The 72,089-nt window shown below is 43.5% G+C and overlaps 1 protein-coding gene across 1 annotated transcript; it reads right to left on the bottom strand.

The window, feature by feature from the left end:
* Positions 1-42,722: 42,722 nt before the first annotated feature.
* On the bottom strand, positions 42,723-52,213 carry LOC124692303 (protein BONZAI 1-like). Its single transcript, XM_047225642.1, has 16 exons — positions 52,038-52,213; positions 50,731-50,778; positions 47,964-48,112; positions 47,795-47,843; positions 47,123-47,179; positions 45,847-46,029; positions 45,564-45,698; positions 45,234-45,295; positions 44,953-45,058; positions 44,768-44,882; positions 44,555-44,631; positions 44,320-44,457; positions 43,921-44,085; positions 43,731-43,844; positions 43,398-43,494; positions 42,723-43,210 (listed from the first exon to the last, which is right to left on the bottom strand). Exons 1-16 carry the CDS (start codon positions 52,179-52,181, stop codon positions 43,116-43,118), a joined length of 1,734 nt encoding a protein of 577 aa, XP_047081598.1. The 5' UTR covers positions 52,182-52,213; the 3' UTR covers positions 42,723-43,115.
* Positions 52,214-72,089: the final 19,876 nt, after the last annotated feature.

Genomic DNA, 72,089 nt, shown 5'->3' with positions numbered 1-72,089 from the left:
ATTTGGTATAATCCTAACATGTAATGAGTAGTGGTTGGTTTTAGCACTAAATGGCATGGTTAATGATTAATTATCATATACTTCAAAAGAATAACTTTTGAAGAACATGTTCTTTAATAAAGAACAAGTATGATAATTAGGGTTGTGGAGTTCTATGGTTTACTATGGTTTCAACTAGTTTCTGGAGTAAGTATTAGATGGATCACAACATAGTTGGATTCATCAGCAACTAGGCTTGATTGGTTTTACTTAAGCATAAGCAACTTAAGCAATTAATTATACATGGTTGCTATCATGGTGGGTTCATCTTGCTGGTGATAGCCAGCTAGGGTTTATAGGTCCTATTAGGCAGGGTTGCTGGCTACTCTTTGTTATCTTCAGAAGAATAACTTTTGAAGAACATACTTCTTATATAATAAGAACTATAACAATAAAGGATGAGGTTGCCTAGGATTTGTTATTGGATTCACTAAGTAAAGAATGGTGGGTTCCTAAATAGGATGGTTCATAAGTATCCAGCACTAGTGGGTTTAGTGGACATGATTATGCAATGATAGTCATCAATCATGGTTACTATTAGGGTTGATCAAATTGGTTTGATACTAAAGGTGGTCATTTAAGGATGATGACCGTGGTAATAGGACTTAGGGTTTTACACTTGTTTGATCCTATTTTATCATCTAGATATGAATACATGTAATACCAATGTATTAGAGATGGGTCTCTATTATTTTATGAAGACTTGGAAATTGTATAGTTGCTACTATGGGGCTATGAATGAATTTAAAATATCATGATCCCATGTTCTAGCCTAGGGTTTGGGTTTTGAAGAAAATTAGAGTTCACACATAAAATAGGGAAGCTAGGGTTTCCATATGATTAAACATGATCAACAATGTTTGTATTATATGAAATTATAATGCAAAGTGATATTTATTAATTTATTGATGGAAAAAAATAGAAACAAGAAAATTATATTTTTAGTATTTAAGTCTTAACAATTTAGGATTTAAAATTGGTCTTCTGAAATCTAGAGAAAAAATTCATATTATTATTACTTAAATTTTACAGTATTTGTTGTTGGTTTTGTTTTGTTTACAATTTTCCTCTTATTTAGAAGTTATTTTTATTTGACTTTTTATGTCACTTTATTTATTTAAAGAATTGTTCAAACAAAATGGCTAAATAATTAGAGCCCAACTGGTCCAACCGGACTCAGTTGGCCTGGCCCAAATGGCCAGCTCGATCGGTCGGGCTCGGTCAAATTCGACCCAACCCAACCCCTCTCCCTCACTCTCTCGTCGAACACACGGACACGGTCGTCCTCGTTCCCCTCTTGGCGATGTCGCCGCCGCCAGCATTCGCCCTGATCGCTGCCGGCTATATTTACCGCCGCCGCTTGCTGGTGCAGCTCCGCCACCAGCCCGCCCTTCTACTCCACCGAATCTCCCTCGCCGAGACGCCCCCTTTCAACGAGGTTCGTGCCCCAGACTAACCCTAGTCGCCTCCTATTCCGGTCGTCGACGGCCGATTCTGGCGCCGGCGAGAGGGGTTTCTGCTTCGCCCTGAGGTGATCTACAACTCCACCTCGACTATTTGATTCTCGTGGCTTCTCCCGTTCGTTCCCCACCCTGAAACCCTTGTTGTCGCCTCCGCCACCCGGCCAGCCGTCGGCCAACCCCGGCGTCGTGGCGTGTCGCTGCTGCTCCGCCTAATTTCCTCCAATGACTCCCCACCTGCGCCTCCTCTGCGCCTCGCACATGTGCTCGACAACAACCCCAGCCCCCCTCGGGTTGATTTGCCGCCGGACGCTCCCAGCACCGCTGCTTGCCGGCGTGGCCTTGCCACCACACAGTCAGTGCCCGCCGCCTCGTCTCTTCCTTGTCCCGCACGCGTGTCCCACGACAACCCTAGCCGTGACTAGGTTGCTGGCAGGTTCCGGCTGCTGCACCACCTGTGGCTCCACCTCCTCGGCTCTTGGTCGGATGTTGCTGTGACGGTGTGGTGATGGTGATGTGGAGGTGTTGCTGGTGAGGGTGCTGCTGCTGATGCTATGACTACTTCATCCTCGACGTCGGTTGGACGGTGCCGCGGACGCAACCCTGGTGTCGGTGTACTGGGGGTGTCGTCGCTGTTCCCACTGCATTCCCGACCTCGACGCCGGCAGGACGGTGCCATGGGCGCAACCCCGGCGCCGGTCTCTTCCTCTATTCGTCCGCACCACTGTGAGCTATTCCCCTCTCTCCCTCTCTCTCTTTGTATTCTCTATAGCGATGAATTTGTTGGCCGGGAACTTGTGTGTGCTTGGCCTGATTATTGCATATGCTTGGGAGTACTATTCAGGTGCTATATGACTTGTAAATTTGTCAGCCAAGTGTTGATTCTAGTGAGTTATATTATATGCTTAAGATGGGACCTGCAACTACTAGCTGTTATGGTACTACTTGGTTGGCACTGGTAATTTCTCGGACCCTAAGTAATTCTCTGAAGCTTACATGTATGGATCTGGTTGCTCTATTGTGGCTGTGTAGATTCTATGCCCCTGTTTGGATGATTCATTCATCCAGGCATATATTCTTGCTGTAATAATTTGATGCTCCATTTAACTCTAAGTAACAGGATATAGGTATTGTTGATTGATGATTAACTGGATGGTTGCTAATTGCTATGATCATTGATGCCTAATCAAGATGATCTACTAAAGATATAGTGATGCTATTATCCCTGCCAGTGATGCAAAAGTCTGAGGCTAAATGTTTTATTTAAGAACAGATACTATTTATGTTGGTTTCCTCGATTCTATGATGAACTAGCATAGCACTTCTATGCTATTCTGAGAATCATCCCTCCTACCAATTTTCCTGTGAGCTATTATTGATATGAACGAATGCCTACTAGATTTAGTAGTCTTGCCAATGATGCAAAGGCTGATGCACTGCTGGTTAATAGGAACAGATACTTGTGCTTGATCTTGTAGCCTTGCCAATGATGCAAAGGCTGAGGCCCAAACTTGTGATAAGAACAGATGCTAAATTATGTGATTTAATTCTCTGTGATGATTCTTGCATAGCATTTCTATGCAGATCTGAGAGAAATCCATTTCTCAAATCCTCCTAGACAGAGTCTAGTTGAAGGGTTGATAAATGGAGGGTTGTGTATTCTTCTCTTTATTTTCCTTGATCTTAGCTGTGCAAACTAGTATGCCGAGATGCTTATGTTAAATCAATGGATTAACCTGTTGTAGCAAAGTGATGTAGTTGGTGTTGAGAAACTTGATCTACTGCTTGTTTGACTGCACCTCCTCCTAGCTCCTGATCTGCTTGTTCCAGGCTATATGGTTGTGTTCTTGCTGTTCTAAGAATTTCTAGATAGCCACTGATGTGTGTGTATGATCAAAGGCTGTTGGTGTTGCCTTTGCCAAAGCAAAAACCAGGATGCGGCTGGGTGCTGGTTTGCTTTTATAGTACTGGTTGTTGGTTGTGTGTGTGACAGCACATTAGCATGCATGTGTCATGGTGCTGCTTGCAGGTGGCCCCCTCTCCATGTGTAAGTGAACAAGTTGTATTTCTTCTCCTCCTTGTGCAAGCTTCGGCTGAGTGATATTTATCATGTGTTGGCCTTTTTGTTGTGTAGACTAAGTGAGACTAGCTAGTCGTATGGTATTGCTACATATGGACCTTCCTGACTAATATATTTCTGTGAGCTAAACAACTCAAGTGTGACTTTCATGTTAATCAAGCTTCTGCTTAATTAACAAATGCTGTTAAATGTTATGATCATTTTGACTTTGCAATGTCAAACATGATCTAAATAAATACTTTTGTGGGCTTTATGGTTTCTAGCTAGATTAGAGGGAGATTAAAATAGTTGCCTTGTTGCCTAAAAATATACTGAATGATTCAGTTGTTGCATGCTTGTCCCTTGTTGCTTAAGATATGATTAGTGACTGTCGATGACAACGCCTCGTTGATGCCTAAGATGGAATAGTGATCAACCATTCTCGGAATGCCTCTTGTTGCCTAATTTGGATTTACTCCCTCTAATCATCATTAGGGAATCAGGACAAGTTCTTGATTTCCACTAGCTAGTCACCAACAGTAACATTGCCTCCCAAAGGTGGAGGCAAACATTTTAATCCTCACAAACCCCTTCTTCTGTCTTTGTTGTTTCTTTTTGCAGGAGAGGAAGAATAAGAGGATTGAGAAGATTAGATTTAGGAATTCTTTTATTTCCATTTTCTATTCTTTGTAATTTGGTTTCTTTTTATGGAGTTGTAAATAATTAAATTATGATAATTGTAATAAGGTTTAAATTATCTATCTATTTTGAATTATCAAATGTGTTAACTTTTACATATTGTATTTCGTATTATAGCTTGGAATTCAAATTCAATTCAATATCTTATTTGAGTTCATGTTATTCATATTTGATTTGAATTCAAACTTGTTCTCCCAAAAACACATGAATGCACAAAGGTCATGTCGAAATTTGTTGCACTTACATCGATGACTAACTCAATTTCACCGATGCAAGAGAAACCTCGATCACTTTGACAGTTTTAAACAAAAGCGCGAAAATTCCCCAGATTTTCTATGCATGAATGCGATGCACACATCTGTTTCCTCTATTTTTGTAACCCCAAATCCTGGGATATTACAGTCTCTACCCCTTAAACTAAACTTCGTCCTCGAAGTTTGAACTCTCTTACGTTTCGGAGTGTGGATCTGACTTGTATAGACTACAACTTTTCTTGAACTCCCTGGTGATCCTTTTGGATATAATTGAATATATCCCTTGTCCAGATTCTTCCTGGAATCCAATAGTGTATGTCTTTGAACCATGGTTCTTACTTTGATTCTTTGATTTCTTTCAACTCTATAAGCTTGTTTCCTTTCTTTTTGAAGATTCAATGATTAGGTCTTATTCTGGTGCTGCTAGTCTTATCTGAAGACTAATTTGATAACATTATCCTAATTGATAAATTAGGTCTCTGTTTTCCCTTACTATCAAAACTACAATAATGGAACTAAGTAAGGTACTTAACATGGAATTGATCATGATGGTTTATTCCTCTAAGAATGGATTAGACTCATTTAGTCCATCCCATCATGGTTTATAATGGATACCTATAACTATTCTGGGTTATTTAGGTTCCATGAAAGGAATCTTTTAAATGGACTTTAGTTTTGGTAAGGTCAATCTCCTTCAGTCTTTGGCCTTCTCGAACTGTATTTGGTCTACGGTATTTTCTTCGTCCAACTTGTTTTATGCTTGACTTACTTGAGCTTTCGTACTTCTGAGTAAATACTACTCACTTTCTCAAGTTATAGTCCACTTCTTACTTCCTCGAGGTATAAACCTTGGCTTCTGGTCTGACATCCTTCTGAAAGTAGTGTCAACAATCTTATGAAAATAAGATCGAACTTCCTCTCAGTTCAGACCTTCTTCTTCTATATAGCTTAAAGTATTAAGTTACTGTACATCCAACTCAATCTTTACTCTACTCCTTAGAGTTATCTTATGGTCTTCCACTCCATTTTCTTCCAACCATTGTACTTATGGCTAGAATATTAATCTGGGTCAAACTTATGGTTTATGCTTTTCTAAAAGTCTCACGAAGAATGTTTGTGGTGTATCCACTCATTTGTGAACATCCGATATAAATCCTTCGACTAAATATTTATAAGTCTTAATTATTTGACTGGCAAGATTTTATTTGTTCTACCAGTTGTGGTTTATCTTATACCAACTGTGGTTTATTTGATATCAGTGTGAGTTATTTGATACTAACTGTGGCTATTTGTTATCTAAAAGTGTACTCTATTATAGGTTTTGATCAACTGGACGAGACATCTTCTACTCTATCTCGCAGTATTGATCCTATACCAATTGTGGTCTTCTGATATCAACTATGGTCTTCTTATATCTGCTCTGGTTTCATATATCATCTTCCTTCATTCAGGGTTTATTTTGCAAGAAAACCACTAACTGACACTATGAATATAGCATCCTAAGTGATTTCCCATGCATTCCCTCTTCTATCTTGGCTATGGATCTGCTTCAGCTTTACCATCATCACCATATTTCTCACCTTCATGCTTATTATGTTCTAAAGTACTCCTCTGTTGAGGTAAAGCATGAGTTTTGATTGGTACTTCCTTCTGAATATTGTGGTTGCTTCCCACAACTTTAATCCTTTCTTCTAATGAACCTTTATCTAATCTTTGGAATCTTCCAGAATTCGTCACTTCCTCACACGAATACCATTACCCTCTAGATCTGTAGCACCAAGTAAGAACTTGATATTGCAACATGCATTTGCATATCAAAGTCAAACTTCATGTATGGATCTAGTCAATCAATGAAAATCCAATAAAATCCAAGAAGATTCAGCTTTGTGTTTATAATACACACCATCATAAGCCTGAATATAATAGTTGAGTAAGACATCTCGAAACATCAGGCTAAGATGTGTAGTATATAACACCACATAAGATAGGTCTGTATCGTGATACTTAGCACGAATATGTGGATTTCTACTATTTATCTCAACATTTATCGTAATTGCACATTTGCAATGAGATAAACTTGAAACAAAGTGGTCTAGGATAGTTGAAGTTAACCTAGTTTTGTTTGGAAGTACTAACAAAGTATTATACCATATATAAGTGCTATTGAGGACTATTTTATCTGATACCCTTAGTTCTAATATGGTTACTCGGAATACATATTTATCAGGATATAGTTCCTATACTTCTAAGCGTTTCTTCCATAAGCATATGGTCATGATGTGCTTGGCACACTTCCCATATTTTTGGAACACGGTTCTTGCACTATTATCTGGTTTCTTATTGTTCTCCTCCTAAATGTTTATGATATTCTAGTCCATCACATAACGATTATCAGGTGAATCATATATGATTTCTATCTCTACCATGTAAGTAGTCATATATTATTCCTATCTCTCTTCCTTACCTCCCATGATTGACTCATCATGGTCTATACTACCTCACATAACTCAGAGTTATCACTTACTATCATTTTTTTCACACGTCTAGATAATTTTACTTACTCATTACTTATCTGGGTCAATATCTTCTATTAGGATATCTTAATTATCTTCATCAGTTGATATTACTTCTAGTACAGGTCTGAGTAATTCTTATTTAACTATAACATGTGTTGGTACACATCTTCCAATAGGATATCTTCCTTATGGTTGTATCCTCTCTTTGGACTACCATGTATTGTATACCAACTGTGATCTACTCATCTATTGTTTTAGTAATGTAATGGTGTGCTACATGTCTGGGATTAGCTAACTTTACTTAGGAAAGATAGGTAAGAAATGTTGAATCAAGTGTGTCAGGATTATTCTCAAGTGAATATCCATCTCAAGTCATAAGAATATTTGGTTTAACTAAGAAAACTTCCTATAGACACTACCAATCCTATAGGTCTCCTTTAAAGGTTTTTAATCCTAGGGTCAAAGCAGTTGCTCTGATACCAACTGTGATGACCCGGCATACCACTGCATGATGTAGTATGCAAGTCTGATATAACACCAATGAAACACCGTTCCACTAGTATTACATCGCTCAGAGTGGTACAACAGAAACATATGCGGGTCCAAGACATGTCTATAGAATTACAACAATGACTCTGTTACATAAGATCATCACAGCCTCCTACTTTAAAATGAGGTAAAACTGCAAATAAACTCCAGAAGAACGACTCGTAGTCTAGTCTTATCACGAACTCTATTTGTAGAGTTTTTTTTAACTAGCTATAGAGGCTATGAAAAGATTCTAGCTAAATAGGAGCTAGGTTTAGGAAGCTAGTTCCCTTCTATGGCTAAACTAGGTTTTCTCCTTGTTGGATGTGGTATCTGACTCCTCTGACAGGGTCCTGTCTCGTGAAGTAGTTGTTGACTCCTCGGCCTTCGAGTTGCACTGTAGATCCTCCTTCGATGCCAACATATCTAAGCAGGGGATTTAAGAGTGGGATGAGTACGAGCGTACTCAACAAGTTCATTATAGGAAAGAGGTGTTTAATGCACTAGCTACGGCATTAGACCAAAAAGTCTAATACCAATGCAAGTTTTCATAACCATTTCTTCAAAAGGTTGATTTTATTCAGAAGAACTATGTCCGTCAGCCTTCACCGGTTTACTAGAACTTCATGGAGCTCCTTTCCGGCCGCGTTCGCAGTTCCATTACACTCTGCAGAGGTGTGTTGCTTTACCCATAAGAGATCTTATCCTTGGTGCCAACCGGGCATATTCCCCGTTCACACTTCCTATGGTGTGAGGCCCGGTATAAGGTCTAGCCAATCATGTTCCTCCGCTACCTCGCACACCCACCCTTTGTTGCATACCCCGACCCTGGGTCCACGCCGGTCCCATTATTCCCATAGATTTCAGGGTGGACCCCGACCACGACGTCAATGCGGGCTCTACCATACATTCCTACGCCGGTAGCTGCAACCCATCATAGACCGCAATACCGTGGGGACTTAAGGCTTCCCCAGCCTACCGCTTGTTCTTCGGGCAACAAGTGTCTACGGACAATGCCGTGGGGACTTAAGGCTTCCCCAGCCTACCGCTTGCCCCCGACGGATACAAGTGTCTACGTGTAAAGCGCGTCCGTTGATGTACGAGAGGTGGAAACACTTTTGACTACTCCGTCCCACTCCGGATCTTATGGTTCACACGGGTATTACGGCACAAGAATCACTGGACGACATTTGTTGTTTAATCCTAGATGGATATAAACCCTTGCAATGGAACCTCCACCATATCAACACAATCCATGGTTCCATTGCCCACCACTTAGTCATATTCATAGTTATGAAAATAGTGGTTTTGCCTTTTTATGCAATAGTGATAAACATAGTACTTTGCAAGTAATTTGATAAAAATACTCAATTGACATGAGCAAGTGATGAACTTGCCTTTCTTGACTGCAAGATTATGCAGACAAGGTCTTCGATATGCAATAACTCCAAATTCTGTAATAGCATCATCGTCCGGTAAGGACGATGTTTAAAAGATTGACAAAGATGCAATAATGCATAGGTATGAGATGCAATCGCTCTAAACGTGACCTAACCCTGATGATTTAGGATTAGTGAGTGGTAATGATTAGTTCGAGGTGTGTTGCACTTTTAGAGTGATTCACATACAAGGTTCTTATTAAGGATTTGTTGCTTGGTATCATAAACAGGTGCTGTAATATATCATAATAATAACACTAATAACACACAATAATAACATTTGGTATAATCTTAACATGTAATGAGTAGTGGTTGGTTTTAGCACTAAATGGCATGGTTAATGATTAATTATCATATACTTCAAAAGAATAACTTTTGAAGAACATGTTCTTTAATAAAGAACAAGTATGATAATTAGGGTTGTGGAGTTCTATGGTTTCAACTAGTTTCTGGAGTAAGTATTAGATGGATCACAACATAGTTGGATTCATCAGCAACTAGGCTTGATTGGTTTTACTTAAGCATAAGCAACTTAAGCAATTAATTATACATGGTTGCTATCATGGTGGGTCCATCTTGCTGGTGATAGCTAGCTAGGGTTTATAGGTCCTATTAGGCAGGGTTGCTGGCTACTCTTTGTTATCTTCAAAAGAATAACTTTTTAAGAACATACTTCTTATATAATAAGAAATATAACAATTAAGGTTGAGGTTGCCTAGGATTTGTTATTGGATTCACTAAGTAAAGAATGGTGGGTTCCTAAATAGGATGGTTCATAAGTATCCAGCACTAGTGGGTTTAGTGGAACATGATTATGCAATGATAGTCATCAATCATGGTTACTATTAGGGTTGGTCAAATTGGTTTGATACTAAAGGTGGTCATTTAAGGATGATGACCGTGGTAATAGGACTTAGGGTTTTACACTTGTTTGATCCTATTTTATCATCTAGATATGAATACATGTAATACCAATGTATTAGAGATGGGTCTCTATTATTTTATGAAGACTTGGAAATTGTTTAGTTGCTACTATGGGGATATGAATGAATTTAAAATATCATGATCCCATGTTCTAGCCTAGGGTTTGGGTTTAGAAGAAAATTAGAGTTCACACATAAAATAGGGAAGCTAGGGTTTCCATATGATTAAACATGATCAACAATGTTTGTATTATATGAAATTATAATGCAAAGTGATATTTATTAATTTATTGATGGAAAAAAATAGAAACAAGAAAATTATATTTTTAGTATTTAAGTCTTAACAATTTAGGATTTAAAATTGGTCTTCTGAAATCTAGAGAAAAGATTCATATTATTATTACTTAAATTTTACAGTATTTGTTGCTGGTTTTGTTTTGTTTACAACTTTCCTCTTATTTAGAAGTTATTTTTATTTGACTTTTTATGTCACTTTATTTATTTAAAGAATTGTTCAAACAAAATGGCTAAATAATTAGAGCCCAGCTGGTCCAACCGGACTCAGTTGGCCTGGCCCAAATGGCCAGCTCGATCGGTCGGGCTCGGGTCAAATTCGACCCAACCCAACCCCTCTCCCTCACTCTCTCGTCGAACACACGGACACGGTCGTCCTCGTTCCCCTCTTGGCGATGCCGCCGCCGCCAGCATTCGCCCTGACCGCTGCCGGCTGTATTTACCGCCGCCGCTTGCTGGCGCAGCTCCGCCACCAGCCCGCCCTTCTACTCCATCGAATCTCCCTCGCCGAGACGCCCCCTTTCAACGAGTTTCGTGCCCCAGACTAACCCTAGTCGCCTCCTATTCCGGTCGTCGACGGCCGATTCTGGCGCCGGCGAGAGGGGTTTCTCGCTTCGCCCTGAGGTGATCTACAACTCCACCTCGACTATTTGATTCTCGTGGCTTCTCCCGTTCGTTCCCCACCCTGAAACCCTTGTTGTCGCCTCCGCCACCCGGCCAGCCATCGGCCAACCCCGGCGTCGTGGCGTGCCGCTGCTGCTCCGCCTAATTTCCTCCAGTGACTCCCCACCTGCGCCTCCTCTGCGCCTCGCACATGTGCTCGACAACAACCCCATCCCCCCTCGGGTTGATTTGCCGCCGGACGCTCCCAGCACCGCTGCTTGCCGGCGTGGCCTTGCCACCACACAGTCAGTGCCCGCCGCCTCGTCTCTTCCTTGTCCCGCACGCGTGTCCCACGACAACCCTAGCCGTGGCTAGGTTGCTGGCAGGTTCCGGCTGCTGCACCACCTGTGGCTCCACCTCCTCGGCTCTTGGTCGGATGTTGCTGTGACGGTGTGGTGATGGTGATGTGGAGGTGTTGCTGGTGAGGGTGCTGCTGCTGCTGCTATGACTACTTCATCCTCGACGTCGGTTGGACGGTGCCGCGGACGCAACCCCGGTGTCGGTGTACTGGGGGTGTCGTCGCTGTTCCCACTGCATCCCCAACCTCGACGCCGGCAGGACGATGCCATGGGCGCAACCCCGGCGCCGGTCTCTTCCTCTATTCGTCCGCACCATTGTGAGCTATTCCCCTCTCTCCCTCTCTCTCTCTTTGTATTCTCTATAGCGATGAATTTGTTGGCCAGGAACTTGTGTGTGCTTGGCCTGATTATTGCATATGCTTGGGAGTACTATTCAGGTGCTATATGACTTGTAAATTTGTCAGCCAAGTGTTGATTCTAGTGAGTTATATTATATGCTTAAGATGGGACCTGCAACTACTAGCTGCTATGGTACTACTTGGTTGGCCTGGGTAATTTCCTGGACCCTAAGTAATTCTCTGAAGCTTACATGTATGGATCTGGTTGCTCTATTGTGGCTGTGTAGATTCTATGCCCCTGTTTGGATGATTCATTCATCCAGGCATATATTCTTGCTGTAATAATTTGATGCTCCATTAAACTCTAAGTAACAGGATATAGGTATTGTTGATTGATGATTAACTGGATGGTTGCTAATTGCTATGATCATTGATGCCTAATCAAGATGATCTACTAAAGATATAGTGATGCTATTGTCCCTGCCAGTGATGCAAAAGTCTGAGGCTAAATGTTTTATTTAAGAACAGATACTATTTATGTTGGTTTCCTCGATTCTATGATGAACTAGCATAGCACTTCTATGCTATTCTGAGAATCATCCCTCCTACCAATTTTCCTGTGAGCTATTATTGATATGAACGAATGCCTACAAGATTTAGTAGTCTTGCCAACGATGCAAAGGCTGGTGCACTGCTGGTTAATAGGAACAGATACTTGTGCTTGATCTTGTAGCCTTGCCAATGATGCAAAGGCTGAGGCCCAAACTTGTGATAAGAACAGATGCTAAATTATGTGATTTAATTCTCTGTGATGATTCTTGCATAGCATTTCTATGCAGATATGAGAGAAATCCATTTCTCAAATCCTCCTAGACAGAGTCTAGTTGAAGGGTTGATAAATGGAGGGTTGTGTATTCTTCTCTTTATTTTCCTTGATCCTAGCTGTGCAAACTAGTATGCCGAGATGCTTATGTTAAATCAATGGATTAACCTGTTGTAGCAAAGTGATGTAGTTGGTGTTGAGAAACTTGATCTACTGCTTGTTTGACTGCACCTCCTCCTAGCTCCTGATCTGCTTGTTCCAGGCTATATGGTTGTGTTCTTGCTGTTCTAAGAATTTCTAGATAGCCACTGATGTGTGTGTATGATCAAAGGCTGTTGGTGTTGCCTTTGCCAAAGCAAAAACCAGGATGTGGCTGGGTGCTGGTTTGCTTTTATAGTACTGGTTGTTGGCTGTGTGTGTGACAGCACATTAGCATGCATGTGTGATGGTGCTGCTTGCAGGTGGCCCCCTCTCCATGTGTAAGTGAACAAGTTGTATTTCTTCTCCTCCTTGTGCAAGCTTCGAATGAGTGATATTTATCCTGTGTTGGCCTTTCTGTTGTGTAGACTAAGTGAGACTAGCTAGTCGTATGGTATTGCTACATATGGACCTTCCTGACTAATATATTTCTGTGAGCTAAACAACTCAAGTGTGACTTTCATGTTAATCAAGCTTCTGCTTAATTAACAAATGTTGTTAAATGTTATGATCATTTTGACTTTGCAATGTCAAACATGATCTAGATAAATACTTTTGTGGGCTTTATGGTTTCTAGCTAGATTAGAGGGAGATTAAAATAGTTGCCTTGTTGCCTAAAAATAAACTGAATGATTCAGTTGTTGCTTGCTTGTCCCTTGTTGCTTAAGATATGATTAGTGACTGTCGATGACAACGCCTCGTTGATGCCTAAGATGGAATAGTGATCAACCATTCTCGGAATGCCTCTTGTTGCCTAATTTGGATTTACTCCCTCTAATCATCATTAGGGAATCAGGACAAGTTCTTGATTTCCACTAGCTAGTCACCAACAGTAACATTGCCTCCCAAAGGTGGAGGCAAACATTTTAATCCTCACAAACCCATTCTTATGTCTTTGTTGTTTCTTTTTGCAGGAGAGGAAGAATAAGAGGATTGAGAAGATTAGATTTAGGAATTCTTTTATTTCCATTTTCTATTCTTTGTAATTTGGTTTCTTTTTATGGAGTTGTAAATAATTAAATTATGATAATTGTAATAAGGTTTAAATTATCTATCTATTTTGAATTATCAAATGTGTTAAATTTTACATATTGTATTTCGTATTATAGCTTGGAATTCAAATTCAATTCAATATCTTATTTGAGTTCATGTTATTCATATTTGATTTGAATTCAAACTTGTTCTCCCAAAAACACATGAATGCACAAAGGTCATGTCGAAATTTGTTGCACTTACATCGATGACTAACTCAATTTCACCGATGCAAGAGAAACCTCGATCACTTTGACAGTTTTAAACAAAAGCGTGAAAATTCCCCAGATTTTCTATGCATGAATGCGATGCACACATCTGTTTCCTCTATTTTTGTAACCCCAAATCCTGGGATATTACAGGTTGATCACCGTATCCGTATTCCTTCACCTTGCGATCGAACTCTTCAGTATCCATGGAGGGGGTATCCCCGGAAATTGGGCTTAGGTTGCCCAGGATCGACTCTTCAACCGGAGTTCCGCTTTTTCCGACAGCCTCCCCGCTGATCCGGAGCAGCGTTGTTTTCCGGTGCCGCGACCTGCTCGGGACCGATACCGGCTTCTTGAGGGGCGGTTCCGGCGGTATGGGCCAAGAAGTGTACGAAGTGACACCTTTGCTTCTCTAACACCTGGGAGACCCAGGCGGATCTGCATTGGTCTTCCACCTTTATTTCCTGCTCAGGGGCAGATTGGGTGGGTTTTGATTTTTCCATATCCAAGGCGGAATCTTCTTTGGGAAGCTCCTGCATCTCAGATCGGATCTTCGCGACTGCGTCCTGCTCAGCGGCGGTTGCGTCAGCGTTACTTACCAGTGGGTTTCCGTCGGAATCGACGGTTTCCCCGATGAAGATGTGTATGCCGCCAACTGGGACGATGGAGAGCTTGACGGGGTTTGTCTTAGCCGGAATCCAGCACTCATCCGGAGGGACGATCGGCAGATTTCCGGCGTAAAGGACGCGCCCCACAACGATGGTGTCGTCGTAGCTTCCCATGGCGGAACCCTCCCGGTTCCGGCCTCCAGACGCCGCTGGCCCCACGGTGGGCACCAACTGTCGTTGCCTAATCGACGGTTCCTCGGAGGAGGGATCCTCACGAGGGGGAGAAGAAGTAGGGGCCATTGGGCGGAGTGCACACGGGACGGTGGTACGCGATTTACCCAGCTTCGGAACACATGCACGATGACAGGGCCTACTGCTGCTTGTCTGGAATTATCTGGGCGCTTTCGCGTTGTTACAATGAGTTGTGGTTGTGCCTCTAGGGCTCCCTGGATCCGGCTTATAAAGGCGCACGGATCTAGGGTTTACATGGAGAGTCCTAGCCGGATTACAGGTTGCCTAACTACGGTACAATGTCTTACTGTGTACGTCAAGGATCCGCCTTCCCTTATACGTCGTACTGGATCCGGGTTCCATATGGGCCTCCATGGATCCGACTTCCTCCGAAGGTCGGTTGAGATTGGGCTTCCCTCTCCTGGGTTGGACTTCATCCTTCAGGATCAACAGCAACTGGGCCGCCCGATGGGCCACATGCCACACCACCATCTATGGGCCACCCGGGCTTGCCGGATCTAGGCACTGTCGATGGTACACCCATGAAGTATACCCACAACACTCAGGTTCCCAATGCTTCCTTTGAGCGCGTACATGTCCTGGTAGGTGGTGAAGTCATGGAGTGTATGTTGCTCCTGTTCTGGTCATTGAGGTTCTTGTTCAACCTCTTCTCCTCCTTCCGGTTCATCTTGTTGTGGGGGTACATTTGCCTCAACCTGCGCATCATAATGCAAATGCCTTTCCTCGAGAGAGAATAGACCATTAGTGTAATCACACTCCATTGGGTCAATTCGTGAAGATCGGGCAACCCACGCGGTCTCAGCCCGTATCAATTAGGCAGAGGGGCAGCGAACAAGTGATCAACTCCCGGTATTATTGAAGTAATATCTACCATATACTTTTCTAATCATGCCACATGCATTCAGAGTAGTAGAACCAAGGCGGCGAGGGCCTTCCAATACTCGTAAATTACTTACATCGATGTTGATCCTTGTTTCCAAGAGGGTGATGAATCCACCTCCGCATATGGGGCCACGAGCTTCAAGTGCTTGGTGGTTCAAGTAGAGAACAAGAATGGCACCCATGTTTGGGCGGAGGTTTCATTCTGGGAACACAGCCTTTGCGAGGACCATCATGTCCTCCTCCCTAAGTCTTGCGAAATCACCTCGTGCCTGCAAGGTGTTAGCGATAACATAGTACAAATAGCGAATAGCACGACAGTCAATAGTATTTCCCCGAGGGAGTGTGCTAGGTATTCTCATCCTAGAAAAATACATGCTAGGTGAGGGGTTCAAAGAAAAGCAAGCATAGAGGTTTGCGGTGGCACTGTTCTCAAAGCCAAAGTGATTGCACCACTCATCCAAGGTCAAATCATACTCACGGTTCATCAAACGGAAGGATATCCGTTCAACTCCAGGCTGATTCTCCTCAGTTTTGTAGTAGCGGTTCACCGTGTGCTTCAGGGTGCTGAGGAACTCGAGTGTCAAGCGCCCATAAGTGCCAGCCTCCTAAAAACAAAAGTCAAGCATACCAACATTGTTACAAAGAGTATTGAAATCATTGCGCAAGCCTAGTTGGTTCAGAATATGGGGCATGCCCATTTTGTCAACTTGATCTCGCGGTCCTTGAGACGGTTGAAATGGTTGAGTTGACGGCGGTCTTCAAATTAACTCGATACCGAGCGAAGCAGGTATATCTTCAACCGGTAGTGCAGCCTGTGCAGCCAAAGCGTGCAAGCGGCTCCTTGTGTTCATCTAAAAATCAATTAGCGGTTTACTACCTTAAGCACATCTTAACAAAAATTCAACTAAAAATAAGAATCTGATCTGATAGAAATAGACATATGATCATCCTCAACACATATTACAAAAGAATCTCCTCTAAAATTGCGATCTAGCATGCTCATTAAGGTGATGAAGTTCATAATATGACCTAAGTCTAGATTGATAATGACAAAAGCTAGAGCATGCATTCGCGAATAAAAAGTTGGGGATCGGAGGAGAAACGTACCATGCTTCGATGGAATGCAAGGAATCGCATAAAAAATGAAAGAATTTGGAGATCCAATGGAGTAGGTTCTGAGTTTGGAGGAGGAAGAGAGAGAGATTATGAAAATTTGGGTTGCATAGTTGTTCCCTGCCATGTTTAAGTCGTCTGATACGCGGTACGGACGTGCGGTACGGGCGCATCCCGCCCGTACCAAGTGCAACCGCCTTGGAATTAGTCGGTCGGGCGGTATGGCCATATCCCCCCATACCGATGCTAGGTAAACTTACAGAATGTTTTCGAGGAATAGATGTTTTCGTCGTTGAAGCGGTACGGGCTGACCCGACCGATGGTCGCCAAACTTACGAGCTGCTTCGACGAAATCTTCAAATTTTCTCTTTCGTAGTCGTGGATGCGGTACTAGCGCGTGGTACGGTCTGTTATGACCATACCGATGGTCGCCAAAGTTATTGTAACCTGCGAACATAAAAAAAAATTGTGCAATTTTCACGTGCCTTTATGCATCAACACTACCTCAAAAATGGCTAAAGAAAAACAACAGTTTATATCAAGAATGTGCGATCGTTAGCATCGAAAATCAAAAAGGTATTGTTGTTTAACTTCTTCTCCTCTTTTCCAAGGATCTCATGAACACTCTTTATTAAAAACAAAATGAAACAAACTAATAAAACTAAACATTAAACTTGAACTAGATAGAAAAACTTTATTGAGCATGGGTTGCCTCCCATGAAGCACTTCTAGTTAAGGTCAATCAACTTGACCAAGATGGAGATCACTTAAGAGTTGGAAGTGGAAGACCCACTCCAAAATAGTTAGCTTTTAAAGTAATGATCCCATCATCATCGGTTTTGGCCTTCTTCTTTCTAGGGAAGTGCACTACAAATGGGTCTTTGGATGGTAGTCCAATCCTCACATTCCCTTCATGCAAATTGATTAGTGCTTTAATAGTTCTAAGAAATGGCCTTCCTAAGATTATAGGAGCTAGAGGATCTTCAGGCATGTCCACAATAATAAGATCAATAAGAGAAGGACATCCTTTAATCTCTACTAGAATATTATATTTTATCCCTACAGCTTGTCTATATGTTGAATCAGCTAAGTGCAGTCTTAGCTCAGTTGTTCTAAATGGCCCCATTCTTAACTTACCAAATAAAGTCTTTGGAATTGTGGAGACGGTTGCACCAAGATCACAAAGTGCAGCCACCTCATTTGTTCCAAAATGGATTTTAATAGTAGCCTCAAATATATCATCAGGCTTAGCTGGAAAGTTTTTTAGCTGGCTTCTTATATTGTTGCTCTAAATCACAGACTTTGCATGCTACCTCATGTATAAATTGACGGTACCTTTCATCATTACCTTCATTGATTACAGGGTGTCTTACCGTGACCGTCTTAATGAGATCTTCCATGGAATACTCAGGTGTTGAAGCATTGCTATAGTCCAGTTCTTTAAGTGCTTATCCACTTCTTTCGATCCTCATCATCTTGAGGTCTTCAACGGGGTTTGGTTCTGGTTTACCTGCATATCTCGCAAGTATAATAGTTTGGCTTTCAGCTATCTTCCCCAATTGTGTCTCAACGGTCTTTGTCCTCTCCTGTAGAGCTTGAACATCATTCTTAAGAGAAACGGTTTGGTTAGATAAATTCCCTAACATAGTGCTATGATTTTAAGTGAGCTTTGTAAGGGTACTATTTTGTTCAGCTTGAGCATGCATAAAATTCTTGAAAGTACTTTCAATTGAAGTATTAGCATTGCTTGCTCCATTACCGTTGGTGAAGTTATTATTAGGCACTCATGCATTATTATTATATTGTCTAAAAAAATTAGAGCCATAGTTCTGACTCTTCCATGCAGGGTTATAAGGATTTCTTGCTATGAAGTCTATTTCCTCAAATTCAGTATTGGTGATGGCATTAACTTGGGTAGTTTCTTTACCCTTTAGAATATTTAAAAGCTCATCTACCTTTGAAGTAAGTTCTTCATTACTACCTTCGGTGATTGCATTCACCTTTATTGAGGAGGATCTGTCTACATGACATTGGGCATGGTTGCTTTGCATATCATCAAGAAGCCTCCTTGCTAGCTCAACTGGCTTGCTCATGAATGTTCCTCCCGCTGCAGTATCAAGCATATACTTTGACATTGGGTTGAGGGCATTATAAAATAAATGTAGGATTAACCAATCCTCAATTCCATGAATTAGACAGTTCATGGTGACCTCCTTCATCCTTTCCCATGCAAGCGCTAGTTCCTCGAGGTCTTCTTATCTAAAACCTGTAATATTAGAATGCAATTGCATAGTCTTTGCTGGTGGGAAAAACTTAGTCATAAATATATTAGTGCATTCATCCCATGAAGTTATACTACCCATGGAAAAGCTAGCAACCAGTCATTTGCTTTTCCTTTTAATGAAAAGGAAAACAAGCGCAATTTAATAGCATTTGGATCAACATCTTTAATGCGCATCATATCACATATTTCAGTGAATGTGTTTAAGTGCATACCTGAATCCTCAATGGCTGAGCCTCCAAATTGGTTCTGCTGAACCAAACTTAAAAGATTAGGCTTAATTTCATAGTTCTCCGCTTCAACAGCGGGGCGAGTTATGGGTGCAAGAATAAAATCATCATTGGGGATAGCATATTCCCCAAGCCTCTTTTTTGCCATAGTGATTATATTTTTGGGTTTTTCTTCTAGATTGAAAAAGAACAAGTAACTAATTTTTTTAGATTTTCAAGTAAAAGTAAAATAGTAAACTAATAACTGTAAATAAAAACTTAAAACTAAAAATAAGATAACTAACAAGGTCTCTAGTAACCTTACCGGAATAGCGAAATTGCTTCCCCGACAACGGCGCCAGAAAAGGGTTGATACCTCCGATCTGGATTACGGATTGTAGTATGGTAAGATTTTTCCCTAGAAGACCTAGGTTTAATCGAACCTTGGGAAGCACTGTAAATGGTTTATGAACAAAACGTCTACAAGACTTGCTAGTGTATTTTATCTTCAGTTTACCGGACCTATCTAGTTTACATTTAAGGGGTTGTGTTAAATGATGGAAATAGGCCAGGGTTAAGGTTTCACCTGCAGCTATGCATACATATATAAATAAAATTCATATGTGTAACAAATAAAATAGAGATAAGAGATTTGTGAGTAGCACATCCGTAAGTACCCTTGCCCCTAAAGCCAGAGGTAACAAGAGCCTAATGATCCAACCATTGTCCTCACAGCCGTAAGCAACAATAGTTTTTAAGTTAATACAGACCAAATCCTTAAGATAGATGATTATGCTATGATCCCGAATGAATCACTAAACATGTCGGTACTTTCCCATTTATGTCACTGAGGTTTCGCGGTAGCACGCCGTTCTCCACTCATTCCACCTCTTCCCTTGATCGTCTCGAATGATATGGGTACCTACAGATCATCAAAGAAGAGGCAAAGAGACAAGGTATAAGATTGCAAAACTCCTATTCAATCCTTACACATAACATAAGATTAGATGCACATAATTGCTGCGAGGATTCACCCCAGCCCGCAGCCCGTGAGGACTGCTCACACATAATACCAAGATCAAATACAAAGATATAAATCATTGTGCAAAATACTTAGATTGAAATCACAATATTCTTACAATGGTCGCCAATTCTCAAGGAGATCTCTATTACAATGATGAAGGCTATGGCTATGGAGGACACGGAGGATGGAATGGATGAACTATGGAGATGGATCTCCTTCGGTGTGTTGCAGATGGATGGCGGCTCTGTTTGACGATGAATGGCTCTCTTTTCAGCATCGGTCCCTTCACGACTTTTATAGTGTTTGACCTCGGGAACGCAGCCGTGGGTGGTACGGGCGGACGGTACGAGCGGGCTTGCCCGTACCGATTCCCGCTAAAGCCCCTGGAACCGCCTTTCTGAGCATAATCAACTTTGTCATTCTCGTGACGCGATTTTCTTCAGTAATTGCAGGTCCATTTTCCATTATGACGTGATATCCTGCACAACATCCAAAAATAGAAGAGATTGCACATCTTTGCACTGATTAGGCATTAGCGACAAGTTGAGAGGTAAACTTAGTCAATTTCTTGACTTAGCTAGGGGTTTAAACGCGAGAAAATATGGCGTATTTCACAACCATCACCCGCGCGCGACCGTGTGCCCCCGGGCAGCTCCCTCTCGACCCATCCCCACGCCTTCCCTCATGTTGCAGCTGGGGCCCTCTTCCCCCTCGTGCGGTCGTGATGGCGCGGCCCCCTGTGACCAGTGAGGGCATCGCATTGAGCCACGGCGTGGTCCCTCGGCAACAGTGTGGAGACAGCGCGGGATGGGCGCGCCCGAGCGGTGGTTGCTCCCTGGAGCAGTCATGGTGGTGGGCAACATGAACTCGGGCCATGTCGGGTTGTTGAAGGCGAGGACGGCGCGAGTAGGATCCGGCGTGGCGTGCGGTGACATGGTGCCCGTCTGGCCCAATTCGGCGGGACTCCTGGTGAGGTGGTGAGCATCGAGGCATAAGATCTCGCTGCCATGAGTTTGGGTCGGGGCAGGTACCCTGGGCCCATTTCGAGCCCATCTTCGCACGAGATCTGTGGGCGTTGGCAGCCATGGGGCATCAAGGTGGCTATTCTGGCAGGCGGAGCTTTCCCTTCTGGTTGCGGTGTCATGGTTGCGATGGCCAGCCCGCTCGGCGGTCGGCGTCCACCGCCCTTGAAGCGACGTTCCCCGTTTTTCCTTAAGTTTCATTGTGTGTACATTTGGGAAGCCGGAGCAGCGGCCCTAGTCGATGCGAGTCTGGTTGGTTGGCGAGTGTGCCACGGGCTCTGGTGTTGACCGGTTTCCTCAGCTCGGCCATTGTGGATGGCGTGGTGCCGGCGAGCAACATGGTGTGGTAGTGGTACGGTGGTTGCTTCGGCAAGTGCCTCTACCCGGTGGGGACGATAGAGAGCTTTCGCCAGGGAAGACCCTTGCCCTGGCCATGACGGTAGCGTCCGCGGACATCGTTCCCTTCTTGAAGGCGTCGATGTGGTGGTACTTGGTCTTTCCACATACTCCGAATGAAAACCCAAGATCTCCAGATCGGTGGTAGGCGCTTATGCGTCGTGATCTTCTTGAAGATGCCACCTTGGAGTTCTCATATTGTGCGGCTCTCCGTTGTTTGGGTAGCGGATGTGCTCCTTCTATGTGCCCTCCTTGGCAAAGCTTGCTTCTGTTCTGCACCTGTGGTGTTTCTTGTTGGGCTCTTCCTTGGTGCTCGTCGCCGGTGTGTGAGCTTTGTTGGTCGATTTCTGGTGGTGGCCAGCCTATGGTGGTGTAGGTTTGCCCATGCTAGGGTGAGCACCAGTTCAACAATGTATCCCGTCCTGCACTTCATCTTCCTCTTCGTAGATTGTAATAGTCGTGCCAGGTCTTCATGTTTACAATAGTTTCTATTGTGTGGCCCTTGTTTTGTGTATGTGTGTGTAGTTCGACCTTGTAAGCTGGGTTCAACATCTTGTATCTGTTGCATCATTAAGGGTGTTATTAATTTAACATCGGGCCTATGGCTTTTTATTAAAAAAGAAAGAAAGAAGTGAAGGACTAGGTTCAGCTGAAATGCTTTTTAGGCATAGAGATTGCCAGTTCAAGCAAAGGAATTTCTCTATCTCGGGGGATGTATGCCTCGCACTGCCCGAATGATATGGGTGACTAGATGTCATGAAGTTCTGGACCTGGATCGATAGAAAACAGAAACGTATGCCACTCTCATTCATCAAGACAAAAGGTAACATCTCAATCCGGAGAATTAAGAAACAACATGCATTTTCTAACAATTGCTAAGGCAAAGTACAGAGCAATTTCACTCGGACTGAGTGAAATGTTGTAGGTTAATAATAGTCTTAAGTGGATTGAAAATGCCCAATGATAACAAGTCTGCTACAAGAGCAACTCTAACATATCCGCATCGTCCTTAAAAATATGACCTTTTTATGATTTTTGCTTGTTTTTTCATCCAAGCCGATAACATAGAACGGGCCGGCCCTTAAAAAGTATAAGGCCCGCCAGAAGTTAATCCTCCTGACCAATATATCTAGGGTTTGACGGTTGATTTATGGTCCTCAACCCGACACTTCCCCACCATCTTATCCACTGCTCAACCGTGATATCACGACGGAATCTAGCCTCCGGCAACCAAATCTTCCACAACTGACAACGGATCCAGCATCACCGCGCCACGATGTGGCCGGTGAACCCCTCAATCAAGGCGGGGCAGGGTCATGCAGGTCGCTATATGTCGCCATGCGGCCATTGAACTCCGGTCGGACGTGGACACATAGCCCTCTCAACCACCAAGGAGGTCATGTGAAGAGTGCGGTCGGAGGGTGTTGATGGCTCCCAAGTGCAGGAGATCAATTGTAGTACTTTTCAATAAGAAAGTTTGTCGAACCCACGAGGAGTTGAAGGTATTGGTTAGCAACATTGACAAGAAAACAACAATAATAAAGTAGCAGTTTTGGTATTTTGGGTGTATAGTTTGCAATAGAAATAAAGTGCAGAAAGTAAATAGCAAATAAGTAAAACCTCTCGATGAGAAAAAAATCCCAATCCTCTATGCAGCAAGAGGACACGCTTAAGTGTGTGTGCTTATATGAGACTAAAGTTCCTGAGGGCGGCATGGATTTACTAGCATCTGAGTTCTACAACACATGGTAAATATTTTGTCAAGCTTTATTCAGCCTAAATTAGGTGCAACCATAGATATGTGCAAACACACCCCTTATGATGGGTCCTAGAGCCATTTTCATGTGCAAGTATAGAAATCATCAAGACATAAATGTCCCAAAATAGCAATAAGATCATTGGTCCCCGACATAAACCCCTCTAATACAATTCATAGTATTAGAAAAAACGGTTTCTGTCAGTCTGTCCCTTCCAACACTAATGAATTACATTAAAGTGCAGCCCTATGAGCCCATATAGGTGAAGTAATATGCAGTCGACGTTCGCATAAAATCATCATAGAACACCATAAAAGTAGAAAACTTGACCAAATACTCATTGCACATCATATAGAGTCATAGCCAGATCATCTGATGCCCTCGGGAACGTGGGCATCTACTCACAAGAGTCAAACATGATATGGACCAGAGGCATAATGATTACAGCACAATCTAAATACATAATCTCCCCACCGAATAACGACAAAGTACCAATCACAAACATGCAATAGCACTAAAAACAATATATGGGGTTCAATTCAACACACACTATGAGGGGGATGAAGTCGATCTCGTAGATGGAGATGGTGGTGATGATGGTGCTGGTGAAGATGTTGATGGAGATGCCTCCTCCCAAGCCAAGGAGGAGTGGTGATGTCAATGGTGTCGATTTCCCCTTCACCGGAGGCACCGGTGCAGTAGGATCTACCCTCTCCCAGAGTAGGAGAGGACTTTCGCCTCTACCGCCGCCTCAATAAATCTCTGGAAAATATGGCTTAGGTTTTTAGGCAAAATAGAGGTTATGGTATAAAGGGGGGCCTGAGGCGATGCCCAAGGTGCGAACGGACATGGGTGTCGTGCCTTACATGTTTGGGCGCGCCACCTGTGCCGTTCGGCCCTCGTGGCTCCCCTCGCGTGCTTCTTTTGCTCACGGTCTGTGGGGACCCCGGACTAGCTGTCCGAAATACCCTGTTATGTATACCGTTCACGTTCCCATGATCAGTGTGTCGTGAACACATAACCGAACTGATATCAAATTACACCATCCATTACAAAGCGGAATAAGAAAATTACAACATGGTCACATGATCAATACTTACATAATAGCCTCGAAGGGCCTAACTAAACATCAGAGTAGCATCATCACTTCAACAGCGCAGTACCCAAATCATCTGCCATAACCCTACAGGCAACTGACTGGGAAGACGTTCCTAGCTCGCATAGACGTCGTCAACTCCTTCTTCATCTGTCGAAGTCCTCCAGTGTCCGGCCAAGTAAATAGCCGGGGACAAAGCCGTGAGTACATTTGAATTGTACTCGCAAACCATCAAGAGGGTGATAACAATTCTAACTAAAGAAGACAAGAGAGGAAGAATAGTTTCTCTCGGTGGATATAACATGTGAAAGAGAATCAGTTTCTCTTGTGGATATAGCATGTGAAAGAGAATCAGTTTCTCTTGTGGATATAGCATCCCACATCACAGCTTGAAGGGGACACTAAGAGGGTTCTATGACATCTCTATATCTTTGTTGAAGAAGATACTTCAAAAGAGTTCCACAACATAAAACACTAGGATGGGGTAACCCAATTTTATTTATCCTTCCCGACCATCTCCATATGGTCGACACATCCTTTCCCGTACCCTTCCGGTACTTCAAACAAGTTCTTTCCTTTCCTTTGTCAAACAATTTTGTAAAAACAAAGCTCATCAGGCTAAGCAACAGCCATTCCAACCGTCCATGACCGCGGACGCGGCTATTCGAATAGATTTTACTCTGCAGAGTTTGCACACTTTCCCCACCTCTATCCGGATACCTATCGTGTGCTTCATCCCCGCATAACAACATATGCCACGACGGATACCCGAACATAGCCTTTCGCCCATTCGACTTAGCAAGAGGTCCTACCCTATGGAGTATGTACCTCCCCGGCACCGTGGCAGCTCACCTCCCTTTGAGCGTGGATCCACCGCCAAGCCAGGAGACCCATAGTGTCTTCCGGACGGGTCAGCCCCGAAGGCCTCCCGTTATACTATTGTCCCAACCATGACAACCCGGACTCGGGGGAACCGTACCCTTGTATAGTTGTGCGGTGCCTCATGCTAAGAAGAACAAACGTCAAGCTAAGCTCCGTGCCCACGTTGGAGTAGATGTGGTTGCGCGGGTTAATTGTCACGGGTGAGTACTTAGGCGCCAAAGTTTTCATAAACAAGATTCTCTTTCCAACCATCTTTGCCAAGATCCTTTTCTTTCATAAACACACACTTAGGTAAGTCCAACTTACCCAAGGTTTTCCAAAAATTCTTTTCAACAAGGTATTTTTCCAAGGGGTTCCCAACCTATGGTTTCATGTAAGAACTAAGAGACAACAGTGGCATGATGCCAACCATCATACCACTAAGGAGGTGATAAATGAGGTGTCAAGGGGATCATACATACTTAGGATAAGCATGCATAGGGACAACATAAGTAGTATGATTAAACAAGGGTCATGATGTTAATCATCATGCCACTAAGAAGATGCTAATATAGGTGGTCAAGGGGGCATACATGCTTAGGGTAAGCATGCATGTTGTCAACATAAGAGGGAAAATACTTTCAGATTTATGGTGTTAACCAACCAACACTAATAGAAGTGAGGGTGGTCAACGATATTTGACATACCTAAGGTAGGTAGGCATACTCATCTCAAAATGAGAGTACACCAAGATCATGATGTTGTTACTACTACACTCACAAGGGGTGTAGGAGTGAATCGACAAGAAGTGTCACATGCTTAAGGTAAGCATGTAACTCAACAAGGTAGGATGGCATAGCCATGATCAACAAGTATACCAACAATTACTAAGATGATCATGAAGTATGACCAAGAGGATCATCATGCTTAAGACAAAGCATGCATCGACAAGATAAAGAGACTAACACACACAAGATCAAGAGACAAGAGTAATAATAAAGTGACAACAATATGAGACACGTCAATCAGAGATCAAGAGATGGCTTGCCTTGGCTTATTTGTCCCTGGACTTCTTCAACTTCATCAATATAAGAATACCAACAATATAAATAAAATCCTTGTCCGATCCACTTCTTCTTCTCCGGAATCGTTCGCATCTATCGTCGGAAAATATAAAAGGAACACAATCAAACACATTGCACCAACAAAACAATAAGCAACAAGCATCAATCAAAAACTAACCACTCTACTAAGGCTAACATATTAAGGACATATAGATACTACAAAGCATCTAGAAGAAACGCCATTTTATTTACCTAATAAAGGTATGAGAGTACCATGCTTAGCAATTGCCTCTCTCGGTTATCACCATGGCATAAACCAAATATCCCCTGGTAGATAACATCATAAAGAGGACAAGTGCATTAGTTTGGCATCACAAACGTTCATATTATAATTTGAAACATTTTTGGAAAAGCGGGAAATCATTCTCTCTATTTTATAAAGCTTACATAACACTACACAAGAATAGGAAGTAAACAATATTCCACATCATTGGAAAACTTAAGCCAACAATAGAACTAAGGTTAATTTGCAGAGGTTTTGTTTTGCAAGAATAAAACATTGGTTGACCAATTTTTAATGCAAAGAGGTGGTTAAGGTTTCCAAATAAACCAAAAAGTTTTGCTACAACAACCCATGTCACACATACACATTACTAACAGTAACAAAAATGCATGAACAGAGACTAACACTATTTTTCCTAGATGACCAGTACTAATACAAGACTAACCCAAATGGATGCACTCAAAAATATTAAACCTACAAATTTAGGAATTTGTTTGAATCTGACTGTACATCTGTAAGCTATAAATCGTAGAAAAATCCTAAAAATATGGGACCACTGGCATTTTAAAGGTATTTAAACAGAGAGGCATACACAATTGGATTTGGGTTAAAATTGTTTCTGAAACTCTCACAAATGGATTGACAAGATTACTGCATGTCTATACCATTTGCTTTACCTCTAGAGTTACAGAACAGTATAAAGGTTTGAAACTTGTTTGAGAAGATTAAGAAAACATTCCGTAGTCCTACAGAACTAGAATCACTCAATTAGGTTCAAAAATGGATTTTTGGTGATTTAAAAGCTAACAGCCATGTCTGCAGAACACACAGAACAAGTTTAATTCACCACAAATCGTACACGACTCATAAAAATATGAGGTCAGCTGCACCGGAAAGGTATTGAAAAGCTGGTTCTTACCCAATTTGTTTCATTCAAACATTTGTTCCCAAGCTCCTGGTTTAATTCGACAAAGCCAGATCTGTCCAGATCTTGATCTGTGAACCATTTCAGTTTCAGGAGCTCAATCGAAGTGAAACCACGGCCAAAATCAAGGTATTGAAGAGGGCTTTCACCCGCAGTTGAGTTTGCTCAAAAAGGTTTTGTAAAACTGAACAAATCTAACAAACAGTGAATCTGCATGTTTCCAGAACTTTATTTACCAGGGAGAATCTGTAACGAATTTGAGGATGAGACCAACGCCAAGTTGTAGATATTTTGAATACCTATCCGCGGAACTTTGAATCACTCGATTTGGATCTGCACACGAGATTTGGTGGATTTTACAAGTTCGTACCAGAATCTGAAACAGCAAGATAGCAGAAATTACTGCAGGGATTTGGACGAACTTTGCTCAAGAACTTCAGATCTGAGGATAGCTCAAGCTTCTCCATGCTTGGACCAACATGCACCTGCATCAAGATTCAATCTTAGCAATGGAGGAAGAGGAAGAGGAGAGAAAACCATCTAGGGTTGGGGAGAAGAAGGAGAGGGAGGCTCTCATGGTGAGGAGGAGCTTGAGGGAGGAGGGAGCTTCATCTTGGAGTTCTTTCCATGCCCATGACCGTCCATGGGAGCTAGGTGGAGCTGCATTTTCGTGGGGGAGAGTAGGAGAAGAGTGTGAGGGAGTAGATAAGGTGGAGGAGTGAGTGGAGAGAAGAAAAATGAGAGCAAGAGGAGTGGAGGTGGCCGGCCAAGGGCCATTTATAGAGGGAGAGGGGGTTGGCTGCCTCCTTTTTGATTGGCTAGGATGGGTGGCTGCCCATTTAATTGTTGGGGTAGTTGAGAGGCAAGTCTTGCAAGAGAAGAAAGTGAGGAGGAAAGTGGCTGGCCGAAATTGCCATGCCAACACAATTGGCCGGCTCCATTCTTGCCAAATACAAGTAAACAATGTGAGGGAGAGGCACAACATCCATGTGAATAGATATGTGCATGATATTGAGGAGAAAATGTCAAAGAGTGACTTTGATGATGATAAAAATAGGAGTAGATACATATAGATAAAAAGGAGTATGAAGGTGACATGTGCCATGAGAATAATCTCCACCACTTTGGTTGAGACCAACTTATGATGAAGATAGTTCCCAAGGTATATTTGATGATTAGTAGTTTTTATAAGAATTCAATTTTGGAAGGATTGGGATGGACCACATGCAACAATGCATGTGCATGTCAAGGTAAATGGGATGGTGATGGTGGTTTAGACAATTATAGAGCAAGACTAAGAGACATGGTGAGTGAAGTAACCATGTACTCACAAGGATGAATACGGTGGCGTAAATCACCAATTCATGAGGTCAGGGTGATGATGGAAAAGAATAGAGGATTGAGATGGGTATGATGAGATATAACTTGTTCTTCAAATAAGAGGTAAATTGGGAGTGATTTGAAAATATCAAATGATCATCCATTTTATAAAAAAAAATTGGAGGATGGAGGGGATACAATGTGGTGGATCAGAGATGTGCAAGAGTTGCCATTTGAAAAAGAGTTTAATTGAAAAGTATGGGACACACCTCAATTGTCTAGAGACAATTGGGAATGAACTCCGGTGAAATGGAATTTTGAATATGTTGAGAGAAAACTAGTGGGAACATAGGAGTTCAAAATATTCTACTTACTTTCTCAAGTAAGGTAGAGTTTTTCTTAAATGTAAAATAAGCAAGAGGAAAACAAGAAATGGTATTAGTACCATAAACAAGCCTTTTGTTAAAAAGAAAACAAAATAGAAAGTAATGTTTCAGAAATCAGTACTTGTTAGAAATGGGATGAAAAACAAAACCCATTTCAGTTCCTTGTTTTCCTTGAAGAAATATTTTGAAAAGATTTAATAAAACTAGAAGTAGTTTTGTGATCAAAACTTGAGAAGGAAAAACAATAGGGTTTTTGAGAAGAAAACTTAATTTAGGGAGAAGTGTTCTCAAGGGTAGATGGTGGCTACAAAATGTACCCATCATTCCCACTCTTGGTTTTGTGAAGATTAAACTTGAATAAAAACAAGAGGTAAAATTGAAGGAAGTGTTCTAGTGTTGAAACACTGGATAGGGTATAAGATCAAGTTGAATAAATGTGCTGCAAGGATAGAATGAGACATGCCGGACGTGGAGGTTGAAGAGGGTGTTGCATAGATGAGATCCATGCAGTGAGGTCATCAAAAACAGTTGTGGGTGCTTAGAGATCAACTGCCAAAATCTGGACATTCAAAGCCTGTCAACCCAGATGGTCGACATGGCCTCAAAACCAACAGGGATGAGTGGGTATAAGAGAGAGATGTAGCCAGGGGTAGACGATCCCAAGTTTTGAATTAAGGATGATTGAGCTATCTTGTACTACAAAGAGAAAATCAAGATGGCACACTCATGTTGCCATCAGAAGAAGAGTTTGATGTGGTAACAAGGAAAACAATTTTTCCTAAGTCACACATGTGTTTTATTTTGTGAGTTGCTTGTTTAACCACTAGGGGTGTGGTTCTATGAGGTAGCTCAAGACAAAACTCAACAAGCAAATCAAGACAATTCATCTACCAACAGATCAAGGCAATTCATCATAACAAACAGATCAAGGCAATTCATCTTAATTAGTCTAAAGAAAAAGTTTTGTTCCCCCTAATTTTTTGCATTATGGACAAATAAACAAGGTTGCAAAAAGTGGGGTGTTACAGATCTTCCACCCTTAAACTAATCTCGTCCCGAGATTACTGAGCGTAGAACTAGAGGGGTTGTAACGTTTAACTGAAGTCAGACTCCATTCTTCTGTAGATGTGCCGTTGTTGAGAGGGTTGCAACTTCAGCTTCTTGAGAGACATGGTAGCTTCTGGCCGAGGGCAAGCTTCATGAAGAGGTTGGCTACTCCATGGAGGTGTTAGATCTGAACTTCCTAACAATCCTAGTGGGAGTTCAAGGCTGTGGGAGGGTTAGTGCACCCAACGGGGCTTGAACAGGGCTGAAAACTTTTAGAGTTAGCTTAAAATTTTAGTGGAAGACGAAGTCTTCCACCCTTAAGATTGTTCAGTGGGTTCCCGAAATCATAGAGCTTCAGCCACGGGTCTTGTCGGGCGCTTTTTGGAGAAGTCATTGATCTCTCGTCTTGAGTCAACATCTTCAGAGGGCGTTGTGTAGTCCATGGCTTCAAGAGGGGTTAGTGCATCCCAAGTTTCCAACGGTGTGTTAGAAAGGTTTAAAATGTTAGGGTTAGCTCCAACTTGTAGTGGAAGACGAAGTCTTCCACCCTTAAGATTTTTCATCTGGGCTTTCGAATAACTCTGTGCTTCTGCCTTGTGGTTCTATCGGGCTTCTGAAAAAGTCGTCGATTTTCCTTGTTCAGTTGAAGAATCTTCGGGGGCGACGTGCAGACCACAACTTCAAGAGGCATTCACGGTGTTAACTCAACCATATGGGACGCGCGGTAAGTTAGTAAGTTGATGAAACGTCGGGTTGTTGTCCATATGAAGCAGCAACAAGTTCGTCGGAGACAATCTTCAGCTTGAGTGTCGGTGTTGACCAGTTAAGAAGTGAGCGGGTAAAATACACCTAAAGTCTTGAGTCTTGGAGTACCTTCAGAAGCTTCATTTGATGAGGACCAGATGAACCATGTGATGTAGCTTGGCTTTGACGCTATTGTTCTCTCAACTTGTTAGACGGTGTGTTCGAGGGTAGTTTCAAAAAGATATCCTCGCGGTTAGCGCGAGTATACTCCAAGGTTAGACCAAGTTAGCATGTCTTCTCGTAGAGGTGCAGTCACTCTTGAAGGTAGAGCTTCTTATTTCTTGGCGTAGTGGAGATGCTCCAGCTGATCTTGAAGGAAGTCAGTGTAGATAGGGGTCGGGTTAGTTTTCTTGACGGTTGAAAAACAACTTCCAACGGGTTTAGAGTTAGAGTCTTTCGTTAGTCTACCCAATTTAACTAATAGATAGAAATACATCGGCGAGGCAAACTTTAATCCTATCATTGCATGTGACACCCATACAACCATAACCAGAGACACAATACCACTAACAGAGGCTACTGGTATTTTTCCTAGATGCACAAAAACAAAACAAGATCAACACAATTGGAATCATTCAAAAATATTTATTTTTTTAATTTTTGAGACTCAAAATACTAACCAGAAACAGTGATCAAGTTTTATTTATTAAAAATCGCACAAAAATCCTGAAAATACAAGGTCAGTGGAGTCTGAAAGATAATTTCATACTGATTCTAGTGCAATTGGAATCACATCAATCGGAGCTACCAAACTATTTTTATTAGCAAAACAGTACACTGGAAGATTTCCATTTTTAATTTCTGTTTCACAAATTTCAAACAATTAAAAAGGGCGGAAACGTCTAAATAGCAAGACATACATGCACACAAGCAAACAGATACAAACATTCAAGGCAGCACACTAGGGAACCACAAGCAATCATCACACCGGACATGGTACTCTAAGTACCCAGAAATTCCTAATGCGCGGGGTAGCTCAATCAAAGCGATTGAGTTTGTCCTATCCATCCTATAGGTTTGGGGCTGGTCGCATATGTTGACGTCTTCATATCATTAGCATTAGCTTCAACTTGGATCCTTGTAGCAGTTGGTGGTGAAGGGGCCGGGTGTTGAGTCGTTGATGTTGAGGCGGAGGAGAAAGCTGCGTAGAACTTCTAGTCTCGACATCCCGGAAACATGAGGTCTTCGAAGAGGTAGCTGTTGAGGTGCTCCCGAAGTCGAGATCTTCTCGTGGCTGGCCTAAAAATTACTAGTCAAGAAACTGAGGACTTGACCCCTGACGACTGCAAAAAGTGCAAGCCCATGGAGGAACAAGGTCAGATCTTTGACATACTTTGGTGAAAACCGAGAGACATGATGTTATCATCCCTACATGAGCACGACTAAGTCGGCATCCAATCTTCAATAGCTGCTGTTGGAGATACGTGAGACTTCATAAAAGGTTGATCCATCTTCGACTTCGAGTCTCCGGTCTGAGTCGGGGACATCGTCCAATATGTAGGTTTGAATTGGATGAGACAATAGAGTAAGAACTTTCAAACCCTTTTATAAAGCAGAGAGATAAGAATTTAGAAGCTTTGAAGAAATAAGAGGAGTAGAAGCTATGCTTCCTACTAAAGAAATAATTTGTTTCGTAAATAGTTTTTCCCAATTACTTGTCTCCTAACTAACGTCCATGCTAACTAAGGTCTCCTACGAGTCGGGATAGCTCGATACCAGCTCTGTGGGGACCCCGGACTAGCTGTCCGAAATACCCTGTTATGTATACCGTTCACGTTCCCATGATCAGCGTGCCGTGAACACATAACCGAACTGATATCAAATTACACCATCCATTACAAAGCGGATTAAGAAAATTACAACATGGTCACATGACCAATACTTACATAATAGCCTCGAAGGGCCTAACTAAACATCAGAGTAGCATCATCACTTCAACGATAGCAGTACCCAAGTCATCTGCCATAACCCTACGAGCAACCGACCGGGAAGACGTTCCTAGCTCGCATAGACGTCGTCAACTCCTTCTTCATCTGTCGAAGTCCTCCAGGTCCGGCCAAGTAAATAGCCGGGGACAAAGCCGTGAGTACATTTGAATTGTACTCGCAAACCATCAAGAGGGTGATAACAATTCTAACTAAAGAAGACAAGAGAGGAAGAATAGTTTCTCTGGTGGATATAACATGTGAAAGAGAATCGGTTTCTCTTGTGGATATAGCATGTGAAAGAGAATCAGTTTCTCTTGTGGATATAGCATCCCACATCACAGTTGAAGGGGACACTAAGAGGGTTCTATGACATCTCTATATCTTTGTTGAAGAAGATACTTCAAAAGAGTTCCACAACATAAAACACTAGGATGGGGTAACCCAATTTTATTTATCCTTCCCGACCATCTCCATATGGTCGACACATCCTTTCCCGTACCCTTCCGGTACTTCAAACAAGTTCTTTCCTTTCCTTTGTCAAACAATTTTGTAAAAACAAAGCTCATCGGGCTAAGCAACGAGCCATTCCAACCGTCCATGACCGCGGACGCGGCTATTCGAATAGATTTTACTCTGCAGAGTTTGCACACTTTCCCCACCTCTATCCGGATACCTATCGTGTGGGCATCATCCCCGCATAACAACATATGCCACGACGGATACCCGAACATAGCCTTTCGCCCATTCGACTTAGCAAGAGGTCCTACCCTATGGAGTATGTACCTCCCGGCACCGTGGCAGCTCACCTCCCTTTGAGCGTGGCTCCACCGCCAAGCCGGGAGACCCATAGTGTCTTCCGGACGGGTCAGCCCCGAAGGCCTCCCGTTATACTATTGTCCCAACCATGACAACCCGGACTCGGGGGTAACCTGTACCCTTGTATAGTTGTGCGGTGCCTCATGCTAAGAAGAACAAACGTCAAGCTAAGCTCCGTGCCCACGTTGGAGTAGATGTGGTTGCGCGGGTTAATTGTCACGGGTGAGTACTTAGGCGCCAAAGTTTTCATAAACAAGATTCTCTTTCCAACCATCTTTGCCAAGATCCTTTTCTTTCATAAACACACACTTAGGTAAGTCCAACTTACCCAAGGTTTTCCAAAAATTCTTTTCAACAAGGTATTTTTCCAAGGGGTTCCCAACCTATGGTTTCATGTAAGAACTAAGAGACAAAAGTGGCATGATGCCAACCATCATACCACTAAGGAGGTGATAAATGAGGTGTCAAGGGGATCATACATACTTAGGATAAGCATGCATAGGGACAACATAAGTAGTATGATTAAACAAGGGTCATGATGTTAATCATCATGCCACTAAGAAGATGCTAATATAGGTGGTCAAGGGGGCATACATGCTTAGGGTAAGCATGCATGTTGTCAACATAAGAGGGAAAATACTTTCAGATTTATGGTGTTAACCAACCAACACTAATAGAAGTGAGGGTGGTCAACGATATTTGACATACCTAAGGTAGGTAGGCATACTCATCTCAAAATGAGAGTACACCAAGATCATGATGTTGTTACTACTACAGTCACAAGGGGTGTAGGAGTGAATCGACAAGAAGTGTCACATGCTTAAGGTAAGCATGTAACTCAACAAGGTAGGATGGCATAGCCATGATCAACAAGTATACCAAAAATTACTAAGATGATCATGAAGTATGACCAAGAGGATCATCATGCTTAAGACAAAGCATGCATCGACAAGATAAAGAGACTAACACACACAAGATCAAGAGACAAGAGTAATAATAAAGTGACAACAATATGAGACACGTCAATCAGAGATCAAGAGATGGCTTGCCTTGGCTTATTTGTCCCTGGACTTCTTCAACTTCATCAATATAAGAATACCAACAATATAAATAAAATCCTTGTCCGATCCACTTCTTCTTCTCCGGAATCGTTCGCATCTATCGTCGGAAAATATAAAGGAACACAATCAAACACATTGCACCAACAAAACAATAAGCAACAAGCATTAATCAAAAACTAACCACTCTACTAAGGCTAACATATTAAGGACATATAGATACTACAAAGCATCTAGAAGAAACGCCATTTTATTTACCTAATAAAGGTATGAGAGTACCATGCTTAGCAATTGCCTCTCTCGGTTATCACCATGGCATAAACCAAATATCCCCTGGTAGATAACATCATAAAGAGGACAAGTGCATTAGTTTGGCATCACAAACATTCATATTATAATTTGAAACATTTTTGGAAAAGCGGGAAATCATTCTCTCTATTTTATAAAGCTTACATAACACTACACAAGAATAGGAAGTAAACAATATTCCACATCATTGGAAAACTTAAGCCAACAATAGAACTAAGGTTAAGTTGCAGAGGTTTAGTTTTGCAAGAATAAAACATTGGTTGACCAATTTTTAATGCAAAGAGGTGGTTAAGGTTTCCAAATAAACCAAAAAGTTTTACTACAACAACCCATGTCACACATACACATTACTAACAGTAATAAAAATGCATGAACAGAGACTAACACTATTTTTCCTAGATGACCAGTACTAATACAAGACTAACCCAATTGGATGCACTCAAAAATATTAAACCTACAAATTTAGGAATTTGTTTGAATCTGACTGTACAGAAAACAAGATCTGTAAGCCATAAATCGTAAAAAAATTCTAAAAATATGGGACCACTGGCATTTGAAAGGTATTTAAACAGAGAGGCATACACAATTGGATTTGGGTTAAAATTGTTTCTGAAACTCTCACAAATGGATTGACAAGATTACTGCATGTCTATACCATTTGCTTTACCTCTAGAGTTACAGAACAGATAAAGGTTTGAAACTTGTTTGAGAAGATTAAGAAAACATTCCGTAGTCCTACAGAACTGGAATCACTCAATTAGGTTCAAAAATGGATTTTTGGTGATTTAAAAGCTAACAGCCATGTCTGCAGAACACACAGAACAAGTTTAATTCACCACAAATCGTACACGACTCATAAAAATATGAGGTCAGCTGCACCGGAAAGGTATTGAAAAGCTGGTTCCTACCCAATTTGTTTCATTCAAAAATTCGTTCCCAAGCTCCTGGTTTAATTCGACAAAGCCAGATCTGTCCAGATCTTGATCTGTGAACCATTTCAGTTTCAGGAGCTCAATCGAAGTGAAACCACCGCCAAAATCAAGGTATCGAAGAGGGCTTTCACCCGCAGTTGAGTTTTCTCAAAAAGGTTTTGTAAAACGGAACAAATCTAACAAACAGTGAATCTGCATGTTTCTAGAACTTTATTTACCAGGGAGAATCTGTAACGAATTTGAGGATGAGACCACGCCAAGTTGTAGATATTTTGAATACCTATCCACCGAACTTTGAATCACTCGATTTGGATCTGCACACGATATTTGGTGGATTTTACAAGTTCGTACCAGAATCTGAAACAGCAAGATAGCAGAAATTACTGCAGGGATTTGGACGAACTTTGCTCAAGAATTTCAGATCTGAGGATAGCTCAAGCTTCTCCATGCTTGGACCAACATGCACCTGCATCAAGATCCAATCTTAGCAATGGAGGAAGAGGAAGAGGAGAGAAAACCATCTAGGGTTGGGGAGAAGAAGGAGAGGGAGGCTCTCATGGTGAGGAGGAGCTTGAGGGAGGAGGGAGCTTCATCTTGGAGTTCTTTCCATGGCCATGGCCGGCCATGGGAGCTAGGTGGAGCTGCATTTTCGTGGGGGAGAGTAGGAGAAGAGTGTGAGGGAGTAGATAAGGTGGAGGAGTGAGTGGAGAGAAGAAAAATGAGAGCAAGAGGAGTGGAGGTGGTCGGCCAAGGGCCATTTATAGAGGGAGAGGGGGTTGGCTGCCTCCTTTTTGATTGGCTAGGATGGGTGGCTGCCCATTTAATTGTTGGGGTAGTTGAGAGGCAAGTCTTGCAAGAGAAGAAAGTGAGGAGGAAAGTGGCTGGCCGAAATTGCCATGCCAACACAATTGGCCGGCTCCATTCTTGCCAAATACAAGTGAACAATGTGAGGGAGAGGCACAACATCCATGTGAATAGATATGTGCATGATATTGAGGAGAAAATGTCAAAGGGTGACTTTGATGATGATAAAAATAGGAGTAGATACATATAGATAAAAAGGAGTATGAAGGTGACATGTGCCATGAGAATAATCTCCACCACTTTGGTTGAGACCAACTTATGATGAAGATAGTTCCCAAGGTATATTTGATGATTAGTAGTTTTTATAAGAATTCAATTTTGGAAGGATTGGGATGGACCACATGCAACAATGCATGTGCATGTCAAGGTAAATGGGATGGTGATGGTGGTTTAGAAAATTATAGAGCAAGACTAAGAGACATGGTGAGTGAAGTAACCATGTACTCACAAGGATGAATACGGTGGCGTAAATCACCAATTCATGAGGTCAGGGTGATGATGGAAAAGAATAGAGGATTGAGATGGGTATGATGAGATATAACTTGTTCTTCAAATAAGAGGTAAATTGGGAGTGATTTGAAAATATCAAATGATCATCCATTTGATCAAAAAAATTGGAGGATGGAGGGGATACAATGTGGTGGATCAGAGATGTGCAAGAGTTGCCTTTTGAAAAAGAGTTTAATTGAAAAGTATGGGACACACCTCAATTGTCTAGAGACAATTTGGGAATGAACTCAGGTGAAATGGAATTTTGAATATGTTGAGAGAAAACTAGTGGGAGCATAGGAGTTCAAATTATTCTACTTACTTTCTCAAGTAAGGTAGAGTTTTTCTTAAATGTAAAATAAGCAAGAGGAAAACAAGAAATGGTATTAGTACCATAAACAAGCCTTTTGTTAAAAAGAAAACAAAATAGAAAGTAATGTTTCAGAAATCAGTACTTGTTAGAAATGGGATGAAAAACAATACCCATTTCAGTTCCTTGTTTTCCTTGAAGAAATATTTTGAAAAGATTTAATAAAACTAGAAGTAGTTTTGTGATCAAAACTTGAGAAGGAAAAACAATAGGGTTTTTGAGAAGAAAACTTAATTTAGGGAGAAGTGTTCTCAAGGGTAGATGGTGGCTACAAAATGTACCCATCATTCCCACTCTTGGTTTTGTGAAGATTAAACTTGAATAAAAACAAGAGGTAAAATTGAAGGAAGTGTTCTAGTGTTGAAACACTGGATAGGGTATAAGATCAAGTTGAATAAATGTGCTGCAAGGATAGAATGAGACATGCCGGACGTGGAGGTTGAAGAGGGTGTTGCATAGATGAGATCCATGCAGTGAGGTCATCAAAAACAGTTGTGGGTGCTTAGAGATCAACTGCCAAAATCTGGACATTCAAAGCCCGTCAACCCAGATGGTCGACATGGCCTCAAAACCAACAGGGATGAGTGGGTATAAGAGAGAGATGTAGCCAGGGGTAGACGATCCCAAGTTTTGAATTAAGGATGATTGAGCTATCTTGTACTACAAAGAGAAAATCAAGATGGCACACTCATGTTGCCATCAGAAGAAGAGTTTGATGTGGTAACAAGGAAAACAATTTTTCCTAAGTCACACATGTGTTTTATTTTGTGAGTTGCTTGTTTAACCACTAGGGGTGTGGTTCTATGAGGTAGCTCAAGACAAAACTCAACAAGCAAATCAAGACAATTCATCTACCAACAGATCAAGGCAATTCATCATAACAAACAGATCAAGGCAATTCATCTTAATTAGTCTAAAGAAAAAGTTTTTGTTCCCCCTAATTTTTTGCATTATGGACAAATAAACAAGGTTGCAAAAAGTGGGGTGTTACACGGTCCTTCTCGAGGTGAAAAACTGATCAGGTATTTTTGCCTCGATTTTTAGCGGTCCAGAAAGCCCTGAAACAAATAAAATAAGAAAATGGAGGTTTCTACCTCCCAAGAATTAAATGCCAATGAAGGGGACATTGTAGGAAAGTCCCGAAAATCAACTAAAATGCATAAATATTGGTGTATGATGGCATATAATAATGAAAACTCCCCCAAGCTTAAACCTTTGCTCATCCCCGAGCAAATAAGCGAATAGATCATATCATGCATCAATAAGCTTATGGTTGATAAAAGAAATACGAGCATAACATCATCAACTTTTGCATATTCAGTTGTAATGTAAGATCTCTGAACCAACAATCATACAAACATGAACTTCATACAATAGAAACTCTAGCAATTACCTCTTACCATTTGAACAAGACTAACCATTGCATGTTGGACAACTGAACAATGTTTCATGTGTGTCTATCAGTATAGATCACTTCTATGCTTGGCTTTTTACCAGCTTTATTTCTCTTTTACTTTGCCTTTGTACTGAAGATAAATTCTCATAGAGCAACTAGTTACAAGAAGAGAAATTCTTAAATAACAAGATGAGCATGAAGTTTGATGTTTACCAAACACTTTGCCATTTTCTTGATGGGATCAGTTAATAGTCTTGCCTCCTAGTAACCAGTATAAACCTTATTCATGGATCTTTCAATCATGCCATATGCTCTACATCCACATTTGTCTTGCACTTTCCATGGCTAACCGAATCCTCGGGTGCCGACCTTTTCATTCAGAAACTTGTTTGAGCATATGTATTGAAATATCCATGACAACCAGTTTACCCGTTGATTACCAAGTAGCACAAGAGTATCTCATACCTCCTTGTCATCTTCTCTTCCTAACTATTTGTTCTCCAAGACCACATCTCCAACACAACTTCAAGATATTTTGTTTTTCTTATAATTTTTAGCATTGCTTGCATGGACCTTTCCTTTGTTGCAAACCATACTTACAAAATTATATGCTTGTCCAACATGCTCAAGTTATATAAGTTCAATATAAGATGTAATTGAAATTTCTAAATACGAAGGAGCACATTTGCATGAGTGTTACCCATAAATCTCCATACAAAAGAATCATGGATGACACTATACTTCAAATTTCATTAAAACCCACTTGACCAAAGATAGATGATAATGCTCTAAGAGCTTTCCAAACTATGAGGGGCTTGATAACTACTAGATGAAAGCAAAAAACCAAACTAAGATGACGAACTAAAAACGATATGATAAACTAAAAAGCATAAAAGACTCGATTTAACTCCCCTGAGCTTAGTTTGTTGAAGTAGTGTCATCCTTCTTGGAGCTCTCCTCCTCATAATGGGCGTCCCACTCCTTGAATTTCCAAGGATATGGCCTCCTATTATAGAAGGATGTAGGTGGATCGTTCAACTTGATGGAGGCAACTTCGGCGATCTTGTTGAAGCGATCTTCATACTCACAATTCCGGTTTTCCACATCCCACATGAGGGCTTGGAACCTATCCAACTGTGTGAGGATGTGAAAGATCTTCTCCTCCGTGTCCTCGATCCTTGCCTCATAGGCTTCAACCTTCTTCTCCATCTCGATGTTCATCAGGTGATGTGCATCAAGACTACGCTCGATCGCAGTGCCATACCTGAAGATGGTGTCCTCCAGAATCTCCAGCCTTTCATCCATGGTGCCCTCGGTCTTCGGAGCCTTCACCTCCTCCATGAGCAGCACCCCCTCCTTGAAGGTCAAGGTCTTCAGATGAGCCACCACGGAGTTGAGGTAGCGGTTCACCACACCCATCTCCTTGGAGTCTTCGCCTCCGAGATTGGATCCGGAGCTTGACATAGTCAAAAAGCTGAAAGTTCTGGACAAAAAAAACAAGTTTCGCTCGAAAAGACTCGATGTGAGATTAGATCAGCAGAGGAGGATATATTGACGAAATTTAGGTAAAAACGAAGAGTTTGAGTCAAAACCGAGGCAAAAAAGGAAGTCCGAGGAGCGAACGACCTCGGGTGGCGTGCCCAGCAAGGTAGGGCGTGCCACCTGGGGTCTTTCCCCCCTCGTGGCTCCGTTTCGCCCAAATCTTTCGCGAAACCTCCTTATTTAAAAGTAACTTCCCTAAAATATGAAATATTACGAGATTGCTACGTACCTGATCTCGACTTTTATTGGTTTCCGGTGTCTGATAGAGGGTAATTCTTGGCGATGATAGCTTCCGGGGTCTAGAGATGTAACTCTTTGACATTTCCTATGAACTTTTCTCCTGCAATATAATGTTTAAGACGTTGTCCATTAACAACATGTGGTTTACCTTTGTAGTCTCCATGAAGACGGATGGCCCGGAGCCGTACACCTCCTGCACAACTAATGGACCCTGCCATCTCGATGCTAATTGGTTTGCATAGAACTTGAAACGAGAGTTGAACAATAATACTTGGTATCGTACTTTGAATTCCTTTCTCTTTATCTTTTTTCATGCCGAATTTTTACTTTTCTTAAAATAATCTAGCACTTTCATAAGCTTCATTTCTCCATTCATCCAATAAGTTTATATCTAGGATTCTCTTCTCTCCCGTAGTTTCTAAATCAAAAGTAAGTTGCTTAAAAGCCCACCTAGCTTTGTGTTCTAACTCTACAGGTAAATGACATGATTTTCAATACTCCCTCCGATTCATATTAATTGACTTCAATATGGATGTATCTAGACAAATTTTAGTTCTAGATACATCCATATTAGAGTCAATTAATATGGACCGGAGGGAGTAGATCATTCTATACGAAGACATTCTCATAGGATTTTTTAAAGCAGTTCTATAAGCCTATAATGCCTCGTTAATTTTAGATGGCCAATCAGATCTAGCTTTATTAATTGTCTTTTCTAATATAAGTTCTAGAATGGTACAGACCCGTTACCACTGCCCCAGTTGTGGCAGATTTGTGTAATTTACTCTCACTAGATGTGGGATCAAGGGATCCACCACAACCGGCCAACCGACCACCTCTGGTGGAGCAGGAGGCCACCACTACCACGCTTGAGTGTGTTGCAGGCCTAACCTAGGAGCGAGGAGTATGCGTGTCATCGCCGGGGATAACGAGATGTAGCAGGTAGCAACATAGTAGCATCCCTTTCCGAGCCCATTTGGGTCTAGATCAAGCTCGTCAACCGATGATGCCGCTGCCCACTCCGTCTGCCGCCACCAGCTCGCCAAACCTGGCCACCGCCAAGCCAACATCACTGCCAGGGCAAGTGCCTCCACTGCGATCCTAAACCATAAACCTTGGTAGAGGAGATCCGATGATGCCGCCACGCCACATAGGTTTTGCCCAGCGACGACAACAGGAGGGGAGAGCTTGGCATGGAGGAGCCTAGAGGTGGCAAAACAGGGGCTCTTCAATGCAGCCAGCGGCGGCCAAACAAGAGCAGAGGAGTCACTTTATATCGCTTTCACAGAGATGGAAATGATCGATATAAATCACTCATCTTGTGGGGTGTGGTGTTCAACAATTACTTGACTATATATCTTCTAGCCATGTGTCGCATACCTGGAGCTATCTCTCTCTGTACATATATCTGCTACTCAGGTGTAGGATTTCCCCAAGCCAGCCGCCATTACACTTTAGCTTCCATAGAAACAACACTTACAAAGATTTTCCTTAAAACTTCACAATAAAGATGGCCATATTCATCGGCCGAGGTATTTTACTAGCCAAACAGAAGGGATGGCCATATGCATCGGCTGAGGTTTTTTACAAGCGGAACTGACAGGAGATTATTCGTTAAACTACAAATTGACATCTCAAAAAGAAACTACAGTTTAATAGAAGGGGTCTCAAGAACGCCAAATTAAAGCACAATGGAACTAAACTTGGAAAAGACTGTTGCATTTACACAGATGATACACAACTCAGAATTCCAAAGAGGGCTCCTGAAACAATAATCTTCAAGCTACAGTACCTTGCAGTTCTTGCCTGGACATAGCTGTGCTGCACCGTATGGTGGGCTTGACAAGCAACAAAACAGCATGGAGAGTGCGCCCATCGTTACTTGATTCGGCTATGATCTACATGAGATTAATCTCTTTTCGCCTTTAACAAATCCAATATATATTGCTTCTTTTCACACCCAAGGCTTGAAATTTGCATGATGATGTGACTGAATCGCCATAATCATAGTAACAAGGAACATTATAAAGCTATCTTCTAAAGGCTTAACGCCATATGTAATCTTATATTAACTAATTGCTTGAGTTTCTCTTGTTCTCATGTAAGTCATGAACTGCCCTGGTATCTCAGCAAGAAGTGATTGAACAACGGATATCCCAGCGCCTGGAAACACGAAGGGATGAAATATCACATTGCTTCACTATCCAAGTGAAGTCCAAGAAACGAAAATCATATGCACAAGGAAACAGCAAACAAAAAATATACGGATGGCAAGATATATGAAAACGGAAACTTTTGCCTTTGAATGCCACAGTAAGAAATTCATCAAATAGTCTACTAAATCACATACCATGCACATCCTTCATTGGGGCGAACTGTATCACATCCCTAGAAGCAACTCTCCCAGTTGAGCTTTCCAGTCTCCCACCTTTATTTGGATCCAGAAACTGCACAGTGGAAATTTAAAGATTTTTTGCTCAAAGAAACTTATTTGATGCTAAAGAATCAGAAAATTTGAAGACGAAACTGCACACAAATTTATATGGTGCTAAAGAATTTTAAGACTATAATCTGGTTTCCTAAGGCCCAAGGCTGTATACAAGTGCTACTTAAACATTTCAATATTATCTGTACAAATGAATTTACACAAATAGAACTGTGAAAACTTATCCAGACCAATTACCTCCATTTCCTTGAAGTCAGCCCCACCAACTCCAACAACAACGATAGACAAAGGAAAATCAGATGCCTTTATAATTGCATCAATCGTCTCCTGAAAATCGGTCACTACACCATCCTGGACAAAGGAAAGAACCAACGAAAATGAAAAACATGGTGCATTTTTTTTAATATGGGTCTAGAGGTATACATACCGTGACTATTAGCAGAATAAAGTATTTCTGTTGATTGTTTGCAAGGGATTGGCTTGCTATTTCTGTAGCTGTGCTAATTAACGGACCAAAAAGTGTAGGACCAGCCAATGATACATTGCGTAGCGCACTGATATAAGCTGACATAATTCCTTGTATTCCCTCAACCTGGGAAAGTTCATAATGGGTAGGCTATGAATAAATCGAAGTAAACACCTTAAGAAGCCACCCAAAACAAGAGAAACATATGGTAAATGGGTTACGTGATTCATCCATTTCGTAAATAGAAACAATTATTGTAAACTTAAGAAAGATAGTTAAGAAAAGCAGATTTTCCATTAGCTTTCCGGACTTATGACTCAGAATCCTCAGTAGTTCAATGTTGGAAAGAATATAGAATACCTCAGGCTGATATGTACTGCCATTCAAATTGAAACAGTGAGAAACAGGGCCGTCAATAGGTCTAGCTCCATAGCCCCAAGAGGGGAAACGCTTAGCTGGGTCATAGTACTGTAGTACATCTCCAATCTCCAGTATTACCTACCCAAAAAAACCAGCAATGGAAGAACTTAACATCATTGTGCTCAAAGATTCATCAGGACAAAAAAACTAAGGATTTGATAAATCGGTTGCTTACTCTTTGATATGCATTTGGCCGTCCAGAGGGGTCAATATAATGCAAGGAATCTGGGAGCCGCGGATTTCCATTTGAAGCTATAAAGCACAATTTCCAGTAAAAAAAACTATAAAGCATGAAACATTGACGGTGTAAAATTAAGAAATAAGCTGTTACAAACTTGAGCAATGCAAATGGTGAATGACCAGCTTGCACTAGCATATCTGTGCATACCTGTGTAGTCTATAGCTACCATCAAATTCATTTGACACCCAGCTGAAATATAATCCAGAAAGGTATGTCTATTGTTCTCAAGATATTTCTCCACAAATACCTGACTCTTCAGTACCTGCGTATCAGAATAAAAATAGGTTAATACAGTATAACAGTTGCAGATGTTCTACAGAAATAAATATTACCTCCTTACTATGACAATCATGGGCAGTGCTGGCGGGAACAAAGAAATTTTCACCATCTTGACTATGGTACATGTTTTCCAATTCAGCGACTGATTTTACTATCTTGCTGTCGAATTACAAAGGGTATCTAATCAGAAAACAAATTGGAATTTGAGAATTAATGGCCAGGCTCTAAGGCACCATACAACATATCAATGACTTATGCACAATAAAATGGCAAAAAAAAAAGAGCAAAAACACACATACAGCTAGTGCAGACAGTAACAAAAAGGAACAATTACCCAACTAGGTCATGTTTTCCATTGCTACTGAAGTTGAAGCATTCTATAATGAGGGGGTTCTCCTGAAACAGAATACATAAATGGAAAAGAAATACATCGGGGTTAGATGCATACAAATATTTGCAACAAAAGCAATGAACTATTTTCCTTTTCCATTTTAGAAGAACAGTTCTTTCACTTGAAGAGCACCAACAGCACCACCTAGTGGCTCAATTAAGCATACACATAATGTTGTCTCGAGGAAAATGAAAGGTCATATACAATTATGTAAGTTCTGTTTGGGCCCTAAACAGAAGTACGTAAGAAAATAGAAGAGGAAAGATCTCATGCCTTACTTCCAATCTGTTGGAGATTCAAAATTACTGGCTTCCACTTAGGATTGAGATCATTCTTCCTTACTTCTGTCTTGCAAATTGGAACAGGTGTACCGTTCTCTGATATTCTAGATATTAGCAAGAAAGGATCCTGTAATAAGCATGCTTAGATAAGTGAAAACTAATTTGGACTTCCAGAACCAATAATGCACATGTGAAAAGACATAGATAGGCATGTTCGAAATGCAAAGGCAACATCAGTAAACAAGTACCAACCAAAAAATGAAACGTAAGCTTACACTTTTTGAGAGAAGGTCCTTGATTTCAAGATCTGAACAGTGGAATACCATTTCCATTAATGCTTTTGAACCAGCGCTTTCTTCAGCCTCGACAGTTAGCTCACCAGATTTACTAGGATTTGGTAAGTTATGCTCAGAAACACCAAGCTTAAGGGTCAATAGTCTGTTCTGTTTGGTGATAACCTACAAAATCAACCTTGATCTCAGGAAACAAGATATGCATCTAAAGCATGTATAGATTAATAATTTTCAAACTCAATGACATTACAAGGTTTTGAATTTAATATATACTCTTGATGTGATGCAAGTTCTGCCCCGTACTGCTTTCCAACCACAACAATATGTTCGTGATGAACCTAGAATAGTATCTACCAGAGCTGGAACTGTGCAGTAAAACTTAAGATAAATGATGAAGAGACGAAATGGCAAATTAAAAATCTTGTAGTTAGTAACTACTCCCTCTGTTTCTATGCGAAGGGCGTATATTTTCTAGCTCGTAGATTAAGGAGTGTCTAACGATTGCAAATCATTCCAAATGTACCCCTATTAAAACGATAGATCTGTTCCAGATTTTTTTTCCTGCCTATGTGAACCGACTCCTCTTTTCTCTCGTAGTACATGGCAGCGCATGCCTTTCTCTCTCATGCCCCAGGGCCCCAACCACTCCTTTCCATGCATGCAAACATGCAAGACCAATAGCAGCGCAGCAGTAAATGACCGCCTCCTGATTTTCTCCTTATTTCCACGCACGCGTCATGCTCAGCCAATGGCAGAGCCTTAATTACGCTGCTCTCTCCCAAAGTTTTAGGTCGATGCACACAATTAGGAGGGGTAGTTTTGGAAAAAACAACCTACACCACAACCTGCGCCTTAAGCTTTGGTGAAATTTTGAAAAAAATTATACGCCCTCTTCAATGAAATGGAGGGAGTAGTTCCAACTCTTCAGATTGCCATGTTTGGCTGCATATACAATTGTATTAGTTTGAGGCAGGTGTTGTTTTTTAAGACCGAAAGATAGCATGAAAGGAAGCTCTGAAGGCAAACTTGATTGTGTTCTATGGCTGCAGTCTGAAGTTGTTCAAACCTGGTTACTAAGTTTATCGGAACATCAGGATTTTCAACTTTAGACTTGTTGGTAGTTCCAGATATTCATGGCAGAATGCCCAAATAGATACACTTTCTACAACGCAAGGTGTGTTTTGTGCACTGAAGTATTAGTCCAGTAAAGAATCAATAGCCAGGAGAAAAACAATTATTTTAGTCATAATAAACATACCTCAGACAAATTACAGATTGCTTCTCCAAGAAACTGTTGCTCTTCCAGCTTAAGCATCTGCACTTCAGAGCAGATTAATTTAAGAACTGCAACGCATAGATCAAAGGAGCAACGAAGAAGAGTTTCCAAGACATCATATTTACTACTCCCTCCGATCCATAATAAGTGTCGTGATATTTTGAACCAAAACCACGACACTTATTGTGGATCGGAGGGAGTAGCATCTTTGCGAAAACCAGCGTGTGCACTGGAATGTAGGTTGGGGTTTCTTATACCAGCAAAAAAAATGGTAGAGAAAAAAAAAATTTAAAGGTACAAAAAAATGGGCAAGAATTGATGTTTATCAGAAAAAAATACAGATATATTTCTTTTAATTTGGGAATCTATGCAGAATCACCGTTTTAAGATACTTGGCTTCTAGAGGATTTCAGTAACCAATAATTAAAAGAAATGGAGCAATTAAACATTTCGTTTTGTATAATATACACCATTACAAATAATGGTAACTAAACTTGCTGCTACGTGATCCTATTTGGGACACTGCAAAGAAAGCAAAGTGGTCATGAAAACTAGACTTTCACATTGAAGTCTTCTTTCTCTAACAGAGAACCGGTCAGTAAAAGGGTTTTGAGAGGAAAAATGAAAACAATAACCCAATTAGAACATAATTACCTTCTCACTGACATCATGAAACTGTGGATCAATGTCAAAAATCTGAAACCTGCGAGTAAACATATATTTCATAATTGAAGATGGTTAAGAGGTAGCATCCACTCTTAACAATGGTAATGCAAGATACAAACAAGGGGAAATATTGAGGTAAATAACAACAGAAACTTACACCAATGGCTGAAGAACTTCAAACTGGTATTGCAAATTGATCTTTGCATTCCAAGATGGGTTCAGTGAATTTAGAATTACTTCAGTACGCCCAATTTCTTCAAGTGCTCCATCATTGCTTTTAGAATAAACAATGACCATGGGATTGCTCTAGAAAGAGAGGAGATTAAAAAGAAATGGAATATGAAGTTGGATGAGACAGCATGACAGTAATTTGACATATTTCTAGCACGTGCACAGAGAGAGTAATGTCTGCTGCTTTTTACTGGATTCAATAAATACTTTGTGAAAAGGTTAGATATTCAGAGGAATTACAGAGGTCTGGAGGAGTCAGCCAAAGGTAGATACTTGGATGGGGTATCCGAATCAATTGGCTGTCATTCAAATTTCATTTGGTAGCCTTTCCAATTCACTATTTGAGGCAACTTAAAGCTATAATTATTTTACTATGTATTCCCTCCGTTCCAAAATAAGCGACTCAACTTTGTCTAGATACAGATAGTTATAGGTACATCCTTATCTAAACAAGGCTGGGTCACTTATTTTGGAAAGGAGGGAGCACATTACTTTGTTTTAATATCTACATTTCTGGATAGTGTTTAAACAAAACAACTTCCGTGCTAACTACACTGGCTGCAAATGCTGCAATGCAAGTTACATGAGCTCCCAGGGCAAACAAACCATTGCATGCAACTGTTCATATTGATGTTCAAGTATGAGCCCACTAACAAGATAAGAACACCTGAATGAACAAGTCAACATGAAAGCTGGTCAGAGCAAAGTCACCTGCTTTTATCATGAAACGTACTATGTATCTATAGTTCTATACACTAAAGAGTGTCTAGATACATTTGAATTTAGAGAAATTTCCGACATCGTTTTATGGGCGGAGGGAATATTACATTATAAAGTACTTTTATTATATTCAAGTTCAAGTATGCACCCACTAAGAAAGGAGCAACATCAGAATGAGCATGTCGACATGAAAGCAAATCTACTTGCTTTATCATGGATGGTACTATGTACAGTATTACATTCTAAATTACTAGTATTAATTATCCACTGCCAAAAACAGATTCTTGAATAATGTTGTGAACCTAGATTTGCAACAGTTTAACCACTGCTAAAGATAGCAAGACGAGCTGCATGTGATGTACACATGGGTTAGGAGAAGAGAACATTGGGAGATAGTACAAATGGACTTACTAGACCTTTCCTAATACAATAGGACTATCTCATGGCGTGGTGGATCTGGAAGCACCGGAATGCTGCGATCTTTGACAACGCACAGCCTTCGGTACCTTCCCTGCTCAGCGACATCAAGACCGAAGCGCAACAGTGGGCGAACGCGGGAGCCTGGGGTGTCCGCCAGATCCTCCCCTAGACTAGGTTTCCTTGCTTGGGTCGAGTTGTAGCGCGGGGTGTTCGTCCTCTCATGGACATGTACATATAACCTTTCTTTCTATCTATCAATGCATCGAAACGCAAGTCTTTTGCGTTTTCGCGACAAATAGGACTATCTCATGTATTCTTTCCTAATACAACTAGACTGTTCCCTGGTCCTATTTTTTTACTCTTCTAACTGCTCTCTTTTTTCCCACGACTTTGCCCGTGATGCTGCCACTACCTTGATGCAATAGACACATGTCCACAGCAAATAAACATCACACAATATACTCTGTAATACGAAGTCAGAAATTATGACGGGCACCGTGATTCTTTAATTAGATGTATAAGCACTTATGAAAACGCACATCAAGAGAGCTATATGGATCCTCTGCAGCGAGAAGGGAGAATCCCAAGTACCATTTGAGTTTGATGAAAGAAGTCATTGTTGGCATTGAGATCTACCCCTATCATCTAGCTTATTGTAGTGAGGAACGCGCAGTGGCATAAGCATTTTCCATCAGGAGCAGAGTAGGTTATCAGCAACACGAGAGGCACAACGTTGGCCGTGGTCACCGCGTGCACCGAGCGTGGTCATGGGGTTCTTCTCTCCCTTTCCTCTCTGGCCCCTCTGTCGTATCATCAAGCTCCAGGAACTTCTCATCTGCCTGTTTTCTCCCTTATCCCCTCGGCCAGGACTCAGCCATGCCATGGCATTCTTCTTTGCTACAGAAAACAAAACCGGCCAAACGAGCTGGCCCGAGCTCACTGCGGTCCAAGAAAATGGGCTCAGATCAGTCAATCCCTCTCGCAGGCTGAGCTCAACTCGGGTCGAGCATCACCTAGCTTGGGCCGAGCCCAAAACCTCGGGCTAAACATCCAGCTTTACTTGGAACATGTGTTCTTATTACTCCCTCCGTCCCACGAAGGTTGTCTAAAATTTGGATGTATCTAGACACTAAATAGCATCTAGATACATACAAATTTTGACAAATCTCAGACAACCTTTATGGGACGGAGGGAGTACATTAGTACAATAAGTCAGTATTTTCCACCTTGTTGTAAATTGGGCATTTCTTTGATGATTGGGGCTATAGCAGGGGTAACAATGGAAAAAAAACTAGTTAGTTCTTTTTCACTGGCAGAATAATTGCAATGGTGAACTTACTATTGCACACATTCACAATGGTAGATATGCAATTTTCTACTACTTAAACAACCAGAGATGACATACATGTGTTTCTATTACTACTTGCTAGTGAATCATTTCAGGTATTCAACGGGTATATATGCATTAGCAATACATGAAGACTCTGGTTAAGATATAATGGAAATTCATACAGGTGAAACCACAACTGGGAGAAGGGGGAAAAGGAACATACCTTGGAGAAATACTCTTGATCGCCCAAAATCGAGGCAGAGAGAGATAACTGCTTCAACATGCCACATAGAGCCAAAGTTAAAAATACAACACAACTGAGCAGGTCCAATCAATTCTTGAAATTATACTGCTACAACTGAAAGATTAGGCAATAAAACCTAAACAATGAATAAAACTACACGTTCTTCAGTCCCCGAGCAAAAACGCATTGCAAACCCCTTGAAATTCAATATCAAATACTACTACATGACCATAAAAAAATACTGCTTAGTCACACAAGTAGAAGAATAACAATCTGGAGCCAAAGAATTTAAAGGTGAGGAACCAATTATCACTTGGCTTCTGAAGCGTGTGCATGAGGTGCTCGCTGAGGGTCTGGTGGACTGGATGTGTGCTCCCGGTTCGCAACAGGGTGACTCGATGATGCCCCAGAAGCTAGCTGGTGGGGTGGTTTTTGGTTTTCTTAGGGCATAAGGCCGATGGAATGATCTTCCCCCATTGTCGGGTTTGTAGGTGTTGTGTGGTGGCTTGGGTTTGTGTTGATGTATGATCTTGCCAAACCTCTGTTGAATAAAATTTAAATAAAGGCTGTATGACGTATGCATCTTTTCAATGCAGAGGCCGAGGGTCTCGACCTCCTTTTCGGGAAAAAAAACATAATTCTAAAAAAATAGCATATGACTGTTTCCTTGTTTTCTCCCGGTTAGCTGATCGGTGGTAGTCAAATACTGGTTTGCCACTCACCAAAGTTGCAAGGAGTGTAGTTAGTCTATGTTATCCATCCTCCGCTTGTGAGCGCAGCTGGAGGCACCTTCGAAAGGGTGAGTAGCAAGACTCTATGTGCTGTTTTTTGATTTTAGATCTGTAGCAATTATGGGTTGTTTTGTGTTAAACTCATATCCATTTCAAGAAGAGAAATAGACTGGAACATAAGAGATTGAATGACCTTGCCTACGTCTCGTTCAACACCATGTGTGGGTTAATTGGTACTACGTATTTCGAACTCGTGGACCTTGTGGTGAACGTATGTTAATGTTAGTTGTCATTTTATGTTGCTAAATCTTCTAATAAATGCGAACACAGTGGACAGTGCCAAAAAGGAGGGCGCTAGTGGAGTAGTAGCATGTGGCAAATGCGACTACCGATCACGCCAAGCACAAACAGCTACAACTCCCCATGTAGGAGCACGAGCACGAGCACGAGCACCGAGGTACCTACCGACCCACGCCGCGCGCAATGCCACGACCCCACCGAAGGAGGTCGAAACTAGAGGTGTACTAGCAGAGAGCAGTGCCCAGGGCTCCGTACCTCGATCTGCGTGGACGCGCCGGCGCCGCGTGAGCGGAGGAAGCGGTCGGCCGCGGCGGAGGCTGCCTCGGCGACGGATGCGGCTGGGCCGACGGAGTGGCGGCCGGCTCCATGGCCCACCTCGTCGGAGCAGCAGTTCCCCATGGCGTCCCGCTTCGCCGGCGAGGCGAGGTGAGATCTATATCCGCGTACCGATCTCCGCGAGCAGGGAGAGGGGCGCGTGGTGAGGCGATGGGATGGGACGGAGCAGGAGGAGCAACTGCAGCAAGTGGAGACGACACGGAGACTTGGAACAACGGACGGCGAGTGGGGCGGAATTTACGGCTTTGTCCCTCTTCCGCTGGGTGCTAGGATAGGGCCCCCGCTGCTAGTGCTAGACGGCCCGGCAGACAAGACTTTGACTCGACCTACTCCTTTTTTCGCAAAGCGCCTCTTTCCGCTTTATTAATTTTCATCATCTCTACTTCTCTATCTCTATCTCTACTACTTATAAAGGCACGAAGTGCCGTAGGAAAATCGAATCTCGACCGTCCATCTGATTGGATCAAACGGACAGCAATGCACCGTTCTCCCCCGCGCCCCCAATGTTTTCCCCCTCGCCCTCACGCGCTCCTTCCAACCGTCCGCCCGCACGGGCCGCCGCTGATTGCTCGCACCTGAAGAGCATGCCCTGGCCCCTGGCCACGACGCACACGGCATCGTCCACGCCGTTTGGGACGATAACGCCGCCAACGTTGCCGACGAAGTCCCCAATGCTGCAGTGACGCCGTGCATAGATATCGTCTCACCACCCCCTCAAGCGTGCTCACCATGGTCTCCCTGCCCCGTGCCGACGGCGCAGCCGTGAAGAAGGACCTCGCCGAGATCTCCACCGAGTTGGATGAGTACTTCGTCAAGGAAGCCGGCGATGGCGCCCGCGTTGCCGCGCTGCTAAAGGCCCCGATCTGCGAGCTCCCCGACGCCACCAACACCCTCCCAGGCAAGTTTGATTGTCCGCTATTCAGGTGCGGCCAGCACGCAGGGGCCGCGGCCCCCGATTATCTGCAACGGTGACTACCAATCCCACATTTGCTTCGTTTCTCAAGGTGAGCCCCGAACAAACCCTCACTTCAAATTATCGATCTCAGGCGGTTCCAATTATCCTTGTGGCTAACTCGCTCTGTTCCGATCTGCTAACAATGCCTTAGGTGCGCCCGCAATCGCTGGCGCGGGCAACATGCTTGTGATTTCTATCACCGCCCCAAGCATAGCGCCAGCGTTTCTCATTGGTGTTGCCAGCCTAGCTCTTCGGGCTATTCTTCCGAGTGGTAGTTATTCCTACTGAAATTGGTCATATCCTTCATGAGTGGGTTATAGCTTAAGGAACATTGAGTTTTTATATTGTGTCAGATGCCAAATAAACATATTGACTCCATCCGTTGAGCAGAGTAGTAGCATTTATTTGTGCTTATTTGAATAGCGCTGCACCTGTTAGGCTTGGTCGAAGCACCACTGCACCAGTCGGACTGTAGAAGTTCAGGTCACCTTTCTTAAGAGGTCTCTGACTTTTGTAGTATGGTTGTGTTGCTGGATATAAGGAAATAAGTGACAAATGATATACAATTGTAACGTCACAAAATTTACTGATATTGTTGTTTTTATTTCAAAAGGTTATAGTATGACTATTTGCCCTGTGGGTTTGTGGATGATTTTCTAAGTGTAATTTTTGTACCCCTTGCAGATGGTGATTTACTTCAGTTCATTAGACTACCCAGTGAAACCTCCACATTGGAATTATCTAAAAATAGATTGGACGTCAGTGTACCTTTCATGACATCTCTGAAATTTTGTACGAGTATCATATTTTCTGATTTACTGTTGGTTAAGAGGGTGAAGTGAGAGAGTGCAAAGATTTAATCTTCATAAATTTTACCAATGTAATTGTGTTTTATTTCAATGTTCTATAGTTTAGCATTTCCCTTGATGGAATTATTTACTTAATTTGTTTTCTGTTTTTCAGAAACTATCCTTGGATTCATCAGTAAGCCTGGTATGGTGAATATTTTTTATTGTTTTGTCATGGTCTCTGATTTGATCCATCAGACTTACAAAGCCTACATATTATAAACTTCTCAAATCCTTGGCTCACCATACCAATAGGGAAGACTACAAGTTCATGAGTAGAGTCGGTAGTTGACTGGTGATAGACACATAGGGAAGTGAGATAAGAGCTATTGGTAAGTGGTAACTAAAGGCAATACGCATCACTGTTGCTCACTTATCAGTTTTCTGTTATTTTTTACTCTTTGTAATTCATGTGCTCAGCTGGGCAAGAAATTTCGTTGGTTTGATATGGCTGACAGGTTACCGAGGTTGAGGTGTGAAGCTTTCTTATATGCTCGAGCGATCAGGAAGTCCCATACTCACCTAAAACTTAGGTATTTTCTTTCCTTGGCAATTGTACTAGAAGATGGTGATCTCGGTTGGTAGATGATTATTGTGGTGGTCTTCTCCCTCTAAGATGTGTGCAATCCATTATTGAGGTCTTGGTTATACTACCTCCGTTCCTAAATATAAAATGTTTTGGTAGGCTAAAATAGTCTACCAAAACATCTTAAATTGTGGAACAAGGGTAACAACATTGAAGCATAGTAGTCCCACAGTACCAAAATTTAAGGCACCTAAGATTAGTGAAAAGTTAAATCCTACTAACTTTGACCAAATATTAAGGAAAAAATATCTACATCTACAATATTGAATGAACTAATTGAGAAAATATGTTTAATGGTGAATCTATTTATAATGATTTTGTACTGATTTTTTTAGTACAATCCTTGTCAAAGTTAGAAGACGCTGAATTTTGACTAACCTTACACGCCTTACATTTTGGGAAGGAGGGAGTAATACACAACTTATTGGCTGTCAATTGTATGGCAGATGGACTAAAAAAATTTGTCATGCATAAAAGATAGTTTCATATTCTTTTTCAAGGCGTAACTGCTATATTTGTGAGTTTCTAATGTGTGAAAGACTTTAGAGACGTGCGTTGCACGGGCACACTTACTAGTCATGTAACAACCGTCCTAGTAAATAATTTGTCACAGAATTGTCACCCATATTGCTATACGTGTTTTAGTGTACGTTGTAAATTTAGGGGCGCGTTTGGTAGCCTTGTCGTCCCTTGGTTTGCATCAGCACAGCATTTTTCGGGCCATTTGGTTTCCTGGGCTCAGTCGCGTTCTTGCATAGCATGGGTCTTAAAGCACCTCTGGAATAGGCCCGAAGGAACGCCCAGTTTGACAGTTTCTCCAAGGCTACGTACTGGCGAGACGAAAATCGATAACGTCGTTCTTGTGGGAGCTCCGCCTCGGCATGGTGGGAGAAGCCGAAATCCCAGCGGCGTTGCGCGGCAAAGGTAGGGGTAACCTCCCTCTTCGGTTACCCTCTCCATTAGCTTCCTCCCAAATTTTCCCTTACCTCAATTTTCGCACCGGCGACGGCGACCCAGATCTGGGAGCGCGCATCTCCCTTCGGTCTCCGGCGCCCGGCGCCGGAGCAGGGTCCTCTTTTCCAGCCGTGGCGGAGCCTGCGCACATCTGCGGTGGCTTTCGGCCATGTCCGTCGTCCGCCATGACGGAGGTAAGGGGAAACTCATCTGCTCTACTGTAGTGTTAGGTTCATGTTGGTAGAACTAGTTGGGTTTGATAAGACCGTTTGTAATGCATAGATCTTGTTTGAGTAGACTCACCAGCTCCAGCTTATGCATCATGCCGCAGCATACAAGTCTGGATCCTTATGGTGCACAAGAGAGCAGTTAGGCATGCTGCTTTTCCTCGTGTGAGTTACGGTCCTATGGTACAACGAGATCAGGAGATGATTGGCAACCTAAACCACATCTACAACTGCAACAACGTAGAGGCTATCAAGATGCTACGGATGAGAAGAGCCCCTTTTCTATGCACTTGTGAAAACGTTCAGGGGTAGAGGACTGTTGACTGATAGCATCCACACCTCTGTCGAAGAACAAGTCGCAATGTTTCTTCATGTCGTGGGTCATAACCAGAGGTTCAGAGTCATCCTAGCACATTCAGGCGATCCACAAAGACTATCTCTCGGTACTTCCAGCAGGTGTTGCATGCAATTGGGGTGCTCGGAGGTGAAATGATCAAGTTAGCATCAACGAACACACCACCCAAGATCAAGAACAGCTACAGGTGGTTCCCCTATTTCAGGGTGAGTACAAAATCATGTTCCTTCTACCTGTCAGTTGTGTGGTATTGTCATAAACATGACTGTGTGCTAAAAAATTTAAAGGATTGCATTGGGGCTATTGATGGTACTCATGTCACTGCAAAGGTACCGAGATCAATGTCTGGAGAATTCCGCGGGAGGAAACACTACACCATACAGAATGTGCTAGTAGCTGTGGATTTCGATATGAGGTTCACCTACGTTCTTGCTGGGTGGGAGGGTTCGGCTCATGATGCGAGCATCCTGGCCGACAACTTGTCAAGGCCTAATGGGTTGCAAATCCCTGAGGGTAAGTTCTACATTGGAGATCCTGGATATGCATGCCGACCTGGTATTCTACCTCCCTTCAGGAAAACAAGGTACCACCTCAACGAGTTCTCTGCGAAGCACCGACCTCAGAATCCTAAAGAGTTGTTCAATATGAGACACTCAAGCCTTAGAGTCACCATTGAGAGGGCCTTTGTTGCATTGAAGAACAAGTTCAAGGTCCTTGACCAGAAACCGTTCCACACTATTGACACTCAAGTAAAGTTGGCCCTTGCTTGCTGCATTCTTCACAACTGTATCCTAGGTTGGGGCGAGGATGAGTTCTTCGAAGAGGTTGTCACTTTTGATGAAGTAGAGACCGGCCATGGCGTGGACGCAGACGACAATGATGCCTAGAAGGAGAAGAGGCAAGAGTGGGCAGACGCAATGTGGGAAGCCAGAGGCAACACCACCATCCGAGAAGAAGTGAAGAAGAAGAAGAAGAACCCCCTATGGCCCCCTGTTTCTCGAACCCCTATTCGATCCTCTATGTTGAACGACCCCATGATGATAAACTGCCATTCGTAGTAGCTAAGGAGCATTGTGTTATGAACTACCATTCATACTAGCTAGAGCTGATGTCGTTAACTGCTAGCTTCGTAAGTTTGCAATTGTCATGAACTGTGATTTATGTGTGATGGGAGGTGAGAGCATGGTAAGGCTACCCATTGTAGAGAAGAGGTAACCTTATGCATGCCTGGATGGTACCAAATAGGGCTAATCTCATCTCCATCGAGATTTCGGGTTGGCAGCAGGAAAACAAACAGAAAGGCCTTTTCGGCCCAGCCGATGCAGCCCGACCTACCAAACAACAGGCCAATTCCAGTCCGTGGCTCGTTCTGGACGCGCAGGTGTGCATGCACCACTGCGCCAGTGAGCCACGATTCGGGTCCAGGCTACCAAACGTGCCCTAGATAAATCAGAGGCATCGATACTAAAGAAAGGATCATCTATCCAACCAATCAGCGGGTGTTAGGGGGATCAACGAACTAAGAGGTGGTGAATTATGGCTAGATTGAATACAAATTCATTATGTTCATAGATGTTCCTCCTAACCTCCCTCACATCTATTCAATTACAACTTAGCGATAAACATAGATCTAGATGATAAGTTCGTCATTTCTTTCTTTCTAGCCAAGTCTAAGCATTCGCTAGACGTGTTTTAGTGTACGTGTAAATTTAGATAAATCTGAGACATAAGTACTATATTAAAGGTGAACAATTTTGATTTTTCATCCTACATTAGGTGATGACAAAAAAAGCCTCCAACCATTTTGCTGCAGCTCCTTCGAATTGTGCCGATGAATACAAAATCCACAAAGAAATTGGAGACCCCAAAGAGCAAAAATACTCCTCACAGCGCGTTTGCCACATCTAAGGTTGGGTGCCATCGAGATGAGGAAGTTCCACACACACGGAGCAGAGAGAAGGCGGTTAGAACATTCCATGAAAATTTCCTCACCTTCTTTTTCAGATTGATCTGGAGTTTGGTTCTCGTGCGTACCTATCGCCAAAGGAGGTATGTAGTACCCAGTCCTCCGGCCCAAATTCTCAACGCGGTGCCCGATTGGGCAGTAGGATTCATCCTGAGGTTGCCTAGTTGGTACGGGCAAACCTAATGAACTCGACGGCCCTCCCCAATTTTGTCGAGGGCTCGGTGGATCTCCATCATGGCATTTTCAACCTTGGTGTGGAGCACACAAACTTGAGGTTGTTGTCCTTGATCATTTCCGACATCGCCTGCGTCATGGACGAGCGGTAGGCATCCACACGCTCCTCCACGACTTCCTTTGTCATGATCAACATATAATAGATCTGCCTTTCCTCTAGCGTCAACTCCTCCATGGCTCAATGAATAATTTGTTGGAGGTTCTGAGTGTGATGATCGTGAAGAGGTAGCGGTAGGATCTATGCTCTGAATTATAGCTAGATCTGGACTACAAATTAAGAGGAAGACTGTGGCAAATTATAACTAGATCTAATATACAAATTAAGAGGATGAGATAGCGCCAGGATCTATGCTCTGGAGGGTGGATCGATGAACTAAGAGGAAGACGGTGGCGAATTATAGCTAGATCTTGAATACAAATTCATTGTGTTCGCAGATGTTCCTCCCAACCTCCCACTTTGTTCGATTACAACTTAGCGATAAACACAGATCCAAACGTCAAGTCCTTCCTCCCTTTCTTCCTAGACAAGTCTAAACATTGGGCACGATCGGCTTAAGTAGATGCCATCAGGTGAGCTAGTGTAACGGCCCCGGATATCCCCATAATAGATTTGTTTGTTACTTCTCTTTTATGCATAATCATGGCATCATGCATATTTTCGAACTCCAAAACTATTTTACTAAGGGATTTCTATTTTCGTGCCCTTGGTTCCTTAGTTGTGCTCAGTTTTCCCAGCTCCTTAGTTTTTCCTCAGTTTTCCCCAAGTCCTTGTTTAAAACCCGCAGAAGCAGCTCAGACGGCAGGATTCCCGTTTAGTTGACCGTTCCGTGCTGACGTGTGGGGCCGCGTCGTGTGGGCCCGCGTCGCGTGGGGCTGGTAGAAAGGGACCGCGTGGGACAAGACGAGATAGCGTTTGGTTGCACATGAGCAGGAGCTAGGTTTTGTCTCTGTTGGTCCAAATTGGCATTTTCCATTTTAAGAGTACCTTTTCCGCCTCCTTCTCTCTGCCTTTTTTCACCTAATTAGTATCAAATCTAGTGCCTTTTGGCCCTCGTTTTTTGCCCAATATGGCAGCAAATCTCGAAGCTAGTATATGATAAATTCACAGCAGCATAATCAGAAAACTAAGTATAATACATAAACTGCATACAGCAGCCAATAACGTTGTTAATGTTCACGACAAACTAAGCTGAAAAAAAATACAAGACGCACGCAATGTATGGCCAACAAGAAGATTCCTCATTGCTCATATATTTCTTCGTCGCCCCATTCATGCATTATCCCAAGGAAATATTCATTGAACTCCTTCCGTCTGCAGTGTGCGGCCAATACATCCTCCAGACGGTATGGCCTGTGTTCATTTCTCAGACCGTCGTGTCCCATTCTATCCACATATCGTGGCCACTCATCCCAGGCCTTTGTATCATGAATGTACTCTCTGATATAACCCAAATAGGCGTAGTAGATGCAGCCAGATCGAAGTATCGGGTGCACTCTGGTGTCGACGGAGATACACCGGATATAATGCACGAAGAAGGCATGACTGCCAATGTTACTGACCGGATGGAGAGAGCGGCTCTGAGTGTCCACACGGTACACCAATGGTTGGTCCTCCAAAAGCATGTTGTCCAACAACACAAGCAGCTGATCACCATCTGACTTCACAAGATAGAACTTTTCATTTCCAAGTTGTGGAAATGAAATTAGTGTCTCCATCTTGACAGTGCTAGCGCGCTGCTTCAACTGTACATTGGTGCACACTATTCTTCCGGGCTCAAAATTGTCCACAGCTATTGCATACAGTTCACCATTGAACGGGGTAATGCAACGCAAACCATGGTTCTCGATCGAAAAACTTCCATCTCCCCAATATTCATATATATCCTTAGTTGGAGTGCTCTCATCGACCCAACTAATTTCGTTCGGGTAATGTGAGCAAATGAAGACCATAGTCGGGGATTTGATTACGACGACTGAATCCGAGAAAAAAGATGGCATCTGCGCCTCAAACATAGTGTTCGATGCCTTTGTGAGTGGTTCAGAAGCTGTATCTTGTGCGGCGGGTTCTTCTGGGCAAGCACGATGACGCCACGGCAAGAGCCGACGAAGTAGTATCTAAAATATATTGATGAAGATAACATTCAGCACTAAGATTGAAAATAAGAATAGATTAACCCTATAGATATGGAGGAATTTGAACCTTGCACGAACTTCCGATAGATCTACGGTGACGTAGCGGGATGTGCCGAGTTGGAGGAAGGTGAACTCAGCGGCGCGTGGAAGGGTGTGGTCTACCATGATCCATTTGTGCAGGTGCACGTCGGGCTCAGGTAAACCTGAGCGCCAATTTCTACAGACTTGCCTCATAGCAGAGTAGGCGTCCACGTACTCCTCATTCGCCAGTAAGCATTCGCCGATCTGGTGAAGTGGTCCGTCACCCATGAGAGAGGCCCAGCTCACGGAGGCGCCGCGCTTGGATGCGCCGCCCTTGGCGGCGACGGGCTCGGCGGCGACGGGCTCGGCGGCGACGAGCTCGATGGCGACGGGCTCGGAGGCGACAGGCTCTGAGGCGACGGGCTCGGTGGCGACGGGCTCGGCGGCGACGGGCTCGGAGGCGATGGGCTCGGAGGCGACGGGCTCGGAGGGGACGGGCTCGGGGGGCGATGGCCGCCGGCGCATTCTTCTTCTCCATCGCCGGCAGGGCAGCTCGTACGGCGGTTGGGGTTTTTTCTTCGATTTGGAGAAGTTGATGGGACGTGAGAGGCGTGGTTTCGTGCGTGAGCGAGAATGAGACGTACTGTGTGCAGAGGGAGGGAGAGAGGGGCTTACGCGTCCTAAATGCGACCCGCGTCCTACGCGTCCACTAGTGCACGTTTGCACCGCGACACGCGTCAACAATGGCACGTCTTCCACTTCTGCACCGCAACACGCGTCCTCGAGTCTAACCTTGGAAATTTAGATATACTCAGGTATACCCTCGAGTCATATACTAGCATTTTTTGTGTGCTGAGTTTTCCCCTTGAGTGCTAATACGGGCTAGTGCAATATACTCAGTTTTACCCTCAAGTGGCTGGTCAACAGAGAGTCAACAAATGGGATTAACCAGTTAAATGAGTTATTTAATGTGCAAAAAATTCCGAAAAAGAGTGGCACTTACTCATGGAGTCTTTACCACAAATTTCCACTTCTCAAATCATAGATAAATCATAGATAAATCAAGTTTTACCACAAATTGCCACTTCTCAAATCACCTAGTAGCTATGAAGGTGCATGGTTCTCCACAATAAGACCTACCCAAAACAGCTTTCCCCAAAACATACTTTGTCTGAATGTGGCCATAATTTTCACACTCATGTATATTTGTATTGCAAATAGTTTGAGGTAGGCCAAGATGCGTTTCATTGTACAAAACACGCATTTTTCAATTTTCAAATCTCATATTTGAATCCCTTAGTCTGTTTACTACTCACTTGCCCTTGGTTTCTTGATCCTACTCAGTTTTGCCCTCTTCCTTCACAAATTCTCACAGACGCCCAACATTGCCCTGATTGGTCTAGCCCATGTCACGCGGATCATGCCCGCCGACCGTTGATCGTATGATTTAATGGGCAGGATAACCCCTATCTCTCTCTGGTCGGGGCCACCACCCTCTCTCTCTCTCTGTCGGCAGTTAGCTTCCACCCTCTATGTATGCTAAAGGGCGGTTACCCAGTACGCTAAAGTTTGGTTTTCTGGATTATTTTTCACGAGCTAAGTTATAAACTCTTTTAGGCATTATTTTTCACGCAAAAAATGATAAACCATCACCGATTTGTACTTTTCATGCAAAAAATGATACACCATCACCCATTTGTTGTAGTCATTACTTTTCACGCAAAAAATGATACACCATCACCAATTTGTTGTAGCCATTACTTTCCACGCAAAAAATGATACACCATCACCCATTTGTTGTAGCAAGTACTTTCCACGCAAAAAATGATGAACAATCACCGATTTCTTGTAGCCATTACGGTAAAATGATAAACTATCATGAATTACCATTTCTTTTAGGCATTACTTTTCACGGTAAAATGATAAACTATATCATGAAGTTCCATTTCCGTCAAGATAGTCCGCATTACTTTTTTGTTGAGATATACTCCCTCCATCCACAAATAAGTGTACTTTTAGCTTTTGTACTAAGTCAAATATTTTAAGTTTTGACCAACCGTAAATAAAAAAGTAGCAACATATATGATGAGATTTTGGTATAATTTGAAACTACATTTCAAAACGAATCTCGGGATACTAAATTATTGTCATAAATGCTACTACTTTTCCCTATATATGTGATCAAAGTTTAAAAAGTTTGACTAAACACAAAACCTAGATGACTACCCCCACAACGGTCATGTCCTCCTTAATTTATTGTGTAAACCCCCACAACGGTCACATCCTCCTTAATTTATTGTGTAAACCCATACAACGGTCATCTCTCCCTTATAAACACCCACAACGGCCATCCCTTGTGTCAATAGGTTCTGCCTCTCTCTTCTTCGTTCACATACACTTGATCCATTGCCATGGCTTCCACGTCTCGGACGCGGACCGGAAGGGGAAGGGGAAGGGGAAGGGGCGGACGGGGTGGTGGATCATCATCATTGCCACCACCACCGTCAACACTGCCATTGATCATAGAGGAGTTCTTCATCATCGTCTATGAAGACCCTTTGGTCAAGAAGGTACGTACGCGTTCCCACATATATGATGCATGTGATTAATTATGGGCATGTTCTAAAAAACCTTTAATTTCAAACGATCGGCGCTCGATCTCTTTGCGAGCACTCCCAAAAAAGTTTGCGGACTATCTTGACGGCCGAGAGCCGGCTAAGGTGTATATGCGAGCAGCTGACTGTGGTCCTCGTCTCTGGACCGTGGAGGTCCTATTTGACGGTCAAGGCCGGATGTACCTCGACAAGGGCTGGGAGAATTTCACCATCGCGCACGGTGTGGATTTCGGCTGCTTCGTACACTTCAAATATGAAGGCGATGATGTGCTCACAGTGAAGGTGTTCGACGGAACAATGTGCGGAAGTACTACTACTCGGACGACAAAGATGCCGACGATGAAAGCGACGACGACGTGAAGCCATGCATCCATCCCCTTTAGATAAGGGGATTATGACCAAGAATATATATGTAGCTTCATATGCATCGATTTAGAGATCTAGCTATTTTCCTATATATTATGCATTTAAAAAATTATATCGCAATTTCCACCATGATTCGAGCACCACGGCCTCCAAACGATGCCGATATCGGCATGGTCGGAACGGCTATGCTCGCCGCCACCGCTAGGTCACCGTCGGGAAGCACCATGTTTAGCATAAGATTCACTTTAGATTAAGCTGCGAAAATAGTCACCCGCCATTGGCTGAGGTGGCCCCACGGAGCGGCTCTATATGATATTCTCTAAATAAATAGACGACCCCGGCGGTCATTGGCTGCGGAGGCCCCACGGAGCGGGAATATATGATTTTCTCTAAATAAATAGAAGACCCCACTCGGTCATTGTCCGCGGTAGCCCCACGGAGCGGCAATATATGTCTTTTCCTCGAAAAATAGACGACCCCACCGGTCATTGGCTGCGGCAGCCCACGGAGTGGTTATATATGTCTTTTCCCGAAAAATAGACGACCCCACCGGTCATTGGCTGCGGCAGCCCTATAGAGCGGCCCCATTTGTCATTGGCAGCACCGCGTATACAATCAGGAAATAAAACGGCCCACACGTCGGCCGACGGATGGATGGCTACCCGTCGGCACGAGACGGTCGAGAGGAACCGCCCTCTGTGCAGCCCCACCCGTCGGATTAACGGTAACGGTAAGGCCTCTGACCTGACGGCAACCCTCCCGTCCGAGCGTCTACGAGGGAGGGAGGAGAAAACTGAGGAAAAGTTAAGAGGCTGGGGAAAACTGAGCACAACTAACGAACCAGGGGCACGAAAATAGAAATCCCTTTTACTAAACCCTATTTCATTGCTAAAAACTAATCCCCTCTTTTTATCTCAAATGAAAATATATTTTTCTCTGGTTATTCTCCTATATATAACCTATTCAAAATGGTTTTAAAAGAAACAACAAATAATAAAAGAGAAACTTTTAAATAAAAAAGGGGGAGAAGCCTCTCCCTAGCCCGCCAGGCCAAACCAGCCAACCGGCAGCCCCAGTCCCGGCCCACCTAGCCCAGCCGGAGCCTCTCCAGCCAAAACCCTAACCCTTCTCCATCTCATCCTTTCAGCCCAACCCCTTTTCTCCTTCCACTGGCGGCCCACTTCTTTCTCCCTCTCCCTGGCCCGTACCGCTTCATCGAGCGGAGACGCTCCTCCTCGTCGTCTTGTGGCACGCAACGCGCGTGAGACCCCAGATGTGCCCGACGCCATCGCTATGGTTTCTCTGGACCACCGCACCTGCTCCCCTCCTCTCTCACTTTATCTAGCACGCACCACAGCTGCCGTTCTCATCCACGCCAACCACGCTCCCTCTTTTCCCCTCCCATCTTCTTTTCCTCCACGCCAAGAAAAGTAGAGAAGGGAAAAACCCCATCGCCCGCCACCGTCGGCCTCGCCATGGCGCCGCCGCTCTGGTCTTCCCCTCGTCGATCTGAGACCACCCCTAGAACCTCCTCATTCTCCTCTTCCCCCTGGCACGAGGAATCAACCCGTAAGGCCTCCTGTGCGACGTTTTGTTCCTTGACATCCGCGCGGCCGCCACAGTTCTTCATCGTCTTCGGCGCCGTCCGACCTCCTCCGGCCGAACTGAGCCCTTATTCGTCCTCCGGGTAACCTCGCGCGTCTCCCAGAGAACTGGTCTTCCGTTTTGCTTCCGGGTTCGTTTTTCCCGCCGTTGACCCCTCCCCGTCCCTCACAGATGGGTGCCGCCGGCGTTGCTCCGGTGCTCCCCTCGACCCCGCGCCTCCACCTTCGATCTCAGCACACCAAGGCGCATCCCCGTGCACCACTCCCCCCCACCCTGCCTCGCTCGGAGACGGCCAGTCCGTGCTCGACCCGGCGCCCCCGTCATGGACGCCACCGTCTGCTTTGCCTCCGGCCGCCTCCTCCCCGCTGCTTCCCCGTCCTCCCCAAGTTCGTCGTCGTGACCCTGGCGGTGAGCCTCCCGTTCCCTCTCTTCTCTCCACGCAGGGCCGCCGCGAGTGGATGCTGTCGTCGGTTTTCCTGCCACCGTGTCGCGCCCCTCTACTGAACAAGTTAAGTTTCGACAGGAACGAGCGTGCAAGGATTGCCACGTTGGCGCCACGCTGGCGTCACGGCCCCCACCTGCCAGTCTGTGCGGCTAGATCTAACCTCGGTGAGAAAAGTTTGCTAGATCGAGATCTGGACGTTTTTGTGAAAAGCCCCTATCCTTTCCTGATGTGAACCCGCAGCCCCTAATCTTGATGTTTTTCTGAAAACCCCCCGTGCAGCTTCTGTGAACCAACCCGGGCCCCTTCTACCCAGTCAGCTGCCTCGTCAGCCTCCCTGGTCCCGCACGTCATTGACCCAGGGTTCATCCCCCCTCGGTGAGAACGCCCCAGGCCTTTCCTGTTTTTTCTGAAAATTGCATATATGTGTCAAATCTTGCATAAATCATATCTTTCAAACCGTTTATCGAAATGCAAAGTGTTATATATGAAAATTGATCAGAAAATATGAGGATCATTAATATGCCACCCATTCATCTGTTTGCATGTCGCATCATCTTGTTCATCGATGATCGTGTATGTTTCACCCTAATGACATGCGGAGTATTTCGGACGCCGACTAGGGTTTCCCCGCTCCGTTTAACTTTGAAGTAGCGCACCGCTGCCATGATATGCCATGCTAATCAACACTTAACTTTGCCGGTAGAAATGCAACTTCAAACTTAATTTGTTTGTCCGGGGTTCCGACTCCGATTAATATGGATAAGTGCATTGCATCATTCCTGCCATGCCATGCATATCATCTTGATCATGCTGGATCTTCTTTATCCGTAGTAGTAAGACTTGCATGCGTTGTGTGTTCCAGCATTTGCTTCTTTCCGAATAGGATCGCGAAGTGGTGCGGTGAGATACGACAAGTTCTCCGGATGTTCCTCGGCAATCTTTAACAGGCAAGCATTTTCTATACTCCTGTCCCTGCAGGAGTCGCTCACCTATTTTATTTTGCCTTCTCCCTTATGCTATCCTTGAGTTGCGTTCTTGTCACGTGTCCTATCCACTTGTTACCTCAAGCAGCCTATATTGTCTCCACCAACCACCTACAGTTGTTGTTTGGTTATCGAGTCTGCCCTTGCGAGTCGTAGTGCATGCTAGTGTTGTTTATATATCGTTACCGTTGTTGTTATCTTATCGGGTTATCTGTTGGGGAATCATGACACATGGTTTATGGATATATTTTTTGGAGATACACATGCTTTACTTAATTGTTAACAACTAAAATTGTAAGCAGAGGCATATGTGAACCCCTTTGCGAAAGCATCAGAACTTTGACTCGCTAATGTCCCCTAGGACCCGAGTTCTTGTTATCTATTCCGAGATTGAGCGCTCTACCCGTACGTGGGGACGATTATCGGGACCCCCCTCACCCATTACCTTTCCTTGAGTCTGTGTATTGGGAGCCACAACCTTTGTTTTATTTGCCTATGCCATGTATGCCATGCTTTACTTACCGTTGCCTTCGGGTGTTTACTTCCTGTTGCCTTCGGGTTTTTATATTCTGTACTGTACCTTGCGGGACGTTTAGCGAAGCGTGTGGTTTGCACGCCTAGCCGCCGGCGCAAACCTCTGATTCCGTCTCGGAGTACGTCCGAACTTCGTCACTGGTAGCTTAGTTGGGTGGCTCCCATTAAACTTTCTCTTGCAATGGGAACGGTCTTGTTGTGAGACTCCACTATCATTCTTTGGGGTCGAGCATGCGTATGTGAAAGTTCAGAGATGGTAAACTTAGAGGGGGTGAATAGGTTTCTACAAATTTTAATTCTTTCTTTGCAATATTAGGCTTTGCGGAATATAAAGGTGAGCCTAATGCAAACTAGGTGAGGCAACCTATATGATGATACTAGTAACTCGAGCACGAAGGCTCTCACAGGCAATTATATCACAAGTAAGGAGTTCTCTTAGAGATAACTGATAGCACGCGGAGACGAGGGTTTATTCCCGTGTTCCCTTCCTTTGCAAGAAGGTACGTCACGTTTGGAGGGGTGGAGGTCCCACGAAGGATTCCCCAACGCCACGAAGGCTCACCCTATTCTCCGGATCCTATCCCACGAAGGAATAGCTCACTCACTTGTGGTAGACTTTGAGGTAGCCTCCAAACCTTCACAATCTTGTCAGGAGAAAATCCATAGCCCGGATGCTTCTGGACCACTCTTGCCCACCTAGGGTTTCCAAGGAACCCTAGAGAGCAAGTATCTTGATGAATACAAGGGGAACAAGATTTGGCTTGGTAGAACGGTAGATCGGGTCCTCCTCTATCTTTTCCCTGGAGGGATTTGAGCTTGGGTGGAGGAGGAGAGAGATCTGAGGCTTTTGGTGTTTCTAACAATGGAGTATGTGAGAGAGAGCTCAAGAACAGCTTGTAGTGTAGTGCCTAACTCTTCAGAGGTAGGAGAAGGGGTTTTTATAGTGCCACTTGAAATTTGGCCGTTGGAACTTGCCACCTCATCTTTTTCTTCGAGGAGCCCGGTCAACCGGACCTGAGACCGGACAGTCCGGCGCAGGGGCCGGTCAGGCCGGGCATGTGACCAGACTTGCCGGTCCAAACCGGAGCTGAGACCGGAGCAGGGAATTGTCCCACAATACATCCTCCGGTTGATGTCAGGGCAGGATTCGGTTGGCGCCGGGGCTCCCGGTCCACCGCCTGGTCCGACCGAGCGTATGACCGGACCAAGCCGGTCCAGACCGGGCCTGGGACCGGGCCCCGGCCAAGAGGGCTCAGCTGGCTTACTGGACATGCCCCGGTTAGCACTAGTCCAGGGGCCGGTCGGCGCCAGGCTGGCCGGTGCTAGGGCCGGTCTGACCGGGCCTCTGGCCGGTCAGGTGCTGAAGAAAGCCTTGTTGATTTTCGTCGAAGTGGGGGGTCTCCCATTGACTTCTTGTTCCATTGATACACCATTATACCTCTTTGGCTAATACCTGGGAATAATCTCATTGTGTTATCACCAGATTTTAATCAAGTCCGGAGATGGGCCGTGATTGAAGAAGGGCTTAGAGGACATGCATACGAAGTGTCTCTGAATCGGCCTTGTGCGAGAATTTGGGCTAGATTGCCCGTGTATCTGTATATTATGGTAGATTTAGAATTAAGAGATAAAGTTTAGTCATACACAGCTAGGTTTATTCCTAAGATAGAAAGTCCACGGACTATAAATATGTACCTAGGGTTATTGAGAAAGGAGGGCGATCACGTTCACAACAAACCAATCTAGGCGCATCGCCACCCCTTGTTTCGAGGGTTTCTCCCGGGTAAGCAACATGCTGCCTAGATCGCATCTTGCGATCTAGGCAGTATTAGTTCATTCGCTGTTGGTGTTGCTCGTGCTGAAGCCTTTTTGATGGCGAGCAATACCCTTATCGTGGATGTTTTGGGGTTGACGTCGATACTTTCATGATATGCTTGCTTAGCTACGCTACCCCTAAATATCCAGCTGCCCTTACACCTATCTTAGGTGTAAGGGCAGCATCTTGCTTATTCTTTTTTTAGTAGATCCGATCCGTTATAGTTGTTCCTTGTACTTCAAGGATTGGTTTGATATCCGCATGGTTAGGCCTTGCAAACGGGTTGAACGATCCGGTAGTGCGTAAGGTATGGTTTATTAAGTCCTAGAGGGATTGTTCCGGGGATCAACTTCATGTTGGTTTTTAGGCCTCTTTAGGGCTGGTTTTCTATCATCTTACGTATCCGCTAGGCTCAACTACGCGTAGGATGTTCCGGTTATGCGGTGAAAACCCTAGGCTATCGTAGATTGGTTTAACTTTATATTGATAAAGCAGGATCCCCATGTCATTGTAAATCCATCGTGAACCATGGGGCGGTCGGCTCTTCGAGCCGATCCACAAGGCAACCTAAGAGCCGATCGGGGCTCGTATTTAATGTTTACGTGTTTGCCATGCAGGAAACTAGTCGAAGCAATCCATCACCTTCCTGACCAGGTATAGGTCAGGTGGCACGCCCTCGCACCAGCCGGGACGTGTGCCGGAGCATTGCGGGCCGTTGCCCGAGGGACCAGGATCCACCAGCAGTCCTGGGAGCCTCCCGGCTCTCCGTGTTGCCCGTCGCTGCTCGCCGGTGGGTTTTGGTAGGCAACACATTCTGGCACGCCCGGTGGGACACTCTACAACAACAACTGCGTCGACCTCTACAGCAACCATGTCAAAAGCCGCCGATGAGGTGGTGGACGAACCAGTCACGTACGCAGATCTGCCTGAGGAGCACAAGAAGAAGTATGATGAGATCAAAGCCCTCTTAGAAGCCGATCTCATCGGCTCCTTCGCGAAGACCCGTTCACATGGCATTAGGTGGAAAGGGTTCTCACCCGGAGGCGCTCTTGATGAAGTAGACCTGTCTACCTCTTCAGAGGAACGCACCAGAGCTCTACGCCAGGAGATTAATTACATGGTGGCTCATTGTCTACACCGCCATTCTGAGAGCTTGGTGAACGCCTTCGAGCGCGTTGCGGTTCGTGTGGTGCAGGAAATCATGAAGCATCAGTACTCTCCGTCTGGACCTACCCTAGGGACTCACCAGGGGGAAATACCGCTCCGCATCGGACCGCCGCTGCCGTTCGCGCTTGCGGCGCCGGAGCCACAGGGTTCACCGGCGTACGTCGTCTACAAGGTTGGAGGCGATCCTAGCGATTGCCAATTTCCTGTACGAGCCGCCTAAAGAGATCCCACATGGATACGTGTGCACATACGTGCCGGACTGCAATGCCTTGGCGCGCACAAACCAGATTGCACCAGCAGGGATTTCTGGAGCAGACGTTGATAAACAGGCATGGCTAGCTAAATATGCCACCGGAACGAGTCATGAGAGCTCGGTCCCTACAGCTAATACCATGGAACAAATCAGCACCATCTTGAGAGACCAGTTCGGCATCTTGCCGAAGAGGAAAACAATCGTCTATTCCAAGCCGTACCCTGACGAGTATGATTTAATCCCGCTGCCACCTAAGTATCGGCTCCCTGAATTCTCAAAATTCAATGGAGCAGAAGGGTCTAGCTCAATTGAGCACGTGAACCGATATTTGGCACAGTTGGGCATGATTTCAGCATCAGACCCGTTACGTGTGAGGTTCTTTGCACAATCTCTCACGGGATCGGCCTTTGGGTGGTACACCTCGTTACCACCAAACTCAGTCCGGACGTGGAAGCAACTGGAAGAACAATTTCATGTTCAATATCACTCAGAAGCTACCGAGGCTGGCATTGCCGATCTAACGCAGGTGCGGCAGAAGCGAGGAGAAACGGTGTCGGAATACATTCAACGTTTTAGAACTGTCAGGAACCGATGTTATTCGGTTCGTTTAACTGAGAAAGAAGCAGTCGATCTGGCAGCATTGGGCCTCGCAACACCGATCAAAGATCTGGCTTTCCAAGTAGAGTACAATTCACTGTCGCACATGGTCCAGAAACTAACATCGTATGAGCAGCGCCACCCTGAATTGTACCAGGACAAGTTTAAGCGTCCGTAGGCCTCGGTCGAGACAGAAGAAGTCGAGGATTCTGCAGAAGACCTGGAAGTAGCCGTGGCTGAATGGGCTCGGGGGGCAGCTCCCGTGTCCTGCAAATGGGTGAAACCACAAGGGCCTGCAAAAGGGTTTGACTTCGATGTGAGCAAGGCTGAGCAGATATTTGATTTATTGCTTAAGGAAAAAAACTGAAGTTACCCGAAGGCCATAAAATCCCTACGGCGCAAGAAATGAACGGGAGACCGTACCGCAAGTGGCATCACTCGTTCACCCATACCACCAATGACCGCAAAGAGTTTCGTCGGCAGATCCAAACGGCGATAGAACAAGGCCGATTGATCTTTGGCCAGTTTGCCATGAAAGTGGACACACATCCGTTTCCTGGCGTCAACATGGTGGAACTCGATCATGCCGCGAGGCGTCGGCTAGATTTCCCGTTCGATGTTAACATGGCAGGGCCTGTATACCACCATGGCAAGGATAAAGAAGAAAGCAGTCACTCTCGTGGTAAGGAAAAGGAGGAGGCCGACCCGCGCGACCGGCCCCGGTATGACAACAGACGGTACCTCACCGAAGAACAAGTGAGAAGCGTGCGATATCAACGACCACTCTCCGCGCATCTCCTTAACAAGTATGAGCGTCAGTATGACTGTGGTGACCCGGCATACCACTGCATGGTGTAGTATGCAAGTCTGATATAACACCAATGAAACACCGTTCCACTAGTATTATATCGCTCAGAGTGGTACAACAGAAACATATGCGGGTCCAAGGCATGTCTATAGAATTACACACGTACTACGTTACATAAGATCATCACGACCTCCTACATTACAATGAGGTAAAACTGTAAATAAACTCCAGAAGAACGACTCGTAGTCTAATCCTAACACGAACTCTATTTGTAGAGTATTTAACTAGCTACTGAGGTTATGAATAGATTCTAGCTAAATAGGAGCTAGGTTTAGGAAGCTAGTTCCCTTCTACTTCTTAATCTAGGTTTTCTCCATGGTGGATGTGGTATATGACTCTTCCGGCAGATTTCTGTCCCTTGAAGTAGTTGTTGACTCCTCGGTCTTCGAGTTGATGACTCTGGGGATTGGAACTAGGGTTTACATTTGGTTAACCCAATTAGA

The sequence above is a fragment of the Lolium rigidum genome, chromosome 2 (assembly GCF_022539505.1).
Source record: "Lolium rigidum isolate FL_2022 chromosome 2, APGP_CSIRO_Lrig_0.1, whole genome shotgun sequence".
Taxonomy (NCBI): Eukaryota; Viridiplantae; Streptophyta; class Magnoliopsida; order Poales; family Poaceae; genus Lolium; species Lolium rigidum.
Note: the sequence above shows the minus strand (reverse complement) of the source record. Positions and strands in the feature narration are given on the sequence as shown.

What these genes read in the sequence shown, in the direction of transcription:
- LOC124692303 (XM_047225642.1), bottom strand. Translation starts at nt 52,181, where the DNA reads ATGGGGAACTGCTGCTCCGACGAGGTGGGCCATGGAGCCGGCCGCCAC. An exon ending in AGGACCTTCTCTCAAAAAGT is followed by an intron (nt 45,699 to 45,846) that starts GTAAGCTTACGT and finishes TGCTTATTACAG; the next exon opens with GATCCTTTCTTGCTAATATC. An exon ending in GCAGTACATATCAGCCTGAG is followed by an intron (nt 44,086 to 44,319) that starts GTATTCTATATT and finishes GAACTTTCCCAG; the next exon opens with GTTGAGGGAATACAAGGAAT.